The 70860-nt window shown below is 45.5% G+C and overlaps 6 protein-coding genes across 6 annotated transcripts in view; 4 read left to right on the forward strand and 2 right to left on the reverse strand.

Annotated features, from left to right (window-relative positions):
- Positions 1-3983: 3983 nt before the first annotated feature.
- On the forward strand, positions 3984-7092 carry LOC118784329. The gene is made up of 5 exons (XM_036538534.1): positions 3984-4203; positions 4670-4900; positions 5353-5491; positions 6365-6443; positions 6682-7092. Exons 1-5 carry the CDS (start codon positions 4161-4163, stop codon positions 7090-7092), a joined length of 903 nt encoding a protein of 300 aa, XP_036394427.1. The 5' UTR covers positions 3984-4160.
- Positions 7093-11982: 4890 nt separating this feature from the next.
- irgq2 (immunity-related GTPase family, q2) lies at positions 11983-13188 on the forward strand. The gene has a single exon (XM_036538007.1). It carries the CDS (start codon positions 11983-11985, stop codon positions 13117-13119), a length of 1137 nt encoding a protein of 378 aa, XP_036393900.1. The 3' UTR covers positions 13120-13188.
- Positions 13189-16884: 3696 nt separating this feature from the next.
- On the forward strand, positions 16885-33269 carry si:dkey-24p1.1 (uncharacterized protein LOC556718 homolog). The gene is made up of 16 exons (XM_036538535.1): positions 16885-16913; positions 17242-17351; positions 20117-20380; positions 21576-21830; positions 22575-22832; positions 23691-23975; positions 25820-26107; positions 26564-26830; positions 27213-27470; positions 28508-28583; positions 28955-29024; positions 29563-29696; positions 30417-30477; positions 31341-31429; positions 32117-32192; positions 33025-33269. The coding sequence occupies exons 1-16, from the start codon at positions 16885-16887 to the stop codon at positions 33256-33258; spliced, it is 2754 nt and encodes a 917-aa protein (XP_036394428.1). The 3' UTR covers positions 33259-33269.
- Positions 33270-34513: 1244 nt separating this feature from the next.
- Positions 34514-46876, reverse strand: LOC118784331 (myelin-associated glycoprotein-like). The gene is made up of 11 exons (XM_036538537.1): positions 46841-46876; positions 45017-45103; positions 44257-44613; positions 43593-43904; positions 42479-42718; positions 40197-40319; positions 39508-39732; positions 39123-39419; positions 38706-38793; positions 38336-38405; positions 34514-35195 (listed from the first exon to the last, which is right to left on the reverse strand). Exons 2-11 carry the CDS (start codon positions 45060-45062, stop codon positions 34524-34526), a joined length of 2430 nt encoding a protein of 809 aa, XP_036394430.1. The 5' UTR covers positions 45063-45103; positions 46841-46876; the 3' UTR covers positions 34514-34523.
- A 12661-nt stretch (positions 46877-59537) lies between these two features.
- On the reverse strand, positions 59538-65650 carry LOC118784332 (NLR family CARD domain-containing protein 3-like). The gene is made up of 6 exons (XM_036538538.1): positions 65323-65650; positions 63818-63874; positions 61783-63595; positions 61080-61166; positions 60668-60835; positions 59538-59859 (listed from the first exon to the last, which is right to left on the reverse strand). The coding sequence occupies exons 1-6, from the start codon at positions 65648-65650 to the stop codon at positions 59538-59540; spliced, it is 2775 nt and encodes a 924-aa protein (XP_036394431.1).
- A 3235-nt stretch (positions 65651-68885) lies between these two features.
- Positions 68886-70860, forward strand: part of LOC118784622 (Schwann cell myelin protein) — a 6549-nt gene continuing 4574 nt past the window's right edge. The window contains exons 1-2 of the mRNA XM_036538948.1: positions 68886-68982; positions 70498-70860. The exon at positions 70498-70860 is cut by the window's right edge and continues 21 nt beyond it. Of these exons, the coding sequence (XP_036394841.1) occupies positions 68943-68982; positions 70498-70860 (403 nt within the window). The 5' untranslated portion in view covers positions 68886-68942. The remainder of the gene's footprint in view (positions 68983-70497) is intronic.

Genomic DNA, 70860 nt, shown 5'->3' on the forward strand with positions numbered 1-70860 from the left:
TATTTACGCACTGAAATGAAAAATTATTTAAATTATTAAAAGCATCCATTTCCAGTACAAAAGGCACTGGGGAAAACTCTAAATATTTCTATTATTTTATTTAGTATCTGAATTTTGAAGCAATAGAGACCACCCCTGTCAATAAATGAACTCATTTGCTACAGAATCTCTGTTCAAACAAGGAGTCCACTACTGTACAATTTAGGCAGCATCGTTTTGCCTTTTGTGGAATATCTCATATGCAGCATATACGAAATAAGACAATTGCTGCTATACATTCTCATGATGCAGCAGGTGAGGGGGATTGTGGGAATGTTGTAGAGGAATTCCCTGATGACCACCAGGCTGTTCCCCCACCCAGCAGCTCCACACAACTCCTCACATCCGACCTGGAATCCTCCACACAAGGGGAGCCTTCGTCCCTACCTCCTCCTCCTCCTTATTATCATCATTGTCATAAATCATCACAACAATAAAATCTCATCCAGACTGCTGTGATTACGTCCATTATGTCCATATATGGTTTACCTTCAGATGTTATATACAATGTTAAATATAATTTACATTCAGAAACTATATTTAACTGTTCCCCTTTTACAAGCATTGCAAATTGACATGGTGCTACACATCACCTGATGGTGTAAATGAAAGAAAGTCAGTAGTGAGAAAAGCTCTGTAGATTAAAGTATGGGATATTTCTGAGTTTCTTTCTCACGAGGGAAACAGGAAGTGCACCCAGGCATGCAGTGTGGACTGAACCTTGTCAAAGCTACAGAGGAAACACATGGTCATCTCACACTTTTAAATGCATCATACTCCTATTGGTCATCTCACACTTTTAAATGCATCTCACTCCTATTGGTCATCTCACACTTTTAAATGCATCTCACTCCTATTGGTCATCTCACACTTTTAAATGCATCTCACTCCTATTGGTCATCTCACACTTTTAAATGCATCTCACTCCTATTGGTCATCTCACACTTTTAAATGCATCATACTCCTGTTGGTCATCTCACACTTTTAAATGTATCTCACACTTTTAAATGCATCATACTCCTATTGGTCATCTCACACTTTTAAATGCATCTCACACTTTTAAATGCATTTCACTCCTATTGGTAATCTCACACTTTTAAATGCATCTCACACTTTTAAATGCATCTCACTCCTATTGGTCATCTCACACTTTTAAATGCATCTCACACTTTTAAATGCATCTCACTCCTATTGGTCATCTCACACTTTTAAATGCATCTCACACTTTTAAATGCATCTCACTCCTATTGGTCATCTCACACTTTTAAATGCATCTCACACTTTTAAAACGCATCACACTCCTATTGGTCATCTCACACTTTTAAATGCATCTCACTCCTATTGGTAATCTCACACTTTTAAATGCATCACACTCCTATTGGTCATCTCACACTTTTAAATGCATCTCACACCTATTGGTCATCTCACACTTTTAAACGCATCTCACACTTTTAAATGCATCTCACACTTTTAAATGCATTGTACTCCTATGGGCCTGCAGTGTGCTGTAATGGTAAAGAGGCAAGCTTTTATGGCAAGTGTTGCAGGTTCAACGGTCTGCTAAGCAACCTCATGTAAATGTAATTCTCTTTGCAAAATATAAAAAACACCCCAAAATTAATGCATTTTTGTTAAAATCCAAAAAAAAAATTCCCACACATTGTCTCACACATGTACTAAATACACAGTCTGTTTAAGCATAAATACTGAATATAAAATTATAAGAACTGTAAGACGACTGTGGTAAAACCAGTAAAAACCAAACTCAACAAACAAATAAAAAATGATAAAAATGCAGTAAGATGAAGACTTTTTCGGGTTGCAAGCTGATTGACAGGCACACCCAGCAGACTCCGCGGCAGGAGGGATGACGCTGGTGAAAACTTTCATGGTATCGGGCAGGAAACAGAGACTAGGTGTTGCTTGCTGGTTCTGCTTTTTTATTAATTTGTTCATTTCTCACAGATTTCCAAACGTGATAGAAGCACAAATGTTCCTGACTCAGCATGGACCTGGAGGGACAGAGACACTGCCCTGCTGTTCAGAGAGGTAGGAAGGATGGAATAGAAAGCAAAGGCCGTCTCTGGCCATGCCTGTACGCAGCTCATCAGGGAGAACACACGGTGCTATACGGGGAGAAACCACTCGAGGTTTCACTTGCCTTTTCTGCAGTCTCTTTATTATTTTTATCTGTCTCCTCTCATGACACCTGCAAGAGCAACAGGCTATGGACCAGTGACTTAGACTGCCTTGTGAAAACACACCAGGAGGCAAGCAAGGTAATCTATATGTTTGTGTGCTGCAGGGTTATACCAAAACTATGGGACAGGCACACAATATTCCAAAAAATCAGACATTTTGCTACATTTTGAGAAGTTACAATGTGTTGACAATCCATTTACATTTATTCATTTTATCCAAAGTGAAAATATCTGGTGTGCATGTGCACATGCTGGTGTGAATCTGTGTATGGATGTGTGTGTGTATGAGTGTGTGCGCGTGTGTATGTGTGTGTATGGATGTGTGCATGTGTGTGCATGTGTGCATGTGCATGTGCGTGTGTGTGTGTGTGTGCATGTGGTGATGGGGTGATTTGTGCAGACTGTTTTCATGCTAATTGTTAAAGAGAGAAGTTAAATTGAGCTGCAGACAGAGCAGTGTGATCAGGGGGAAGTATCTCTCAAGTGTCAGTTCCTGCTTCTGTGAGTGACACGCAAGAACCAGAGACTGAAGACCTCAGAGCAGCACAGACTCCACAGCGAGGCACAGCAGGAACTCAGAGCAGCACAGACTCCACTGCGAGGCACAGCAGGACCTCGGAGCAGCACAGACTCCACAGCGAGGCACAGCAGGACCTCGGAGCAGCACAGACTCCACAGCGAGGCACAGCAGGACCTCGGAGCAGCACAGACTCCACAGCGAGGCACAGCAGGACCTCAGAGCAGCACAGACTCCACAGCGAGGCACGGTGAGCTCAGTTCTCTCTCTCTAAAGGGCTGAAATGCAGGGCCTTACACTCTGCTGGAAACGCAGCACTGGGTCGCCGAGTGACAGACGGTTCTCTCGCTAGAGCTGTGCTTTATTCCTGCAGCATTCCCACACAGACTCAGGAGACTTATGTGTCTGTAACGTGTCTCTGTTCACATGCCCGCTGGTCTCCATTTGACATCCTCCCTGGTTGCTGAGCTCAGTATGACACAGATAACAAACTACCAACACAAACGATTAAAAAGCTACTCCTTCAGCCATGGTCACTCACTGCGTGCCCCTCACAGCTTTTGGAAATCTGTCCAGAAAATCTCAGACTAAATGAGACGTTGTCTTGTTGTTGTCTTGTTCTGTGGATGTCTCCTCATGTCCCACGCTCTCTTATGTATCTGTCTGACTGCTCCCATCTGTCTGACTGCTCCCGTCTGTCTGACTGCGCCCGGCTGTCTGACTGCGCCCGGCTGTCTGACTGCTCCCGTCTGTCTGACTGCTCCTGTCTGTCTGACTGCTCCTGTCTGTCTGACTGCGCCCGGCTGTCTGACTGCGCTGGCTGTCTGACTGCTCCCGTCTGTCTGACTGTGCCTGTCTGTTTGAGTGTGATTCTGTCTGTCTCTTTGAGGAGCTGTAATGTGGCTGTGATGTGGTCATTAAGAGCAGAGTGGTAAGGAGGAGAAAACTACATCAGTTGTTGGAGTATTTTGTGAAAAACGCTTTGCAGGCATCTGAAATGTTCTTAACCACAACAAACAGTAACATAGGTCTAAGTGAGAAGGGGTTCAAATCTACTCATATTGAAACTTTCTCAAGATATTTCAAGAATAAGCCATAATTTGACTTGGACTGTAAATTATGGTGTTTTGCCTGTTCTCTTCACAGAATAACCTTTCTTAGACTATAAATGTTTTACTTGTCACTGTGTTTAACCTGTACTTCAGAGTTTTTTACCTGTTTGGAGACTGAAGAGACTGATTTCTCCACCTTCCCTCCTTTCCTGTGACATCATTGCCCTCTCTGTGACATCACCATCCTCCTCGGGATATCATTGCCCTCTCTGTGACATCACTGCTCTCCTCTGTGACATCACTGCTCTCCCCTGTACTGTGTGTTTGAGTCTGACTGCGCAGTGGGAAAGGATGTTGGCCATTATCTGCGCAGTGCTGATCTTCAGTGTGGCAGGTAAAGTGTCATAAACTCCACAAAGAGCTACAGGTTGCCTGGTAACACACCTGCCTGTGCATCGGGTAGATGAGAGGTTTTGGGCAGAGGTCAGAGGGTTTTTGTGTGTGTGTGTGTGTGTGTGTGTGTGTGTGTGTGTGTGTGTGTGTGTGTTGTAAACGTAAAGTTGCTGGTTTGATTCCCCGCTGGGGCACTGCTGCTGTACCCTTGGGCAAGGTACTTAACCTACAATTGTCTCAGTAAAGACCCAGCTGTATAAATGGCTAACATAAAAAAACTAACTGATGTCACTCTGGATAAGACTGTGTGCTAAATGCCAATAATGTAATGAAATGTAATGTAATGAAGTGTGTGAGTTTATGAGTATGTGTGTGTGTGTGCACCTGTACGTGTATCTGTTTGTGTGTGTGTGTACATTGACTCTCATTCTTGGCTGGATTCTCACACACATCTAAAAATCCCACAGGGGGAAACAAACAAAATGAGACAGATCCCCCAGCCAGCAGCACCTCTACTGCAACACAGTCTATGAATTCCAGTTCTACGAGCCTACCTAACACAACGACCATTGTGAAAACCCCCACAACGATCAATGAGAGCCTCACAGTGACCACTGGGAACACCAGTGTGACACCTACAGGCCCCACTGTGTCTCAGGGGGTGACACATACTTCAGCTGAAAAGTCCACTGTGACATGTACGTACACTGCATCCTCCTACTTACCTATGCATTTCATTTTTCGTTTCAGCGTACATGCTGTTGATTTACATCCATTGCTTGCAATGACAGCCAGTCTGCAGAGAGAGTGTAGTTTGCACTGAAGATGTAGCTTTTGTACTGTTTGTTTTTATTACAAGGTTGAAACACATCACCAGTAGCCAACAGTGATTGTGTGTTGATCCAGTAGTGGCTATGCTGTTGTTTTCTTTGTATAAATATTATTTGTTGATGGGCGTTTCTTTGGCTGCTGCACAGTCATGTGGCGCTGAGTGACAGGCTGTGGCAGCAGCTTCTGTGGCTGAATGAGTGTGAAGCTCTCTGAGGGTCTGAGCACTGTACAGAACAGAAGCCCCCAGATGGCCACCTGCGTCTGACTGCAGGAGAGAGGAACAGAAAGAAAAAAACGCACCTGTGCTTCCCTTTTCCAGGTGGGAAAACTGGAAATACTGTCGCAAACTCACTGGCGGATATCTTCAGTGAAGAAAGGATGGTTGCATTTGCTGCTGGAGGTGTCTTTGGTATCATCATCTGCAGCGTGTTCATCTGCATGGTCCGGTCATGTTGCAGGTGTGTGTGTGTTTCTGTGTGTGGTCCGGTCATGTTGCAGGTGTGTGTGTGTTTCTGTGTGTGGTCCGGTCATGTTGCAGGTGTGTGAGTTTCTGTGTGGTCTGGTCATGTTGCAGGTGTGTGTGTGTTTCTGTGTGTGGTCCGGTCATGTTGCAGGTGTGTGTGTGTTTCTGTGTGGTCTGGTCATGTTGCAGGTGTGTGTGTGTTTCTGTGTGGTCCGGTCATGTTGCAGGTGTGTGAGTTTCTGTGTGGTCTGGTCATGTTGCAGGTGTGTGTGTGTTTCTGTGTGGTCCGGTCATGTTGCAGATGTGTGTGTTTCTGTGTGTGGCCCGGGTTCGACAGCTCTGTGGTGCAGAGTGTGTGTGTGGCCCGGGTTCGACAGCGCTGTGGTGCAGGCTGTGTGTGTGGCCCGGGTTCGACAGCGCTGTGGTGCAGGGTGTGTGTGTGGCCCGGGTTCGACAGCTCTGTGGTGCAGGGTGTGTGTGTGGCCCGGGTTCGACAGCTCTGTGGTGCAGGGTGTGTGTGTGGCCCGGGTTCGACAGCTCTGTGGTGCAGGGTGTGTGTGTGGCCCGGGTTCGACAGCGCTGTGGTGCAGTGCAGTGCTGGGCCGCAGCAATTGCATCATCTTGCAATGATTGCTCCAGAGAAGCAGTGAAATGAGTCTGAAATTCAACCGTCGCTTCATTGCTTCAGCCAGACGAAATACTGGCTTTGTACTACTGATTCATCTGAAACCAGCATTTTAATGTGTACAGAGGTGAAATGATCCCAGCTGCTATTTCAGATGGGAAAGTAGGACTGGACTGAGAGAGCCTGTGAGCAGCGCACAGGAAGGCCATGCCTCTGTGGTGACAGGGTGTCTGTGTTCAGCAGGAAGGGCCAGAGACGCAGGGGTGGAGATGAGGAGAAGGGTGATGGCCAGACGGTGCCGCTGACCAGCATGGATCAACAGGTAAACGGCTGTTTTAAAAGCTTCAAACACGATGGACCCTCTGACAAACTGCGGACAGGATGCATCTACAGTCAACAGAGGGGAAATGAAATCGTTCACTTTCAAGCAGGACTGTGTGCTGTGGTGTCTGAATGCCCACAGTGGCGTGGAAAAAGGTGTGGATTTACAGGACACCGTGAGAGTGAATGGGGGGAGGGGTAGCTTACAGCCACTCCTCATCTGGCTGTCATTCTTCCAGGGCTCAGGCGTTGGGAACGTCACAGCGGACGAACGGACCCCACTGCAATTCGAACAACCCGGAGCTGAGAACGGGGCCGTGGCAGGGGCGGAGCTGACGAACAGCACAGAGACGGGTGTGGCTAAGGACGTGGACTACGCCACCATTGACTACTCTCAGCTGAAGAAGAGAGAGGAAGAGGAGGGGCAGGCGAAGAGCGGGGAGACGGACTACGCCGAAATCAGACGAGAGCAGAAGGTGGACAGTGATGGAGAGGAAGGCCCTGCGGGGGAAGGGGGTGCCGCAGGGGAGGGGGGTGCCGTGGGGGAGGGGGGCGGTGAAAACGTCTGTGTGCAGAGCAGTGAGGCTAAGATAGAGGAAGGTGACACACCGCCTGGTTCCGAGATTAAAGAAGTGCAGAGAGAGGCGTGAGAAAGTAGGAGGAAGTAAGGCAGAGAGTCACTGTTTCCACTCTTCTGAGCACAGTGCTTCTCTTTATATGGTGTAAAATGGCTTTGAGATGACAGAGCTCCCAGGCTTTCTGTCATGACCAGAACATGAGCTGCACTTTGTTATGCGTCTTTCGCGTTAGCAGAATCAACCGCAATAAAAACCCACGGTGTCAGACCCACAGTGTCAGCTACCTCACGGGAAAGAGTGAGGTGGGGTGCTTCATCGTGGGAATCAGCGCTTTAGTTTCATCAGATCGAGTTTTGCAGGAGTGATCAGGAGCTTTGCCATAGATGTGGTTTTATTCTGAAGGAAATGAAAAGGGAACCAAAACAAAAAGGCGGGCAGAAGATTTGCAGAAATTGCCTTTACAACAGAAAACTCTGCTCTCTTCAGTTTAATGCTAATTCACCTGGTCTCTGACTTAAGACATTTTAATGCCAATGCATGCTCTTCATGCCTTTGACTGATGTCATTAAGCAGGACTTGTGGAAATGCCTGTGCAAGCGCAGACTGAGACCTTTTTCCAAGCAAAGTGCCAGGCATTTCATCCATACCAGTGAGTCATGTGTCTTTATTCTGTTTCCCAGCTGGCTCTTTTTGCTCATTTCAGTGACTTGAATTCATACCGCTGTACGCTAAATGTAAAGAGAAAAGAAGAACCTGTGTGTATGTTTTAAAATAACTTAAAGACAAAGGGTGTTGCAGTCAGAATAAACAGAAGCACAGTCCTGCATACCCCCTGCTGCTGCTTCACTTCCCAGCCTTTTCACTGGACTCTGACACAGGAAACGCAGACATCAGTGAAACAGACAGACGGGATCATGGTTGCTGTGTGTGAAGACAGAGCCAGACTGGTCAGACAGCCTGTGTGTGTGTGCAGACAAAGAGGACACAGTTCACTCTTACGGACGCAATCCCAGACACCCCGCTGCAGAAAGAGCTACAGGTGCAGTGAAGAAATGTGCTTTTGCTAATGCCTCCTGCTGTACTACTATAAACAAATGAACATTAAAATCATCTCTGTGCCACTGTGCTTCCGATCATACAGTGCATACAGTAATATTCCGAATGCAATTGTAAGAAATTGCCATACGCTTAAGAAATATTCAGACTTCTAAGTTGTGGCTTCTTTACAGCAGTGTAAGCGTTTTTTTTGACTTGATGACTTTCTGTTTTACACATGTATTCAAATACATGGCAAAAATTACAGCACTAATTCACTGTTTCTTCCTGCTGACATAAAACATTACATCCACTAGAGGGCGACATGTATTCTGGATGAGCAAAGTGATTATGCTGGTCAGTATACTGTGAGACAACACTATAACAGAAGACACAAATGTATTCATATATTTATCTGTATATGTGCATGAAACATGAACCTTACAGAAATACATAGCTTGAATGTAAATTAGAGGTTGAAGCAAAACAATTTTAAGTGAAGAGCATGGAGGGTCTGTACCTCTGTGCTTGCATTTTGCATGCTTCCTACTGATTAGATACTTCTCATAAGTGAAGCATCCAGATTCAAGCAATGCACATAACTCCTCCTCTGAGAGGGCAGACTTTTATCTGAGAAAACGGTATTTCAATAAACAGTTAGATTTACAATAGACAGATGAATTTAAGAAAAAAATGAAAAAGAACACAGAGATATGTGATAGATGTTTGTTATGTGGTGTAAACTTTGAAAGAGAAGCTGACTGACTCGCATATTGATTGCAAAGCATTCAGAGCAGTTAAAGACTGTGTGGATAATCTATCACACGCCAATCTCCCCCACAGTCAGGCGATTTCAGTGGGAAAGGTCATAGGTCATTACCCCGCTGTGTCTGCAGCCCTGCATAAATATAGTATCGTAATACTAATACTAATATAACACTAATCATAACACTGATCATACTGAGAAACCTGCTGTGGGGTCATGATAAATTATGAGTGTCAATGAGGACAGGAGCAGAGAGTTAAAAATAACCCTGAAACTCACACAGCTTTTCACATGAACAACTCTGCAACCATTGAGCCTAAAATATAAGCCTGTGTGTGTGTGTGTGTGTGTGTGCGTGTGCGTGTGCGTGTGTGAGTGAGTATGTATGTGTGTGTGCGTGTGTGTGTGTGTGCGTGTGCATGTGCGTGTGTATGTGTGTATGTGTATGTGTGTGTGTGTGCGTGTGTGTGTCTGTGTGTCTGTGTGTGACAGAGAGAGAGAGAGAGACAAGGCGGATGACTCGACAGTGCTGTACACATTGTACACCATTTAAAGAATTCTGTTTAGCAAGCAGCACACTCTTGATTAACTACAAAAGGAAAGCACCAATCAAATGCATTGTATTACAATGCAGCTGCTTAGCAGACACTCTCATCCAGGGGGACTTACATAACTTCCAATTTATTTCCACGGGGCCCCTCCAGGGAATTAAACTGGCAACCCTTAGATTAGATTGCTACCAGTTGCAATCACCTACATAGGCAACAATGCCATCTTAGGGTAAAATATGTACTATAATTTAAGTTTGCATTAAAACTACAGTGATGGAGGATCATGGATCTAGAATCCAAATGATCCTGCCTATGAATATATTTTTGTTGATAAACCTAGATTAAATTCTTCAAACCGGTGAAGAAGTAGGAGAAACATCACCTGACAATGGGTAAACACTGCCGTCCTAGCTCAGGGTGGGGGTAACAGCTGGACGCGTTCAGCCACAGAGCTGAACGGTGTGATATGTTGCCATGCCAGAACAGGCCCTTACAGTGGAGTGCAGCTGTTCTCTGAGTGCTTTCTGAACAGCTCTCCTGAGCACCATATCCACCTTTCCTACAGGCTGCTGAGGAACTTTTCTCAAGACAGTTTATAACTGTCATCCCCATATGCAAGCTGCCCTCTTTCAGACCATGGAGGCAGCCTGTGATGATATCAGTACTGAGGCCTGCGATAATACCAGTACTGAGGCCTGCGATAATATCAGTACTGAGACCTGCGATAATATCAGTACTGAGGCCTGCGATAATATCAGTACTGAGGCCTGCGATAATATCAGTGCTGAGGCCTGCGATGATATCAGTACTGAGGCCTGTGATGATATCAGTACTGAGGCCTGTTATGGTATCAGTACTGAGGCCTGCGATGATATCAGTGCTGAGGCCTGTGATTATATCAGTGCTGAGGCCTGTGATGATATCAGTGCTGAGGCCTGTTATGGTATCAGTGCTGAGGCCTGTTATGGTATCAGTCTGCCAACTATCTGTCTGGCACAAAAGGCACTATCCTATATTCTGGCTGGACCGGGAAAAACTTTCGGAACATGGATTCAAAGTTTTGGCAATACAGAAGTAAGATATTTTCCAGTAGACCCTTTGTTAACTACAGTTTGAGTCTTCATCATCCTGACTGCAATGACTGCAAATGTAAGCTTTTGATTTGTTATGAGAATTTGAAAGACAGAATGTAATTTTTTGAAGGCACTTTTTTTGAAAGCTTTTTTTGGAATGCATTCACATTAGTATTCTTCCTGCAAAACACCACAACTGTCCTCAAAATGAACAACATTGTTTCAAAAATGGTTTCAAGCAATTCATTTAAACTGTAAATCAACTCAAATGTTTTTGTATCTTAATCTGTTGTTTATTAAATGTTGCTGGGAAAGGGTATCTAACATGAAACCACACCATTGTTTCTCTCCAGAGAGTGACAAAATACCCTTACAAAAAGATGATGAAACATTCTCACAGTTCTCTGAGAGCCTCTTGGCAAATGTTAACAGTGTATATACAACTGATAAACAGCAGATAACAACAGATAAAACAAACATGAAATATTATCTGTACGTTATCCCACACCGATGTTTCTGCATAAATCTAAATATTGTATGTACGTTATCCCACACCGATGTTTCTGCATAAATCTAAATATTATCTGTACGTTATCCCACACCGATGTTTCTGCATACATCTAGAAACTCCGTCCTGTGTGTGTGTGTGTGGGAGAGGGTTGGGATTAGGGATTACGGATGAGGTAATTGGATTAGCCTGCCCTGTTCTCGAGACACAGCAGATATATATATACATACACTGTCAGCACACCGCTGTGCTACAGGGAAAAGACTGCGTTTGGTCTCCTGATTTCTCCTGTTCCGCTGCTGGGACTGACTCCCCCCACACTGCACCCGGTGACCAGGACAAGGGGTAAGTAGTGGTGGAATGTGGAAAAAAACAAATCCAAACAGAGCAAACCAAAAACATAATTTACCTGCTGACATACAGGCTGTATTCCGTACTTTGTGTCAAATGGAGTCGTTTAGAATCTTTACCAGATATTCTGACAAACATCAGCAACCTGACAGTGTGCAGTGATGTCTCGGATGTTGAGAATGATGTAAAACGCATTGAGCGTGAGCAGTAGGTGCAGACTCGCAGGGCTATTTGGGGACATAATCAGCTGTGGTCATTTCTACAGCTCCTCTCCCACACGCCAGCCCACAGGTTTTGCATCAGAAGCAGAATATACTGCACATTTCAGAGTTACTCTGCCTGTCTGCCCGATACTGTCTCCAGGAAAGGGCAGCTCCTGTGTGAGTAACTGTCTGTTTCTGATAAGGAAAGAGCAACAGGACAATTTTAGCGATAAAGACTTTCTAAGATTCTAAGATTTAAGATTCTCAGACATGAATAATTTTTAACTGTATTTGTAAGTCTGTGATGCAAAATCTGAATAGAGATCTGATATGAGATGCTCTTACTTTCAATGTATTGATGCATTTAAACCATTACTAACCTTCTCCTGTGTACCTGCTGAGTAATCTGCTGAACTGGAGCGTGATTAGCTGCTGCATCAGGCTGCTTGTGGCCCCTCAGCTCTCTGACGCAGGCATGGCTGACGTGTTGAGGAGCTTGAAGCTGCTGGAGACTCTGAAGGAGCTGATGGAGAAGAACAGGCTGTCGGAGGTGAAGGATGCCGTGGAGGACCTGCTGATCAGCAGGGTCAACCTGGCCGTGGTGGGAGAGAGAGGGCCGGAGAAAGCCGCCTTCATCAACGCCCTGCGCGGGCTGGGGCCTGAGGATTCGGGCGCGGCTCAGTGCCCCTCCTCCACCCCCCCAGATGAGCCGGCAGTGTACCCCAACCCCAAGCACACAGATTTCCGCTTATGGGATCTGCCAGGGGTCCCCAGCGCATCGCCATTCAACCCTGAGGAGTACATGGAACGCTTTAAATTCCTGCGCTACAACGCCGTCATCATGACCTTCTCCCAGAGCCTGCACCCCAACAGTGTCACCGTGTGGAAGGAGGCCCGAGCGGCCCAGAGAGAGACGGTGTATTTTGCCCTGCTGGCGTCACAGGGGGACTCGGACAAGGCTCTTGAGGCCCGGAAGAAGTCCAGCTTGGAGGTGCTGAAGGCTGAGGGCGTGCCCATACCAAAAGTCTTCATGGTGCGGCCCTCTACCCTGGAGAAGCTGGACTTCCCAGCTCTCCTGGAGGAGATGGAGCGAGACCTCCCAGAGATCAAATCTAACGCCCTTCTCCTTGCGCTGCCCCCCCTCACCGTTGCCGTGGTGAACAGGAAGAAGGACACCTTCAAGGCGATGGTGTGGGCTGCGGCGTCCCTCTCTGGGGGGGTGTCTGCCATCCCTGTGCCCCTGGTATCCTCCATGGTGGACGCCAGCCTGGCCGTGCGGATCCTGTGCAAGGCCCGCGACTCGCTGAGTCTGGACGACGAGTCGGTGGAGAGGCTGGCGAGGCAGCGGGGGCGGGGGGCGGCCGAGCTAAAGGAGCTGCGCAGCTGCACCCTCTCGCTGGAGGTCACCAAGGGCGAGGTGAAGAAGCGGCTGGCCGAGGCCGACAAGGAGAAGCCCCGGGGCGCGCGCATAGTGGAGATGGCTCTGCCCATGAACGCCAAATCCGCCAGCCGCTCCTTCACCGCTATGCTGCAGGCGCTCAACGGCGCCATCGACGAGATGAGCGCAGACGCCGAGAAGGTGGTGACGGCAGCCATCGGCAAGTCAAAGTGAGAGAGTGTGGAGGATGGAGAATTCCACCAGCCCAGCGTTCCACCAGCGGAATCTTCCACCAGCCTACTGTTCCGCCACAGTCATTTTTAACATCACATATTACATTTTTGTCATTTAGCAGATGCTCTTATCCAGAGTGACTTATAGAATGTGAATACATTTATGTTTACGATTTCGACATCCAGGCTAGAGTTCCGCCAGTGTTTTTAACCAGTCCAATTATACAATGTCTCACAATAACACCGTTCTACTGACAGAATGTTCCACTAATATCTTTCAACCCTTTTACCTTAATGTGATACAGAGCAGACATATATCATGTATATCAGTATATCATTGCCAGTACACAATGTAGCACACCTGTAACGTGCAGAGTGACCGTGGCAATACTGTCGTGTTACTGTGACATTACTGTGATGTTACTGTGGCGTTACTGTGATGTTACTGTGGCGTTACTGTGATGTTACCCTGAAGTTACTGTGACATATGAAGCTCTGATCATGGTATACGTCACTGCCACTCAGATAGTTGGGTTTGGGAGAGAGATGGTCTGAATAGACTAGAACAAAAATTTTGGCATGCTGTATTTCTACATTTGCCTCATGTCAAATATTATAAAGTTTTTTTTAACCAGGCATCTCAAAATGCTCATTTTTGTAGTGTTTTTGCTGCCCTGCTAACTTGCTTTTATAAGAAAGCTAAAAGCACTTTCTGTTTTATTTAATGCCAAATGTTTAATAATAAATTATTAAAAGATAATATTGTAATTGCAATGCCTTTGGTTCCAAATGACTGGTAACACAATGCTTTGTCCAAAGAAAATAAATTTGTTCACACTGTCATGAGCGTTGCCACGTGTGTCTCATTCAGGATTTTTGGTCAAACCTTTGATCAAACCAACTTAATACACATACCAAAGGTGACATTTTCTTCAAAGCCCCCTTCCAGGAAGAGCTATATTTACTGTAACAGCAACAGATGGCTTTTTTCAAATGTATCCAATGGAGGAAGTGAGACTCTGTGTGCTCACACTGTATTGGCTGAAAAAGAGAGATAATGACACTTCCTGCTGTCATTTTCACCAAATTACCAGCATAAACACTCTTTTCTTCTCCTCTCCTGCATGGCTGCTCATGCAAAAGTAGCTTTGATCAGGAGACTTCTCCTTTTGTGTCTCCTGCTCCTCGGAGAGTCGTGAGATCGCTCTGCACCCGCTCCACTCCGCTGAGGGAGCAGCCGACGAAGGGGAGCAGAGACCGGGCAACTGTTCATCCATCCCGCTGACAGGTAGGACGGGGCGACGCAGTTTTTGGGGGTGCCATGGGGCCGCATCGTGCCTGACGTCACGCTGTGGACAGCCTCCCCTTGCCTTTCCCTTTCTCTGTCCCCTCTGCCTGTGGTTTAGCTCCCTCTCAGGCCTGCATCTCCACCGTATTGCGGTGGACTCCAAAAGCCCATCGTGGGGCGTTCTCTTGAAGAGGGCCTTCTGTATCCCTGGCTCTTTATGGTAACAATGCTACAGCTTTCACCTTTGGCATCACTGCATGCTTCCTACCACAATCTGCTTATTTGGCAGGAAATGTGCACTAATATGTTTGCATTAAAGATGGAAGATGGAAATTAGCTATTAGCTAAATCTGGTACAAAGCATCTTTCCTCTTTTTTGAGATTAATGTATTTTGTACATGGTCCCTGATATAAATAAAGTTAATAAATAAATAAATATATTAGATAACATGCCTGAAGAGAAAATTGCCTGTAAATATGTCTATAAACCAAAGACTCACCTATTTCCATTTACATGTTTAAATGACTTTCAGTGAGAATTGGCATTTATGTTAAATATATTGAGACCAAGAGTGTATTAAGATGAAGGATGCTTCTTTTCTTTTTTTCTTTTCCATATATCAGCATGGTATGATATATAACAGGAGGTGTGAAAATGACAGCAGCTCAATAATGTCACCAAAAAGCTGAAAAACTAAAGTAACTGCTAAAAGAAGCAGCCTGACAGAACATTATTCAACAAGGTCAGCTTAAAATAGCATACTTCAAAAGGAACACCGTAAAAGATCATTGCTCCACTGGCTCTCAGAGTTTGGCCTGATCACCACAGCCTGTCTGAGCTTGCAGTCTCTGCTCTCCCCAGGAGTGGACTTTTCAGAGAGTGTCCCTGTTAGCGCGGGTACACTCAGGATGAACGGATTCAGTTTTCAGAGAGTGTCTCTGTTAGCGCGTGTACACTCGTGATGAACGGATTCAGTTTTCAGAGAGTGTCTCTGTTAGCGCGGGTACACTCGTGATGAACGGATTCAGTTTTCAGAGAGTGTCCCTGTTAGCGCGGGTACACTCAGGATGAACGGATTCAGTTTTCAGAGAGTGTCCCTGTTAGCGCGGGTACACTCATGATGAACGGATTCAGTTTTCAGAGAGTCTCCCTGTTAGCGCGGGTACACTCATGATGAACGGATTCAGTTTTCAGAGAGTGTCCCTGTTAGCGTGGGTACACTCAGGATGAACGGATTCATGAGCGGCCTTCATCTGGCAAAGGCTTCTCTGTTTTACACTGGCATCAGAGTGGCTCTGTTTTACACTGGCATCAGAGTGGCTCTGTTTTACACTGGCATCAGTGTGGCTCTGTTTTACACTGGCCTCAGAGTGGCTCTGTTTTACACTGGCATCAGTGTGGATGATGCTATGGGGAGTATGGGAGGTGTAACAATAAATAAAACCACAGAGCTGAGAATGACTCACTCACAGCTGTGCTACACCTACGCTCCTACACTCATACACACACATGCACACACACACATACACACGCATGCACACACACACTCATACACACACATGCACGCACACACACTCATACACACACACATACACACACATGCACACACACACTCATACATACACATGCACACACACACGCTCATACACACACATACACACACATGCACACACACACAGACACTTCTACACACACGTACACACACACACACAGCACATACACTTTCATACACAGAGTTGCAATAAATCTGTGCTTTTTCAGATATCCTTCAGAAGACTGAATCATGCTTGTCCTCCTGCTGATGGTTCTGGCTCTGCTTGGTGGTATGTATGTGAACGATCACGGTCTTTGGTCCTTTTGTGGCTGTTCTTGTCTGTGTCATGCTGTGACAGACAGAGGCCCAGCTGACACAGAAGAGCTGCTGTAGTTTCTGTGGTTCTCAGTTTGACGGACAGCACACTGTGGAGCGTGCATCAGCTTCCCTTCAAAAAGAACCTGTGCGTTCCTGCAGCACACAGCGTGTGTATAGACACACACAGCCGATTCCACAGCCATTCACACACTTCATACATCAACATAAATGATGGTTTACTGAAAAAATACAGTTTTGCTCAAATAAGTGAAAACAGGCAGTTTTTATTACCCATCTGCATGAAAAATTGGAGAGGAAGACATACATGAATCAGACTTTCTAATGACTGAAATGAACAAAACCTGGGGATTCAAGGCAGTGTCAGGTTACCTTACAGATGCTTCAGAGGTATTGAATATCAAAGGTAGCTACCGAGAAGAATGAGCCATCAACACATTGTGTTTATTGCCATGGTTACATTCGAAAAGCCAGTGAAAACAGAGAGAAGTGCAAACTCTGAAGGACACAGTGCATTTTATTTGTCTTTTGTAACTGAGAGCACGCATGGTGAGGCTGTGTATCTATAATGTATTTATTTATGTAATATCAAGCAGAATGTTGTCAAATGTCCAGCACTGTGTTTACTGCTGATAGGTAGGTTTAAGTGACAATATTATATTTGACTGTTTTGAGGTTTGACTTCTCTAATGCATTGTCTTGTCTTTGACTGCTACCCTGTGTCTCTGCTGCAAGACTCCATTTCAAACTTTAAGATTGATTTGGTGAAGACAAGCCTGACTGCTAAAGAAGGATCCTGTGTGACAATCACCTGCAGTTATGAGTCTACACCCTATGGAGATGACAAAAGATCCCTGATCTGGTATAAAAACCCCTTTTGGAATGAGACTGCTGGGGATTACCAGGGGATAGTCGTGTACCAACATAACTCTGGGAGATCTGTGGCCAGTGAATTTGTCGACAGAGTGGACTACTTTGGCCCCTTTGGTCAAAAAAAGCAGGGTACGCGCTGTGAACTGACCATCCGTAATGTGACCAAGGAGGACAGTGGGAACTACTCTGTAAGATATTCTGGTACTAGGAAGTGGTTTAGCAAACAACAACTCACACTTCAGGTTGATGGTAAGTGATTTGTAAGCATTACATTTACATTGACATTTATTCATTTGGCAGACACCTTTATCCAAAGTCAGGCAGGTGAATACAACACAAGCAAAAGCCATTATAAGGAGTCACAGTATTATATTTGCTGAATGACCAAGTTTCAGTAGTTGCCCATGTAGAAATAAAATGGTTGTGGTACTTTCCGAGTATGAAAATGAATGCAGGCTTTAGAATTCGTTTCGCTGTCTCACAAATAGGTTCTTTAATACAGTAAAGGAACTAGTGGATCTTCTCCCCAAGTACAGAGATGAGAGAACCCTGATCACATGGTAACACCGATTTTTAAAGGCATTCTTTCCCACCCCCTCCAATATTCTGGGTACCCATCCTGGCTGGTGACCTGTGGGGGCTGGACGTTCCCGCAGTTCTCCCCAGCTGAAGCTGAAGGTGGGCTGAAGCAACACCTACCCTTGACTTCCTAGGTTTAGACTGGCCAGGCAAATGGTCAAGCAAAAGATTGTCCCCACAGGGTTAGCATTCGATTGGTATTGATGTTAACCACCATTCTGAGTACCCATCCGAGCTATTGTCCTGTGGAGAACAGACAGTCCCGCTGTCATCTCAGGAAGGAGTTGTTTGCATATGAAACGGTGGGCTCAAGCAACACCTTTCCTCAACTTCCTGGGATGAAGATGATCTGTCAAATGCTCAACCACAACATGTTACATATACTAACAGGCCAGACAAGGTACAAGCTAGCTGGTAGAAATATGAGTGCATGAAACCATAGATCTGAATTTTTTAAAGGAAAACAAAGTTTAAGACATAAGAAATTGCTCTAGGTAATAGTGTTTCAAGTGTTCAGGTGAGTGTGGAAGAGCTGTGTCTTTAGATGTTTCTTAAAGGTAGTGAGGGACTCAGCAGAATGGATGAAGTGTGGAAGTGATTTTGTGCTGCATTGTGACAGAAGCACCAGAGTAACAGAGTGTAGTGGTCGGGAGGGAACATAGGCTTGTAGTAGTGAGTCCAGGTAGGTAGGTGCAGTTTTGTTGGTTGTTCTGAATGCAAGAATCAAAGGCCTTGAACTTGATGCTGACAGCTACAGGGAGCCAGACAAGGAGAGGTGTTTCCTGAAGTTGATGTTATACAGCGCAAATCTGCATGATCTGGTAGTCACTAAAGTTTAGCTGGTCGTCAATCACTACCCCCAGGTTCCTTGCAGACCTGGACAGAGTTAGTGTCATTGAGCCAAGCTGTATGGTGATGTCACACTGACGTGACGGGCTGGCCGGGGTGATGAGGAGCTCCGTCTTAGATAGGTTCAGCTGAAGGTGGCGTTCCTCCATCCAGGCTGAGATGTCTGAGAGACAGGCAGAGATCCGTGCTGAGACCATGGGGTTAGACTGGAATGAGAGGTAGAGCTGGGTATCCTTGGTATGGCAATAGTAGGAGAAGCCCTGCGCCTGAATGATTGGGCCCAGTGAGGTTATGTATAGTGGGGGGGGGGGGCGATCCCTGAAGTACCCCAGTGGTAAGCCGCTGTGACTTAGACACACCGCCCCTTCACGATTCCTTGAAGGTTCTACTTGTAAAGTAGGACTCAAACCAGCAAAGTGCGGTACCAGTGATGTCCAGATTAGAGAAAGTGGACAGGAGTATCTGTTGATTCACTGTCGAAGGCAGCAGACAGGTCTAGAAGAATGAGGATTGAAGCCATTGGTTGGCATCCAACAGGTCATTCTGGGAGAGGAAAGCAGAAACCTGGGCGAAAACAACTCGTTTTCAGATAGAGCTTAGAGTTTTAGATAGGAAAGGGAGGAGAGAAACCAGTCTGAAGTTTTCTACTTGTGAAGTGTAAGCTTTTTGAGCAGTGGGGTTACCTGAGCCTGCGGTGGGGAAGGTGACAGTAGGAAGTGATGTTGTGATGCTTTGCATGAGTGCAGGTGAGAGTGTGGGAGAGATGGCTTGTAGGAGATGGGAGGGGTGGGGTTCAGGGGGCAGGTGGTGGGTCGGTTGGAGAGGAGAATCTTGGAGACATCAGCCTCAGAGATAGGGGAGAATGTGGACAGTAATGTGCATGGGTGGAGCCTGGCTGTGAATTTGTGGAGTGGAGAACCGACTGCTTATTACTTCCACCTTTTCAGTGAAAAAAGTGGCAAAGCGGTCAGAGAGGTGGTGGGTGGAGGCAGTGGAGGGCAGAGCAGAGAGGTGAATGTCATGAACAGTTTGCGGGTGTCTGAAGCTCTGTTGATTTTGTCCTGGTATTAGAGGCAGTGTAGCACAGTGGTTAAGGAGCAGGACTCATAACTGAAAGGTTGCCCGGGGACACCGCTGCTGTACTCGTGGGCAAGGTGCTTAACCCACAGTTGCCTCAGTAAATATCCAGCTGTATAAATGGATAACATTGTAAAGAACTGTATCCTATGCAAGTCGCTCTGGGTAAGAGCATCTGCTAAATAATGTAATGAAAATAGAGGACATTCCAGTGTCACATGGGGATTTGTTCTGTACAGTGAAATGACACTGAGGACCCTGAAAAAATGCACTACTGGACACCCTACTTGGAGAGCTTTTAGCCTGTAAAACCTACTTTCATGAAAGTATTCATGAATGTAAGGGGGCAGTAAGCTGTTTGCCTGTAACACACAGCTCCAGATGCCAGTTTTTATTTCCCTCCTGGCTTTGTAGCTGAATCATCATCATCTTCCTTACCCTCCGTTTCTCTTCACCTGCAGAAAACCCATGCCATGTAAGCATTGAACAACCACCAACCTTCCAGGAGGGGGCGACGGTGACCCTGCAGTGCTCTACACGGAGCTACTGTGAGCATCGCCCTGAATGGTCTCGCTCTAACGGGAGGTACACACAAACCTCACAGGGCAACAGCACCCTGCTGACCTTCAGCGCCTCCTGGATGGACGATGGCCAGACTCTGTCCTGCAGACCCCCAGGGGTCGACTACCCGTGTGCAGTCCAGAGCATCACATTGGCTGTGGAATGTAAGCTCTCTGCCCACCTGCATGTTAATGAGGCCAGGGTCAGAAAGCTCCTCCCCTGTATGCTGCATGTTAATGAGGCCAGGGTCAGAAAGCTCCTCCCCTGTATGCTGCATGTTAATGAGGCCAGGGTCAGAAAGCTCCTCCCCTGTTCGCTGCATGTTAATGAGGCCAGGGTCAGAAAGCTCCTCCCCTGTACGCTGCATGTTAATGAGGCCAGGGTCAGAAAGCTCCTCCCCTCTAGCTACATGTTAATGAGGCCAGGGTCAGAAAGCTCCTCCCCTCTGGCTGCATATTAATGAGGCCATGGTCCTAGGTGTGGCCAGGGTGGGATTTTAAGTGTTCCTCAGAGCCAGGCTCAGTGAAGCATGTCTTCAGAGTGGGTGCATTGGCACTGTGACGAGGGGGATTAGAACGCTCTCTGCAGTTTTCAAAGCCTGGAGCATCAGCGCTCCAGCCTGAGCGGCTGGTTTCTCCCTGTCTGTCAGTGTGGCAACTGTCAGCACTCCAGCCTGAGCGGCTGGTTTCCCCCTGCCTGTCAGTGTGGGTGTGTCTTTTGTTTGTTTTTCCTGTGTATGTGCTTTTGTTTTGTTTTCAGCCATCGCCCCACCTCCTGTCCCGCCTATCTGCCCTGCTGCCACACCCACCACCTGAAGCCCATCCTGCACACCTGTTCCCTGTTCTCTCATCACCAGCCCGTGTATATATACCCTGCTGTTTCCTTTGTTCTTTGCCCGATCGTCTCAGTTTTGTCCATGTGTCCTTCTCGCCTTTGGATAAGTACGTGTTCTGATCTGTTTGGTTTTCAACTCTGCCTGTCCCTGATTTACTCTTTCGCCTGCCGTTTTTGATGCTGTTTGTTCCTGTGAATTCTTTGGTTACTGTTCTTTTCACTACGATTTTTGCCTGTACGTTTGGACCCGTAATGAAAAGATCTCCTTGAACTGCTGGTTTTGTCTATGCCTGTGTCCTTTCCCTGCACGCCCTGACACTGGAGTCTGATGTACCATCCTACTTTGGGTCTCACTTCTGCAGACTTTCCTCTCCATGTACATTAAGAGATGTGAATTTAACAATCTCACTGCTGACTAGCTCTACATTTTATTTAGTCATAAGTAGAATTATTCCTTACCAAATACTATGAATCATCTTTTATCATCAAATTTCATCTCCTGTCTTTTTTATGTATGTTTGGCAGATTCCCCCAAAGATACACAGGTTACCGTCAGTTCTAAGGACATAAGAGAAGGAAACCCCATCTTCCTCACCTGCGTCAGCAAAGGGAACCCAGAGCCCTCCTACACCTGGTTTAAAAACGGGCAAGATGCATTTACGAATACAGCAAACCTGAACTTTCCAGATGTCAGATCTAAAGACAACGGGACATACGTCTGTCAGGCACAGAACCTGAGAGGGATAGAAAATTCCTCTGCTGTTACCATTGATGTCACATGTGAGTCTCAGGCTTCTGCACTTCACTGACACGTCAAAGGTACCCTGCAGTTCAGAGGGGAGCAAGAGTCTGATGTTTGCTGCATCACTGTCTAACGGCCATTATAACACACATTAAGCAGGTGGTACAAGATTCTTCATAAACCCCATTGGCGTCTGAAAATATGATTGGGCAGAGTGATTGGAGGAGAGCTTTGAGGATGTGTATGAGACACTGTCCTCCTCTATCACTGAAAAACACACTGCCAGTGTCTGTGAATCCCTGCTAAATGCTGCGAGGAGACTGTCACCCTCACTGGTAGAGAAGTGTTTCCATCAAAAGGCTTTTTCATGAGATCTGCATTTATCTATTGATTGTACAGTAATGTAGGCCATACTGCCATGCGTGACCATACTGCACACGTGACCATACCGCACACGTGAGCATACTGCACACACATGACCATACCGCACACGTGACCATACCGCACATACGTGACCATACTGCACACACGTGACCATACCGCACACGTGACCATACTGCACACACGTGACCATACCGCACACACGTGACCATACCACACATGCACGACCATACTGCACATGCACGACCATACTGCACATGCACGACCATACTGCACACACGTGACCATACTGCACACACGTGACCATACCGCACACACGTGACCATACCGCACACACGTGACCATACCGCACACATGTAATCTCTCAGTGACAGCTGCCGACTCCTCATTTTCTCTGTCAGACGCCCCCCGTACGGTCACTGCCACCCCCAGTCTGCGCTGGATCAAGGAGGGAGATGAAGTCACTCTGTCCTGCAGTGCTGAGGACAGCAACCCTGCGCCGACCCAGTACCTCTGGTTCAGAAACCACGCCCCCTACAGCGAAGGCTCTGAGCACCGCTTCCTCTCCATAACCACACAGGACAGCAATGTGTACCACTGCCAGGCCTCCAACGCTGCAGGCAGCACGGTGTCGCCTTCCATTGCAGTGACCGTTCACTGTGAGTACTCTGAGTTTCTGCAGACACAGCTCTGCGTGGTGTTCTTCATCCCGATGGCCGCACACACTGCACCTCACGATTTTTTAAACTTTAAAAGGGATTAATAAAGTGAATTATTGCCATTTCCATCAAGACTAGTTCTGCTAAGAGGACAGGAGAAAATAGGTGGAAAGGGATTAGAGTCCTTTTCACACTGATGTATTTGTGTGATTTTTTTTCTCTCAGAGTGGTAGATACATGGCACAGCCTGCCAGGACTCAAACAGGCAGCGTGAGGTCCTCTCCAGCCATATTTACAAGCCTAGCTGGGCTACATAGCCTGTTGCTGCCTTCTTATGTTCTGTGTTCAGAATAATACTCTGTAATACTGTAATACAAGCACTGTGGCTCAGTGGTTAGCACTGTTGCCTCACAGCAAGAAGGTCCTGGGTTTGAATCCCAGCTGTCCCAGGTCCTTTCTGTGTGGAGTTTGCATGTTCTCCCCGTGTTAGCGTGGGTTTCCCCCGGGCGCTCTGGTTTCCTCCCACCATCAAAAAAAAGACATGCATGTTTAACGTTAATACTCCTGTTAGCGCCCTTGACCAAGGCACTGACAAAAGAACTGGAGTTGGTCCCTGGGCGCTGCACTGCGGCTGCCCACCGCTTTGGATAGGTCAAATGCAGAAGACGAATTTTCCCACGGGGATCAATAAGAAACTGAAACTGTCCATGAAACTGTCCTGATAATCTTACTGCCCTCTGTCCCATGAAGGCGGTAACAGGCAGGTGCAGGGAGTTAACTCACATGCTTAGGCAGCAGCAGTTAAACACAGCGACACCATTCCCAGGCTGCTCTAAAGGGCTCATTTACCTCTGTCAGATGGGCCAAGAAACACCCGTGTGGAGTCCAGCACTGGTGACAGCAGGGTGAAGGTGGGCCACGATCTCACCCTCACCTGTGCCACCGACGCCCTTCCTCAACCCAGCTACACCTGGTACCACGCAGGCAGGAGGATGGACAGACAGGTGTCTCCGCAGCTCCAGGAGGCTGGCAGAGCCCTGACATGGCAGCAGATCAATGTCAGTGACGCTGGGGAGTACATGTGCCAGGCCCTGAACAACATCACAGGGCAAAACTCCAGCAGCATCCACATAGATGTGCTCTGTGAGTGCTGTCCCTGTCTGTACTCTGCTATTACTGTCTGCACTCTGCTATTACTGTCTGCGCTCTGTTATTACTGTCTGCACTCTGTTATTACTGTCTGCTATTACTGTCTGCACTCTGCTATTACTGTCTGCTATTACTGTCTGCACTCTGCTATTACTGTCTGCTATTACTGTCTGTACTCTACTATTACTGTCTGCACTCTGCTATTACTGTCTGTACTCTACTATTACTGTCTGCGCTCTGCTATTACTGTCTGCACTCTGCTATTACTGTCTGTACTCTACTATTACTGTCTGCGCTCTGCTATTACTGTCTGTACTCTACTATTACTGTCTGCTATTACTGTCTGCACTCTGCTATTACTGTCTGCTATTACTGTCTGCACTCTGCTATTACTGTCTGCTATTACTGTCTGCACTCTGCTATTACTGTCTGATATTACTGTCTGCACTCTGCTATTACTGTCTGCGCTCTGTTATTACTGTCTGCTATTACTGTCTGCACTCTGTTATTACTGTCTGCACTCTGTTATTACTGTCTGCGCTCTGTTATTACGGTCTGCACTCTGCTATTACTGTGTGGACTCTGTTATTACTGTCTGCTATTACTGTCTGCACTCTGCTATTACTGTCTGCGCTCTGTTATTACTGTCTGCACTCTGTTATTACTGTCTGCTATTACTGTCTGCACTCTGCTATTACTGTCTGCGCTCTGTTATTACTGTCTGCACTCTGTCATTACTGTCTGCTATTACTGTCTGCACTCTGCTATTACTGTCTGCGCTCTGTTATTACTGTCTGCACTCTGTTATTACTGTCTGCTATTACTGTCTGCACTCTGCTATTACTGTCTGCACTCTGTTATTACTGTCTGCACTCTGCTATTACTGTCTGCGCTCTGTTATTACTGTCTGCTATTACTGTCTGCACTCTGTTATTACTGTCTGCACTCTGCTATTACTGTCTGCTATTACTGTCTGCACTCTGCTATTACTGTCTGGTATTACTGTCTGCACTCTGCTATTACTGTCTGCACTCTGTTATTACTGTCTGCACTCTGTTATTACTGTCTGCTATTACTGTCTGCACTCTGCTATTACTGTCTGCTATTACTGTCTGCGCTCTGTTATTACTGTCTGCACTCTGCTATTACTGTCTGCACTCTGTTATTACTGTCTGCACTCTGTTATTACTGTCTGCTATTACTGTCTGCACTCTGCTATTACTGTCTGCTATTACTGTCTGCGCTCTGTTATTACTGTCTGCACTCTGCTATTACTGTCTGCACTCTGTTATTACTGTCTGCACTCTGTTATTACTGTCTGCTATTACTGTCTGCACTCTGCTATTACTGTCTGCTATTACTGTCTGCGCTCTGTTATTACTGTCTGCACTCTGTTATTACTGTCTGTACTCTGCTATTACTGTCTGTACTCTGCTATTACTGTCTGCTATTACTGTCTGCACTCTGCTATTACTGTCTGCACTCTGCTATTACTGTCTGCACTCTGTTATTACTGTCTGCACTCTGTTATTACTGTCTGCTATTACTGTCTGTACTCTGCTATTACTGTCTGCTATTACTGTCTGCACTCTGCTATTACTGTCTGCACTCTGCTATTACTGTCTGCACTCTGTTATTACTGTCTGCACTCTGTTATTACTGTCTGCTATTACTGTCTGCACTCTGCTATTACTGTCTGCGCTCTGTTATTACAGTGTCTGTTATTACTGTCTGCTATGCTATTGTGTTCTTGTTTTCTTCTCTTTTTAGTGAAATGGAAATGGTTTGTGTGACACAGCGTTTTTAATGGAATTTTCCCCCTCCTCCCCGCTCCTCAGACCCCCCCAATAAGCTGGTCCTGACCATGGATTCTGTGGTGAACGAGTCTTCACTCCTAACCATCCTCTGTCGGGTGCAGAGCAACCCCAACTCCAGCCTCAGCTTGACCTGGAAACCTGACCTCAAGTCCGACGCCAGCTCTCCACTGGCCCATCTTCCGGTCCATAATTCCCTCAACTCCCTCAGCTTCTCCTTCCAGGTGTCATTCGTTAATGCAGGTGTGTACACCTGCAGGGCCCAGAACTCAGAGGGAGATGCCTTCACTGAACAGACGCTCGTGGTTCAGTGTGAGTATGGAAGCCCTGCCGTTCCACACAGTGCAGAGTATCACAGTACTGCACAGAGTACTATAGTACTGTACAGAGTATCACAGTACGACACATGGCACAGCACACTGAAGACTGAAGCAGTGATGTACAGTCCTGCAGTCCTGTGAAATGCAATGCAGTGCCACTCATCCTACGGCACAAACTGCAGTCCAGGTCCAACGTTTAATCTGAAGGTGTATGAAGAGCTGTGTCATTTTTTAGCTAATTTGATCATCTTCATCTCACTGATCGAGCACTAATTCCAGCTGGGACTATATGTGCTGATGATATGTGTGGATGACTGCTGTGTTTGAGGGGTTCTCCTGAGAGGTGCCCCATTCCTTAGCCCTGCTGAACTCCCTGTGTAAGCATGTAGGTGTGTAAATGTGTAGGTGTGTAATCTCTGTTCAACTGTGTTGGGCTGGCCTGTGACAGATCCCCCCCAGAACATCACAGTTACACCCAGTCCCGGCAGCAAGGTGGAGGAGGGCAGGAGGCTGGAGCTCACCTGCAGGGCACAGTCCGTCCCTGTGAGCCAGTACACCTGGTTTAAGAGCAGGGGCGGGAGGACCGAGCGGGCAGGAGAGGGCGCGACACTGGCGTGGCAACCCGCAGCTGTGAGTGACGCAGGACAGTACCACTGCAGAGCCACGAACAGGATGGGAGAGGCCAACTCCTCTGCCGTGGACGTCAGCATCCTGTGTGAGTGTCCCCCACGCTTCCTTCCACAGTCGGCTCAGCCCTGCTCCCATTGGTCCATGCTCTTATGATGTAATCAGTATGACAGCACCCACAGAGACAGAGACGCACAGAGCCTGGCCTACAGATAAAATGCTGGCATTGTAATGCTTTGCTGACATTGGCTAGGCTAATGATAACTGGGGAAACTAGGACAGCTCCACATGGTGCCTGCACACAGACCTTAAGCTGAGAGCACTAACCAACAACCACTCAGCTTTTCTTTCCCTCTCTAATTTTATCTGATTCTGTTCAGGAAATGCATGCAAATTAAAATGAAAGTAAAAAAGAAAATGAAAAAAGGAAAGTTTTTTTTTTTTAATTCTCATATCTCAACCCCATGCAGATGGTCCAAAATATGTGGAGATTATTCGCATGACCACAAGGGGGCAGCAGCATGGCGCAGTGGTGATGACCTGCCACAGTCTCAGTGTTCCCCCGATCCACAGCTACACATGGTTCAGACAGACGAGCGAGAAGGACAAGATGGTGTCAATGAAGCAGAACTACACCGTATTCCCCAATCAGGAAGGGACCTATTACTGCATCGCAAAAAACAGCATCAGCAGTTCCAAGTCCAAAACGATTGACGTGTATTTTGGCTGTGAGTATATGTACAGATCTGTTAAATCAAACCAGCACCACTGTGACCTGTAGTCCTTCTATCATGGAGTATAAAAGTACAGTTCAGTTAAACACTGTCCTGTTCTCCTCCCCGTCTACCACCAAGATATTGATCAAATGTCACTCATCCCTCCAGGTGATTGCCACATGTCTGATTAAAGTCAATCAAGAGATCAGATTTATCAAAAGTCACTTTATTAAAACTGAAATTGCATATTACTATTGCTGCTGTATACAAAAAACTGTGTTAGTAGTTTTAGATTTTTTTTCCATTACATCACATCAGTGTGACTCACATAGCTCACGTTTTTGCATGTTACTGTCAGGCTGCAGACTCAGGCGCGGACCATGGGAGCTTCGGGTTCCAAGCGGGTTTATTAGAGAATGTAAGACAAAAGCGAAATTCAAAACGGGCAGGGACGAGACCAGGAAGGCAGTCGTGGGCAGAACCAGGGTCAGAAACAGGAACAGGCAGGGTCAGGAACCAGGTAGGAAGGTGATCAGGCAAACAGGGCAAAGCGACAGGCAAAAACGAAGTCGAGGCGCAGGCAGGGTCAAAAACGGGAATTAGCAGACATAGAAAACAGCGGGGACGAAACAGGCAAGAAAAAACACTGCTACGAACTAGCAATAGGACAGAGACACGCAGGGAAGATATAGGGCAGGGCAGACGAGGGGATGGGAAGCAGGTGTGCAGGCAGGCAGGTGGGCGGAGACAAGGCAGGGAGCAGGACAGGGCTAGAAACACAAGGAAAAAGAAAAGCACATGGACCGGGGAAAACAAAAACACCACAGCTAGGGGGCAGGAGCACTGACAGTTATACATTCATACAGTTTGGATTAAATTCCTTGGTCAGGTGCACAACAGCAGTGGCCCACTGGGAAGTCAGTGGAAAACCGTGGCCAACAATAAATATTTGAATAATACTAACAATAACAATAATAAACCAGCAATGTGCAGTCATAAACCCAGTGTGTAAAAGCAGACTGTCTCTGTGTTGTATGTCTGGCCCTCAGGGAGCTACACCCTTGTGGTGCTGTGTGTTTCGGTAGCAGCTCTGATCTTCACGATCATCTTTGTCCTGGTGTACAGGTGAGGGCGTCGTCCGACACACCACACTCCATCCACTCCCAGTCAGGTGCTTCTGCACTGAAGCAGTGTTTAATGTGCTGCCAAACCACAGTCATTTGTAAAGCCCAGTTTATAACAGTTGTGCAGTGCTGCAAGAGCAGGTCTCCTCTGATTGGCTGGGTAACATGGTGAGGCAGTCCTGGAAGAGGCAGGACTCCTCTGATTGGCTGGGTAACAGGGTGGGGCAGTGCTGGAAGAGGCAGGTCTCCTCTGATTGGCTGGGTAACATGGCGGGGCAGTGCTGGAAAAGGCAGGTCTCCTCTGATTGGCTGGGTAACATGGTGAGGCAGTTTGCCAGACATCTGCTCTCCTTTCCTTTCCCTGTTTTTCAGATTGAAGAGAAAACCTGGCCAGCAGAGCTCTGCAGCAGAGTGGTCCTGCTGCCGTCACTTCAGTTTTCTGGTACAGTGGAGGTTTAAGGTTTGGGGTCATTTAGGGTTAAGATCAGGGTTAGGGTTAGGGTCAGTGTTAGGGTTTGGGGTCATTTAGGGTTAAGGTTAGGGTTAGGGTTAGGGTCAGTGTTAGGGTCACATATCATACCCGTTCTCTCTCTCTCCCTTCCATCACACAGCTTTCTTGTCAGAGATGGAATCTATCATCGCAGGTGTACTGTTCAGTCAGGTGTACCTGTGGGTCCTACATGCGACTCATTATCGAGAGTCAGGATATATCGAGTCACCAGGCTTCCTCTGTTTCCTGTGAGAGACACTCCATATTCACTGCTGCTGAAACATCAATGGCTAACATGTTGTATCTTTGTGTGTGTGTGTATGTGTTTGTATGCATATGTGTGTCTGTATGTGCATGTGTGTGTGCGTGTGTGTGTGCGTGTGTGTGTGTGTGTGTGTGTGTGTGTGTGTGTGTATATGTGTGTGTGTGTGTGTGTGTATGTGTGTGCATGCATGTGTGTCTGTGCGTGTGTGCCTGTATGTGTGTTCAGGATTCTCGGAATGGCACGAGGGAGACTCTGGTGATGGAGGGGGTGGGGGACTCTGGGAGGAGCAGAGAGAACCTATCAGCAGGGATGACCCAGCATTCGGCCCCGCCCCTCGAACCTCCAGCCAGCCAGCCCATGTAAGACCCCCTTTTTTATCATATATGAGAGGATTGTTATCCAGTATCACTGAAAGTGAATTAGTAAGTAAGTAAGGTAAAGCACCAACAAACATCAGTTAAACCAAAGATACCAAATGCCTTAAGGCAGCCACTGCTTAAAGAGAACTTCCACTAATCTTTCTATCTATCCAGTAGATAAAACGTCAACTTTTCATTGATATCTGCACCAATTAACAAATGTAGTCAGTTTGATGAGCAAAATGTTTTTTAAGAAGCAGGACAGCAGGTCTGCCCTCATGATCTTCATGCCCTCCCTTCTTTGCCCCAGAGAAGCACAATAAATTTACACACACACACACACACACACACACACACACACACACACACACACACACACACACACACACACACGTGCACACACGCACACACACACAGGCACACATATATATATATATGTATATATATATATATATATACAAGTCGAGATATACAAGTTTTTTTTTTATCTCATAACAGTTGAATGTTATTATACATATTATTCCATATTCAAATGTCAAATGTCTTCAGGATTTGATATTGCCGTGTTTTACAAAATGAAAACATTGTGCCCTATCTTTCCCACTGATTCTGCCTCACCTATTCTTTATTTACTTGTGCAAAGTTTATAATTGTTTCAGCCATGCAAACTACTTTAAATCATTTGAAATGTTGTGTTTCTCTTCCATGCTCTGTCCCCAGCCCCCTCTCGGGTATTCACACGGTGTACAGTGCAGTGAAGACCTCTGGGATACCACAGCAGGTGGGCCGTGAGTGCAAGCAAACACTATTCTGCTAAGAGTGACTGTTGTAAAGGAATTCAGGTACACAGGGAGCAGCTGTGCTTTAAAGGGCCTGTGTGGTGAGATATGATTAACGGTGTTTCCCTTGAGAAAGGTACATGGCAGCGTGGTCCTGGGCACTCTGTGTGTAGCCTGGCTTGAGCTCCAGCTTAGCTCTCCCTTATTTAGGTCTGATGGAACCGTTAGCTGCACTTACACTTAAATAAATTCTTTGTGAATAAAATATTATATTGCAGATGCGTTCGAAATAATATAGTTGTGCAACACATTTTGCCTTTTTCTGCCTATTGAACACATTTGTGTTGGTCCCAATTAAGCATAATTAGCGGTTTCATTTGTCATCCCCATTAAACAGGTAATGACTTGTTTGTATTACTAATGCGCTTAAAGGACTTGAATATCAATCAGTGACAGAAATATGTGACATCCGGCAGGCCATATCTCTAGCAGAGAACTGACAGCGGATATTTAAGGGAAGTCAAACAGAGATCAGTACTCATTTAACAGCTCGTTATGGAAGTAGGAGGTCAGCTGGACTGAAAACCATCATAAACAGTGAGTCCGCAGGACCAGTATTGAGAAGCACTGGGTTAAATCATTTACCTTTTATGGTAATATTGATATTTGTTGACTAACTGATTTAGGATCAGAATCTAGTAGCATAGCAGTGTGTCTCCAGTCATCTGTGTGTGTGTGTATTTGTGCACGTATTTGTGTGTGTGTTCATTTTTGTGTGAGTGTGCGTGAGTCTGTGTGCTAATGTATCAGTTAGGGAAATGATGACACATAGGTGTGTAATGGTTGCCATTATCTCCCTTTGCAGGGACCACAAGCAGACAGAGCTGGACAGAAGGAAGACTCAATAACCTATGCCTCTCTGCACTTCCCTGGAGAGGACAACACACACAAAACGTGAGGCCGAGTACTGAGCACAGACATGAGCACACAGCCAGCCGATACAGCCCCACACATACTGCCCCACACATACAGCCCCACACATACAGCCCCAAACATACTGCCTCACACATACTGCCCATAAACATACAGCCGCACACATACTGCCCCACACATACAGCCCCACACATACAGCCCCAAACATACTGCCCCACACGTACTGCCCATAAACATACAGCCGCACACATACTGCCCCACACATACAGCCCCACACATACTGCCCATAAACATACAGCCCCACACATACTGCCCCACACATACAGCCCCACACATACAGCCCCAAACATACTGCCCCACACATACTGCCCATAAACATACAGCCCCACACATACTGCCCCACACATACAGCCCCACACATACTGCCCCACACATACTGCCCATAAACATACAGCCCCACACATACTGCCCCACACATACTGCCCATAAACATACAGCCCCACACATACTGCCCATAAACATACTGTCCACATCTGTAACATAAACATCACTTTGTGGGTATGTGGTTATATATGTTCATAATGTGTTTAAATTTCAACACCCTGAACATATTGAGGATGGAGATGTCTTCCATCCATCATTACTGCAAACAGCAGCAACCTCCACAAACTGTCTGAAGGGTAATTACCCATATTCCCCTCATTTCAGGAGCAGGGACACTAACACCAAGGGCTCCACCGAGTGCATCTACAGCAAAGTTTGCAAGCCGGGACTGAAGGAAAAGGTTCCTCTCCACCTACAAACATGATGTGTTGCGCATAACACACTGTGTGCTGTGGTTGTAGACGTGACAGAGTCGTTGCTTTGACACAATGGTTTCACACCATTGTGAATGGCCACACGTCCCAGATGCTGAGTGACTTCACATTGGGACTGCAGGGGAAATGATAGCCCATTGCAGCCCTTATTGGCAGTGTGTTAATATGTGTAATGTGTGTAAATCCCAGCACTGAGCAAATCAACGTGACTTCAGAAGCTGATTCCTGTCAGCAGAGGAAATTTGTTCACTTTTGCACGGGTTTGCATTTTTTTCTTCTCAAAAGGGAACTTTCCAGCCTCTCACGTATTCTCCCCTCACAGTGTTGTGTAATATTTTTGACTCCAAGTTTGAAAAAGAGGGTTCTTTTTCCTGGAACTGTTATAAAATTGACCACTTGCAAAACATTGGTGAGAGGAAGGAAATTGTGCAGTTTTTTGGTTTCTCCACAGATTTCTGAACAGCATTTAGTGTTTACTAGCAGCGCTGGTAGTAAGAGGCTAGAGGCTGTGTGTTATTTACAGGGCTGTAAGTGTGATCTGTGTGTTATTTACAGGGCCGTAAGTGTGATCTGTGTGTTATTTACAGGGCTGTAAGTGTGATCTGTGTGTTATTCACAGGGCCGTAAGTGTGATCTGTGTGTTATTTACAGGGCCGTAAGTGTGGAGAGATGGAGAAGATGTGATTTCAGTGCAGACTGCAACCATCCTGTTTCACACAGAAACGGTGTGACAGAGATGCTGTCAGCGGAAGCAGTGATGTGGAAAGCATGTACTGAGTGTGTGCTTAATGTCCCCAGGAGGAGAAGGACTACGAGAACGTGACACAGGTGGGCATGCACTGGCAGCAGCCTGAGACAGACACAGAGACCAGCACCTCTGACGAGGAGGACGTCAGCTACAGCGTGGTCTCCTTCCCAGCTCAAACCGCTCCCCAGAGACGCCAGCTCCACCAGCAGCACCATTACCCAGACAGCAGCTCCAGCTCAGATGAGGAAGACTACGAAACACAGTACTCTGACATCAAGATCTGACTGGCTGGGCACGCCCCATTGTCTTTCAGGGTTTGGTGGTGTGAGCTTATGTTACTGTGAGAGCCTGTTCTCTCCCACTGCATTGCTGGCCTGTGCTATAGCCTCAGACAGAAAGCTTCTTTAAAGAGTTTAAAACAGGAGGTTACTCTTTCTCAGTGTTCCAAACCATGCATATATTACAAACCTGTCTTTAACACCCTGTCGCAGAATACAGCTCCTCTAATCACTGATGGATTTTCTCCCATGATGCAATGTGCTGCACCCAGCATTGTGGTCATTTCTGTTTCTCCCACAAGACATTAATAATCACAGAAGGAATGAGTGTTACTTTATGTGTCCAAATCAACCTGACAGGCAGAACTGATGCATTGTCTCTTTAGCTATATGTCTATTTCTCTCTCTGAGAGTGCATTCAGCTACAAAGAAATATACCTTTGAGTCGAACTTTTTTCTGCTGCAGAGACATACTTTTATTTTATGTGTGACTGTTGTCTGTATGATTGGTGTTCTAACAGAACATTACATTAAATGCCTTTATTTGACCAATTGTGACAGTTAAAATTATCTTTACTCAAATTAGCATAAATATACACATTCATTAATATACTAGTAAAACTGAACATTTAGGAAATGGTGAATTCCTCTGAGAAACAGCCATTACATGGCAATATATTAACCCTTTCAGTACACTACAAATCTTCTGAAATTGCACAAGTGTTTTATGATGATCATAATTACTGTAACAATATCTGCATTTATCTTAGAATTCCCTAACACACAGCACAGTTAGTGGAGTTCCCTAACACACAGCACAGTTACTGGAGTTCCCTAACACACAGCACAGTTACTGGAGTTCCCTAACACACAGCGCAGTTAGTGGAGTTGCCTAACACACAGCACAGTTTCTGGAGTTGCCTAACACACAGCACAGTTACTGGAATTCCCTAACACACAGCACAGTTTCTGGAGTTCCCTAACATACAGCACAGTTTCTGGAGTTCCCTAACACACAGCACAGTTACTGGAGTTCCCTAACATACAGCACAGTTTCTGGAGTTGCCTAACACACAGCACAGTTTCTGGAGTTGCCTAACACACAGCACAGTTTCTGGAGTTGCCTAACACACAGCACAGTTTCTGGATTTGCCTAACACACAGCACAGTTTCTGGAGTTGCCTAACACACAGCACAGTTTCTGGATTTGCCTAACACACAGCACAGTTTCTGGATTTGCCTAACACACATTGGTCCTGGAGTTGCCCGCTCTACGTTGCCACAGCTTTTGCTGTGAGTGGGCTCATGACATCCACATACAAGTCCTCCTGCTCCCTCCCTGAATCCCCCTCCCTGCGGCTCTCCTTCCCTCCAGGGCTCTGGCACGGCTCTGTTTGTTCCCGTTCTGTTGCCATAGCGGACTGGGAGCGGCAGATGTTCCCATAGGCTACCTCCTGCTCAATTTCATCTGATGCAGGTGGACTGGCTGGTTGGGACGCCCCTCTCTCGTTGGCTGTCTCCCACTCTGCATCCGCCTCAGTTTGGCTGCTCTGGGCCTCCACTGAAGCCTGGAGGCTGAGGTCGCACCCCGCCGCCTGGCTGGGCTCCTCCTTCGCCTCCGGCCTCTCCCTCTCCCGCTTGGACTTGGCTGTGATGCTCCCCCCAGGCTTGGCCCTCCTGACCACAGCGTACTCCCCCTCCTCCTCTCCTGTGCCCCCTTCAGCCCCACCGTTACTCGTGGATCTGTGGTTGATCACGGCGTACTCTGTCGTTCTTTCCAAACTGCCTCGGATGAGCCCTGGCTCTGCTGTAGCTCCTTGGCTGCAGAGTTTGGAGAAATCTATAGTGGTGTAGTGAAGGGTCGTCTGGTCCCCCTCTGTCTCCGGGAGCTCTGACAGCATAGTCTTATTGGCATACAGAGATTCCTCCTCTTGAGGGAGACCCTGACACACATAGGTTAAGAGAGACGTGGGAACCAAAGGTCAGATCTTTGTCCCACTTATAAACATCACAAATAAAAACTAACATAAACTTTTGCTATTTTCTGCCAACAGATCTCCCACAATGCTGTCACTAGGTAGGCTACTGCAATTACCACTATTGTTTCAGTCATTTATTTAAACTATTTTTAAATTAATTTTAACATTAATTTACATTAACAATATGTCATACAATTTATTTTTATTATTTATTTATTTCAATACAGACCTTTACTGGCTGAGTGCTTCTGTATTGCTATACATACATTTCATTTCAGTATCTGTACTTATTCTTATTTGTCACTTAGATTCATCAACAGTTGATATTGTTTATCCAAACAGCGATAATTCTGTAGTAATCACTGAAAATTTTTTTATATACAGAAAAGGTCTAACATATCAGTTATGGTGAGTCACAATTGTGATTATATTAGTGAGAGCCCGAGGAATCGGAGGGGCACATTGAGGCAAAGTCAAACATGAGGAAACAGGCTGCAGCACTGTGAGGTTAAAGTGAGAGTAATGTGAGGCTTAGGTGAGGCCAGGTGAGACTAATGTGAGGTGAACGTGAGGTCCAGAGAGTAAACTGAGGGTAAGGTGATGTCCAGGTGAGCATAAAATGAGGTTAATATGAGATTAATGCAGAGTTATTGTGGAGTTAAGGTGACATTATTATGGCGTTACGGTGAGTTTCTGTAAGTAAGTCACAGGTGGGAAGAATGAAAATGAGACAAAGGTTCTGCAGTGAGATGAATGAGGGCTGAAGAGAGTGGCCTGGCCCTGACTGTGACCCTGCAAGCCCTGCAGGGGAGAGCCTGCAGCTACAGGGAGGAGCTGTGACCCTGCAAGCCCTGCAGCTACAGGGAGGAGCTGTGACCCTGCAAGCCCTGCAGCTACAGGGAGGAGCTGTGACCCTGAGAGCCCTGCAGGGAGGAGCCTGCAGCTACAGGGAGGAGCTGTGACCCTGAGAGCCCTGCAGGGGAGAGCCTGCAGCTACAGGGAGGAGCTGTGACCCTGCAAGCCCTGCAGCTACAGGGAGGAGCTGTGACCCTGCGAGCCCTGCAGGGGAGAGCCTGCAGCTACAGGGAGGAGCTGTGACCCTGCAAGCCCTACAGCTACAGGGAGGAGCTGTGACCCTGCGAGCCCTGCAGGGAGGAGCCTGCAGCTACAGGGAGGAGCTGTGACCCTGAGAGCCCTGCAGGGGAGAGCCTGCAGCTACAGGGAGGAGCTGTGACCCTGCAAGCCCTACAGCTACAGGGAGGAGCTGTGACCCTGCGAGCCCTGCAGGGAGGAGCCTGCAGCTACAGGGAGGAGCTGTGACCCTGAGAGCCCTGCAGGGGAGAGCCTGCAGCTACAGGGAGGAGCTGTGACCCTGAGAGCCCTGCAGGGGAGAGCCTGCAGCTACAGGGAGGAGCTGTGACCCTGCGAGCCCTGCAGGGGAGAGCCTGCAGCTACAGGGAGGAGCTGTGACCCTGAGAGCCCTGCAGGGGAGAGCCTGCAGCTACAGGGAGGAGCTGTGACCCTGCGAGCCCTGCAGGGAGGAGCCTGCAGCTACAGGGAGGAGCTGTGACCCTGAGAGCCCTGCAGGGGAGAGCCTGCAGCTACAGGGAGGAGCTGTGACCCTGAGAGCCCTGCAGGGGAGAGCCTGCAGCTACAGGGAGGAGCTGTGACCCTGCGAGCCCTGCAGGGGAGAGCCTGCAGCTACAGGGAGGAGCTGTGACCCTGCGAGCCCTGCAGGGAGGAGCCTGCAGCTACAGGGAGGAGCTGTGACCCTGAGAGCCCTGCAGGGGAGAGCCTGCAGCTACAGGGAGGAGCTGTGACCCTGAGAGCCCTGCAGGGGAGAGCCTGCAGCTACAGGGAGGAGCTGTGACCCTGCGAGCCCTGCAGGGGAGAGCCTGCAGCTACAGGGAGGAGCTGTGACCCTGCGAGCCCTGCAGGGGAGAGCCTGCAGCTACAGGGAGGAGCTGTGACCCTGCGAGCCCTGCAGGGAGGAAGCACGTATTGTGCACCACTCTGAGGTGCAGTAAAAATGATCACTCATTAATTCCGTGGTGCAAAACCAGCAGTCCTGTCTGCTCTGAAGCTTTCGCCCAATTTAAGACAGAAAATACAAATATAATTAGTGTAGGAAAGGACAAGCAGGTAACACCCAAATGCATTGGATGATGAGACTCATTGTTTTTTCATAATGATGTATCAGAGGTCAAATGTGCGTACAGTTACCCGCGTCAGAAGTGGTTACACAACTTAACAGAACTGCTCTGTTGCAACACCCAGGTGGTCTTGCTTCAGCACGGGGGAGAGGAACAGGCTGCAATGCTGGAGTCCTGCAGCTGAGAGGCCTGTTCCGGCAACATGCCGTGAGTCACCTCAGCGGCTGCTTCCCAAACTCAAGGAGGTCAGTACCACACACACGCTTTTGCTTCTCACAACCTTTAATGCTCCTTTACTGAGCCGGCCTGCAGCCAGGGCAGCTTTCCGATCTGCTGTGTCATGGAGACAACAGTGAAATGCTTGGCCACAAGAAAAGGACACAAAGAGATGCAAAGGCAGCGGTGAAGGCTTTAGAGAGAAGAAGAACCAGCGACAGACCTCACGCGACAGACCTCACGTGACAGACCTCACGCGACAGACCTCACGTGACAGACCTCACTCATGACTTATCTTTTGAGGCTTATTACTCAGTCACTACGCTTTCCATGCAGACATATTGCCATATTCATCATAAATATATAATAAACGAAGCCTGCAGCATAAGAGCGTGTCACTGTGCTCCTTCCTCTTTCCTGTGAGTGAGGCAGCTGATCTGCTCCTCGTTAATGTCACCTCCTCCTGTCCCACTGCTATTTCTCTGAGACAGGGTTGGCTTCAGGTGTTTCTCTGTACCTGTGCTCTGCGCTTCTGTATTCTACCTTACCTGCCGCTCTCTTTAAATGTCTCGCCCATTCATTGGGCTCAGAATGACAGAGAACATTCCACCAACATTTTCACACCACAGTATTTACCAGAGTGCCCCACTGAGCCCCAGCTTACTCTCTCTCTCATGTGTGAGGGTGCGTGTCTGCGTGTGTGCGTGTGTGTGTGTGTGTGTGACTGGAACTCACCCCAGCAGGCTGTATGAGCTCCACAGTGTCCATCATACCCCCACTGGATGACTGCCTGCCTTTCTTCTTCCTGTAAATACATCAGTGAATCAAACACTGTAAAGAAGGACAGGCTAGCGGAACCTTCCCTATGTTAACCAATCACCTAGCAAAGCCTTCATTACATTAACCAATCACCTAGCAAAGCCTTCATTACATTAACCAATCACCTAGCAAAGCCTTCATTACATTAACCAATCACCTAGCAGAGCCTTCGTTACGCTAATCAATCACGTAGCGGGGCCTTCTTTACGTTACACAATCACACCTGAGTCAGCTACAGAGGAGAGCGGCTCTGCGGATGGTGCCTCAGGTTCCTAGAGCTCCTCACCTGAAAACCAACTGCAAACAGAGACAGAGGAGCGTCACAGCAGCAGCGCCGGCCGCCGCCCCAGTCAGCAGGGTGGGAATGTGGACACCTGCAGTTAGATTCATAAAAACGCGGAAAAACATTTAACCATGTCCACTCTGTTAAAGGAAGAAGTACTCATAAAAGCTGTAATTTCTGAATCAATCAACTCATTCCTAGTTCATTAATTTATCTGTTTATGTATTCATTTATTTAATGTCTTCAGACCCTTGACCAATTCTCACATTTTACTGAATTTCAAATGATACATTTCAATTTTGTTCTATTTGATATTTTGTTTTAAAAGACTGAAACTCAAAATTCATTATTTTAAGGTGACATTGGTTTATGTAAGAAAATATCTGGAAAATAGGTGACATCCAATGTGCCACAGCTCACCTGAGTGAGTCTCTGGACACGGGAGGTGGAGCTGGAGGCTGGAGGAGCCGAGAGTGTTGGTGCTGAGGCAGAGAAGAGAGGGCGTGTCTCCCTGTGAGTGGCGCATGGTGAGGGAGCTCCTCAGGCCAGCGCTCCCCAGCTGCTCCTCCCTGATGACTCTGTCAGTAGAGTTAGTGACCCGCACTCCAGACACACGCCACTCCATGCTGGGAGAGGGATTCCCACGGCTCTCACAGGAGCAGCTGATCCCTGCTGCACTTATGATGCAGCTCTGGGAGGTAGAGATCTGAGGCAGGTCTGAACAGGAGAGGCCATATTCATATATATTACACATATGAATGACATTCATAATATTGCATCCAATTAATGCAAGCATTGCACTTACACTTAACATCCAGACTGACTGTTGTTGAGTTCTCCATGCCATGGTCATTCTGTGCTACACAGTAGTACTGTCCACTGTCACTGGGCTCAGTCTCATTGAAGGTGAGATTCTGTCCAGACCCTACAGTCTGCATCTCTGTCCCATTCACTTTATACCAGGTGTAGCTCTGCACTGGTGGGTTGGCATTACTGCTGCAGGTCAGAGTCACAGAGCTGCCCAGCATCACTGACCCAGAGGGACTCACTGAGGCAGAGGTATCTCTAGGAGGATCTGGAAGAAAAACAAATTGACTTTCAAAACTGTCACAAGCATTTTAAAATGAGGCTGGCAATTGCTTTTAGGAACAGACACATTGGCATAGTCATATGCATAAAACCACACACAGCCAGAAGTCAGACATTAAAGGCAATTCTGTGGCATGAGTAGACCACATCACCGCATGGGAAAAGTATTCATCAACGTCAGTGTTTGCACATGCAGACTAGACTGAGGGACAAAAGGCAGAGGTGGAAGGTGAGAGGTGAGAAGCTGAGGGACACACTGATACTCACACTGCACACGCAGAACCAACGGCACAGAGGTGTCAGAGCTGTGAGTGTTGGTCACGTTGCAGAAGATCTCCTCACTGTCATTGGCCTCAACACTGCAGATTGTAAGGACCTGTTCTGACCCCAGGACCGAACCGTTACCTGTGAACCAGGTGTAACTGGTCACAGGCGGGTTTGCGTCACTGCTGCAGTTCAGGGTCACATTGTGTCCCTCCAGAATGGCACCTGAGTGGGTCACTGTGATGCTGGTGTTCCGTGGGCCATCTGCAATCACAGAGCGGGAGTGTGAATCTCACACCCGAACCACAATCACAGAAAACCATCGAACAATCAGTCAGGAGCTTCCACGCTTTCTCTGTACTCCAGAACCACTGCCGGACACTTCAGGCGTACTTTCTTAGAAGGAGAACAGACATTTAAATATTCACTTTTAAATATAACTGTCAGTCCTTCCGCGTGATGTCCGGCTTGTGTTGTTTTTGTCTTCCTGTCTGTCAGTGTGGGCGTGTCATTTGTTTGTTTTTTTTTTCCGTGCATGCGCTTTTGTTTTTGTTTTCAGCCATCGCCCCACCTCCTGTCCCGCCCATCTGCCCTGCTGCCACACCCACCACCTGAGGCCCATCCTGCACACCTGATCCCTGTTCTCTCATCACCAGCCTGTGTGTTTATACCCCTCTATCTGCTCTGTTTCTCTGCCAGTTCGTCACAGTCTTTCAGTCTGTTTTCTTCCTGCCTGTTTTGTTGGATTTTGAACTTGCCTTGGGTTTTGGATTTTCTACCCATGGATTTTCTGGCTTTGACTTGGACTGTTGGTTACTTCTGATTTTTGGATTTTCCTCAAATAAACGCCTGGTTTGTCATCCCGGTCTGCACCTGGGTCCTACTAACCTGAAAGCCTGACAATAACAGCTCCTCCATGATCAACACTGATCTCAGTTCATTAGGGTATGATTTAAAATGTCTACAATCTTAAATTTTATTCCAAAAATGTAATCCATATTTTGCAATTGTAACGCCTAATTTTTGCTTTCTTCAGCTTTTATTGCCCAAAGCAGCTTGATCTTGTGTCCATGATGTGGACTTTCTGAACACTGAAATCTACGACCGCTAAAGGTAAATAGCTATATTCCTGTAATGAACTCTGTGGGCCTGTTACTCTACTAATGACAATAGGCATCAGTAATATAGATCAAGTGGTAAATTTACTGATTGACTGTGTAAATATTATATGAAATCGCCAAAGTAGTTTAAAAATTTATAGCATGTAACATTTGACATCTACATTTAGTCATTTCGCTGACAGACACTCATCCAGAGAGACTTACAAAAATGCATACAACCAGGTTAGACTAGAAGGATAGACGATATCAAATCATCAGTTAGATAACTGATAGGAGTCACGGCATAACGTACAGCATTCTGCTACATAACTCTTTTACTGAGCATTCATGCCATTTCCTCAATTACACTGAATTCTTAGCAAATATAAGGTGAACCGAGACGCAGTGTGAACAGATGCATTTTCAGCCTGCAGTAGAGGGAGGCAGTGAGCTGTGCTGAGTGTTATGGGGAGCTCACTCTGGGGGGTGAACAGCGAACAGACATGACCGAGAAGAGACCCTTTCAGAAAGGGATGACAAGGCAACCCGGGGCTGTGGAGCGGAGGGGTCTGGCAGGAGTGAATGGTGTGATAATGGATCGAAGGTCAGAGGGTGCATTTCCTCTCACTGTCCTGTGGGCTGGGACCAGAGATCTGTGTTTTATTCTGCCCACAGCTGTTAGCCAGTGGAGGGAGATGAGGAGAGGTGTGACATGTGAGTGTTTTGGCCGGTTATAGACGAGCATTCTGTATGAGCTGGAGGAAACCTGTGTTCCTGTGTAGAGTGCAGACCGAATATCTATGTGTGGTCTCTGATTCAACTTCAGCAAATTTAAAGTCCTCTGCTGTGGACTGTATCGTAATTTCCTGAACGTCTGAATACTCATGTAGCTACATATTATTGAATGTTATCTGGTATACATGATATTGTTACTCCAAAGGTTATTAGAATGAAAAATAAAGGTATAACACATAGCCATTTCCACATGCAGTCAGTTAAATAGCATTATTTTTGAACAGTTTAAACCAATTAGCATTTGTGATTTAATTCATATTTTTGTTTAAATGGAAGCTAGACCCCCTGCTCTGCTGAGTTGAAAATAACATGCTAACATAACTGGCTTGTCAACAATTGAGGTGAATCGGTGAAAAACAATCAAAACTACATGTACTTCACTCAAAGAGGTATCTTATCATAATTATATATATATATATAATATATAAACATAATTATATATATATATTTTCTCATAATAGTTAATTAATATCCACAACACCACAAAACAGTGATATAAGGGCATTATTGACTTCTTGGTGAACTTACATTCAATGTCCAGACTGACTGTTGAGTTCTCCATGCCATGGTCATTCTGTGCTTCACAGTAGTACTGTCCACTGTCACTGGGCTCAGTCTCATTGAAGGTGAGATTCTGTCCAGACCCTACAGTCTGCATCTCTGTCCCATCCACTTTATACCAGGTGTAATTCTGCACTGGTGGGTTGGCATTACTGCTGCAGGTCAGAGTCACAGAGCTGCCCAGCATCACTGACCCAGAGGGACTCGCTGAGGCAGAAGTATTCTTAGGAGAATCTAGAAGATATCAGAACAATTTGCTTGTAAGAATTGTCATGGATTAGTATTGAACTGAATATTCTTATACACTTTTTCAGACAGGTCTTAATTTGTGTTAGAATAGAGAACCATTTTACCAATCTAATGTTAAATATGGTATTCCACAAAGATCAGTTTTAGGACCTCTACTCCTTTCTTTATGTATGCAACCTTTTAATGAAAATATTTGTAATAATGAGATGAACTTTCATTATTCTTGATGGATTATCACCAAAATTAGACTATCACTAGAATTACGCATTATCACCAAAATTCGCTTTCTGTCAGGGAACGATGCAGAAAGGTTTTTGATTCATTGAGGCTGGCTCTCCACAGTACCCTGTTTCTGACCAACAGGCTTTGAAAATGTTTACAGGCACTAAGGAAAAAACTGAGCAACTCTCTCTTGTGTTAGACTGTCTTCAGTGGCTTCCTGTTGAGTACCAGAAGGTACTTCTCTTCTCTTAAGCTTTACACAGTATTGCCCCTTCCTGTCTCACTTGCCATCTTCCTATTGCTCCCTCCTCACCACAATGTTCACAACACGCTGGCTACCTGGTAGTTCCCAGCAGGTAATGGAGCCTTCTCTGCCAGAGCCCCACTCCAGTGGAATAATCTACCCCAGCACTGCCCTGAGGCCTGGGCCTGCTAGAGTGCTGAGATGCTGTAAGATGCTAGTTTAGCTGTCAGCATGCTATTAGCCCAGTACAGCGCTGAGATGCTGTAAGATGCTAGTTTAGCTGTCAGCATGCTATTAGCCCACCGCAGTGCTAGGATGAAAAACCCTCAGTTTTAATCATGGTATTCACAAAAAAATCAGTCTTACACAGAATATCAAGAATCTGAGCCCTTTTAGAGCGCTTCTCTCCGTCTCCTTGCTGCAGTTTGTAAAGTGCAGTGCAGCTGATCTTCTGCCCATGGAGGAGGTGTGAAGCAGTGAAGGTCAGAACAGAAGACACAGATTTGGTTTGATCCTCATTCTCCTGCAGTTGATCCACACTGTCATTCAGTCTGGGGGTCCATGTCAGAGTTGGGGGGAGTTTGGGACAGGGGGCTGCAGCAGAGCAGGTCAAACTCACAGAGGTCCCTTCTGTCACCTCCACCTTCACTGGGGTTAACTTGGGTTTAGATGGAGAGTCTAGGAGAGATGGATGCATGAAGATGGATTACCGTGTGTCTCAGGATTGGAGACTCACACAGCACTGACACAGCATCATCTAATGACCACAGCAACAGATACAGAGCGATCTCTACTGAATGAGAGAATTAAAGAATAAGATATTCATTTTTGAAATACAGAATTTATACAATATATTCACATTAACATTTCCCGCTGAGAAATTAATATTAAACAGCACAAACATAAACTGTCACACATATAACCTACACTGATCTCCTTGGCTACAGCTAATTCCTTTAATTTATGATTACAGTAATAGCACAAAACCATATGAAGTTTAAAAGCAATTTAACATCAATAGTAAGGGTACCTCTGACATTAATCTGGACAGATGGTTGAAAAGTCCATTTGAGAGCAGTGGGGCACTCCAGTCTGAAGAAGTATTCATCACTGTAATCTGCTGGGATGTTGTCCAGAACTGTGGTGCAGTTCTTCTGTAGCAAGTCTCCAGTTATCTCTCCTTTAACACGATTCCAAGTCCGGCTGGAATCGAACACTGTGTCCCCATTCCTATTCTTCCCGCCTTTCATCCATACTCCAGCAGGACGGTGTAAGTCTCTGTCCCACCCAGACAGAAGCTGAAATCTGCAAGGAATCAGCACACAGGATCCACTCAGAGCTTCTATACTCTGAGGCATCCAGACTGCCCACTCACTGCTCAGGACCCCTACAGCACAGAAAACACAACACTGTCACAATACACAAAATAACACTACACTGTAACAAGACATATACAAGACAGCATAAAAAAAACACCAAAATTGAAATATACAAATCCGTTAAGTACACCACTAAACTGACTCCATGTACCATAATTTACTCAAATGACTAAACACTCCCTAAAAATATATGATAAACACTGAATAAATGGATCACCCTAAAAGGCAGTACCGTACTGCCCACATTTGATGTGTGGCAGGTTTTTGATCAACAGCAAGAGCATTTCTTGCTACCCAGTGTTTGTACATCAAGCCTGTATTTATGTTTAAGGAATTCATTTTTAATTAAGTGGAGTCAAAGCAACATGGTCACTGTGATGTAAAGATGTACATTCTATTATCCCGCCCCACCTTGCAGCAGACAGCCAATCAGGATGAACCTCTGAGCTGCAGGCATGTCTGTCTCAGAGAGGCACAGGGGCACTGGATGGAGCTGATCTGGAGACAGAGGGTTTGCACACAAACATCATTCACTTTGTACTGCAGCTGCATCAGTGTGACTGAACACTTACAGAACTGGATACGAAAGGAGAAAGGACTGCGAGTTTAAATCCTAGGTGAACACAGCACAGTATAGCAGCTGTACCCCTGAGAAAAGTTCTAAACCTTCATGGCAAAACTGCAGTGTAAATAAACGAGGCTGCTCTCGAATTTGGATGTTTTCTTAGATAAAAAAACTGAAGAGCGCTGTCAACAAAGACACGGTGTATCTGCCAAGCGCTGCTAATTCGAGTTTAAAGAATTTTGATTAGCTGTAATTCAATTTTGACTTGCAGAAATATTTAATTTAATATTACATATTCTTTTGCCACTAGTGATAATAAAATTACAGACATAATTAAATTGTAGATATCTATAATCAATATTTGGACTGAAACAGAGGTTACATATAAGTCAATGATAAAAGTTCTTCCAATGTGACTAGTTAGAGCAGAATTAGAGATATCGTAACCCTACGTCATACGTGAATTAGATATATTTATATTATAATTTCCTGATAGGTATTTTGAATTGATCTAAATAACATTATGGATATGTTGACTTGAAATTATGACTATTTATAAATTTATAAATGAAATATAGGTATCTATCATTTGTATTAGCTCGAGTGACTAAATGCAAAAGCGACTTACCATACGTTTAAGCCATCTACTGTTGCTTCGCTCACTGACTTCATCTCAGCACGTCATAGCGTATTACATTTGCAAATTGAGTTTTTGGTACCTGTTTTTTTTAATATCGGTCTTGTACACTCTAACACATGAATTAAATAATAATATCCTCTCTTGACACGCAGATATCCCCGGATCCTTGTGTAATAAAAGCTGGTTTGTGTGCAGCCGAAAAGGTTTTACTCAATGAACACAATGCCCTCCCTTTTCAAGCGGACAGAAAGTTAACGGCGACAAAATGGAGAAAATAGTTCAGTTTCAGTGACTTTTCATTTTAAAGGATTTTATTTTCTGTAAACAGTATACTTGAGTGAAATTTACATCCCTGGTAGCACATTCCGTCAATGAGCTTTTTCATGAACGTAGACGCTGTATATAGATGTTTTGAGCAATATTAAGGTGCTGTTTAAATGTACAGTAACTTGCCTCGCATAAAATTTAAGCAATGTATACTATACTTTACGTTGTTTGCATACTTTTAGCACCTACATAATATCGCATCGGGGCCAATGCTACGCAAATATAATTAGGGGTTTTACTATACAACGTGTTGTGATTTTAATATGTGAGTTTTCCTGTTAATGCTACCTTAGTGGTTGATACTTTTCTATTTTAATTGATATTGCTGTTTCATTTATAAACACCAGTTCGTTCTCTATGGAAAGAAAGTTATATACTTTGAACGCGGTCACCAATGAGCAGGAGTAATCCTTTACAAACAAGAACTCAGTTGTACGTTCACCATTAACATTTGTGTGATGAAAGTCATGGCAGCTCATTAACGTAAAGACATGCATCGTGCGAAAAGAAACGATAAATTATCGTTTTATAATACATTTTTAGCCTTCAGCTTTTGTATTATTTATGTTGGAGAATCCAACGCTGATTAAAAACATGATTTAAGTGCTATAACTAAAACGATGTCAATCAAATACATGACAATATATTTTCTAATTAAAAGTTAATGCGTAACTAATAAAACATTATCTTCATGGGCACTTACTGTGTGTGTCAGTGAAAAGCCGAGTAATCCACGCACTTTGCGAGACGGGACGCAAATAGACGCGATATGTGCTGTTCCCGCAGAAAAGAGAAAGCACCATCATTTCCGTTTTCCGCTGTGGACTTTACAGTTTTTTACAACCATTTTCACACTTAGGTCAATACCATGGCCACTTTTTCAAAACTCTTAACACAGTGTGCTTAACAACCATGCATATGAGCACATCAGTTAATCTTTCGTGCAAAATGCACTACAACCACCAAAATACTTCATAATTCACCCAAAAGTGACTCGTGCTGCCATAACTATAGCAAATGCGCTCTCCCAGCAAGACTACTTTGTCACTCAAAATACAATGGACTAAAAAACAGAAACAACTTGAAGCATTGCAAAATGCATATATTATATGTTGCCGTATCCTGTTTTTGCATAGATTAGTGCTGCGTTGCAAAAAAAGTAAAGTAAAGTTTACAGTACATATTGTAATACCAAACAAATTTGAAATGCTGCAATATGCCTCACGGCAGCTCTATGCTACAATTTCTGAGGTATACTGTAGTACAACAAAAAGTCTGCAGATGCTTTTCATTTCTAGTACAGTAAGTGAAACAACAACACATGATACTACTACTAGAAGTCTGCTGTAGCCCCAATGCCAATCCATGGTGTCCTCTGTATTTTGGGTCAAATTTTTATGAATTTCACATTTACTGCAACATTCTCCCTTGCCTTGAACCTGAAATTTACTGTAGTTGCATTCTTGGGTCACTTTTTCTCACTGATAGCCCATAACTTACATATACAGCAGTAACAAGTAACAAGGCTGCAAACAAAAAAAGTGAATAAACTTTCTGCTAAAATCAGAATAATCTGTCTTATTTCAAGCATATAGTTTCATTTGTCTGTCAAAATGCAGCATATTTCCATCTACAGTGATCTAAATTTCGTTTTGAACTGAAAGTTAACTGTTTTGAACAGAGTATCTAAATGTCTGCAAAATTTGCTGTAGTTGTACAGAATTTTGCTGGTGGTGAACATTGACTGAAAGAGGTATTCATGAATTTCGGAAGAAGTGGTGATTGAATGCATTTTGTATCAAAGCAATGCAAAAGTATACACAGTTTAGTTCACATAGTCGACTGATATGGTGTATGTGTTAAGTGTTTTGAAAAAGTGGACATAGTATTGAGAAAATGTTGTGAAAATGATTGTAAAAAACTGTAAGTGACAACTTTTATCTGTTTTTGAGGATGTTACCGCAGATGATACATTAACACCCATCAAAAGAAAATATTACAGAGTTGAACTGATTTTGGCCTTCCTTGGTCACGTATCAATGTAAGGTACTTAACAATATTGTATTATCGAAATCCATTCCGATCTGTTGTCACCTCTAAAATGTAAGTATATATGTGTGTGCTTGTGTGAGTGCGTGTCCGTGTGTGCGAGTGTGTGTGTGTGAGATGGTGTGTGTGTGTGTGTGTGAGATAGTATGATGTGCGAGTGTGTGTGTGTGAGATGGTATGTGTGTGTGAGTGTGTGCGAGAGATGGTATGTGTGTGCGAGTGTGTGTGTGTGTGAGATGGTGTGTGTGTGCGAGTGTGTGTGTGTGAGATGGTGTGTGTGTGCTAGTGTGTCTGTGAGATGATGTGTGTGTGTGAGATGGTATGTGTGTGCGAGTGTATGTGTGTGAGATGGTGTGTGTGTGCGAGTGTGTGTGTGAGATGTTGTGCGAGTGTGTGTGAGATGGTGTGTGTGTGAGATGGTGTGTGTGTGTGCGAATGTGTGTGAGATGGTGTGTGTGTGTGCGAGTGTGTGTGTGTGCGTGTGAGATGGTGTGTGTGTGAGATGGTGTGTGTGTGTGAGAGATGGTGTGTGTGTGTGAGAGTGTGTGTGTGTGTGTGTGTGCGTGTGTGTGTGAAATGGTGTGTGTGTGTGTGGTGAAGACAAGATACTCCAGTAGGTGGAGCAACAGCCTCCTGAGTCCTTCTAACCTGAACCCCTCAGGCACCCTGTAACAATAATAATAATAATAATAATAATAATAATAATAATAATAATAACTTCATTCATTCATAGCACCTTTCATGCAATAATTGCAGCTCAAAGTACTGCGAATAAAAATAAATAAATAGGCAACTATAAAATGTAGACAGCAGAAAATGCATCAATGGGAAAATATATGTATATAAAATAAAGACGATTAATGCAACGTTTAAAGCTTTAGAGCAAAAGATATTTTAATGCAATAATGATAAAAAGATTATGCATGAAATGAAGATAATATGAAGAAAGAATAGGAGTAAGTGTGCATAAAGTAACTAAAAGTAACAATTACATGAAAAAAATTGAAAAAGGCATCTTTTGCTGCTTTTTAGAGCTATTCAGAGATACTCTGTCTGATTTCTTGCGGCAATGTGTTGCATACATTGGATGCATAAAACAGCTGCCTCCCCACTTTTTAACCTTTGGGAAATTAATTAGGGCAGCATTTGAAGATATATATATATATATATATATATATACACACACACACAGAGTGAGCTCAGTGACTTTAAACGTGGCACTATCATAGGATGCCATCTTTGCCGCAAGTAAGTTTGCAAAATTTCTGCCCTGCTAGATCTGCCCCGGTCAACTCAAGTGGAAGTGTCTAGGAGCAACAACAGCTCAGCCATGAGGCGGTAGACCACGCAAACTTACAGAGCCGGGCCGCCGAGTGCTGAAGTGCGTAGCATGTCAAAACCGCCTATCCTTTGTTGAATCACTCACTACAGAGTCCAAACTGTCTCTGGCTGCAACATCAGCACAGGAACTGTACATCAGGAGCTTCATGAAATGGGTTTCCATGGCCGAGCAGCTGCACACAAGCCCAACATCACTATGTGCAATGCCAAGCGACAGCTGGAGTGATGCAAAGCACACCACCACCGGACTCTGGAGCAGTGGAAATGCGTTCTCTGGAGTATCCCTCTGGAGGCGGGATAATGGTCTGGGGCTGTTTTTCAGGGTTTGGGCTAGGCCCCTTAGTTCCAGTGAACTACCATTACCCCATTACTGCTACAACATACAAAGACATTTTAGACAATTGTATGCTTTCAACTTTGTGGCAACAGTTTGGGGAAGGCCCTTTCCTGTTCCAGCATGACTGTGCCCCTGTGCACAAAGCAATGTGCAAAACATGACATGGTTTGATGAGTTTGGTGTGGAGGAACTCCAGTGGCCCGCACAGAGCCCTGACCTCAACCCCACTGACCACCTTTGGGATGAATTAGAATGCCGATTGCGAGCCAGGCCTTCTTATCATCATAACATCAGTGCCTGACCTCACAAATGCTCTTTTGGCTGAATGAGCACAAATTCCCACAGACACACTCCAAAATCTGGTGGAAAGCCTTCCTAGGAGAGTGGAGGCTGTTATAGCTGCAAAGGGGGGACGACTCCGTATCAATGCCCGTGGTTTTGGAATGGGATGTCCAATAAGCTCATACAGGTGTGATGGTCAGGCGTCCACATACTTTTGGCCATATAGTGTGTGTGTGTGTGTATATATCATATGGAAATTGTTCCTGCACCATATTTGGCATGGCTGGGCATGGACCAAAAGTTATGATGAGCTCATCAACAGTGCTTCAAATTCTCTGGTCTAAAGCCTGAAAACAGGTACAGTCTGTATAAGTAAATAAGCATGAACTCTGAGGTTCAAATATGCAGCTTAAGGGAAGACATCATTAATATGCATATGCCTCTGTATCAAAATCAGGAAACTATAAGAAAATAGAAAGAAGGAAGTGTACAGACACATTTAGCTACTCTGACATGCTGAGGTCACTGAAAGCACAGAAGTGGAGTCATGGTCATGTGACAGAGTGCTGTCAGTGGCCCCACAGACTGAGTACCTTAAAGGCCTCAGCTGTAGATGTGCAGTATCATGTACTATGATCTGCTCTTATTAACAGCCTCCAGTGTTTTCATATTCACCATCCTCTTCCTCTGCAGCCATGGTACCGTCCGTCTTCTGCTCCTTTGACATGCCGTTCACCTGTAATATGCAAACACACACACACACACACACACACACAATGCAGTTTTTATTTGTATTATGACTGAGTGTATAATTTCATAGCATTTGGTTCATCAGAAGACTAAGTTCCTTGTAAGAATACGCTTTACTGAATACCGAGGGGTTTTCACAGGTGATACATGCTGACTGTGACCTGCAGTGACCCCATCCTCACCCACTGGGTCAGGGCAGCAGAGCACTCCCCACACTAAGAAACTCCTCAGACCTCCTCAGCCCCTCCTCTGCTCTGTGTGAAAGGCAGGAAATGAAGGCAAATCCTGCTCTGTTGTGTCCTGTTTTTACTCTACACGTCCCTCACACTGAGGGTTGCTGACCCACTGAACTGCCCCGCCCACTCACCTGTAGCACGTCATATTCACAGGTGACGCTGGCGAGCTGCAGAGTGGCGTACGTGTCTCCGTCCCTCCCTCCCTTTGAAGGTAAAGTGATGCAGGTGTGAAGCACAGATGAAGTCATGCTGCAGTCACTGTGTTTCAGAAGAGGAGGAAGAGGAGCAGCCTGAGAGACTTACCTTCAGCCTTCTGGACAACCTGCCAACACAAAGAACAGAGAGAGAGAACATGTTTCTGCCCCTTCTGTGCCAGTAGATCTCAGTAAGTACTTACTGTACACTACAGTACATACTGTCCTCAAACACACTTTTAAACACATCAATGCCTAGATTCTCCCAGTGCTTTCAGTCACATGATCATGTAAACTGCACTCTATGAACATGTTCTACATTTACTTTTCACTGGAAATATATAAATATATAAATACTTTCCTTGAAAATGTGATCTGAATATCTGGCAGCTTTGGTAGCCAGTGGGCACATAGCTTGAAAGTACAAAGCCCAATGTTAAACTGTTCTGTCCTAAGTGCAGATTTGACATTTTGAGGGTAGTATCATGAAGTAATTTGAAGTTAGAATGTGAGAAAGATTTCTGCTGGATCATCTGTTATGTGAATGGGATTGTTTGTCTTAGGTATATGGTGAATTGACTTTTAGCCAGTATTGATGATTTGGTCTCCTTCATTTTCTACATTTTTTCTCATTTTTGGTTGGTCTGCATGCATACAGTATAGTATGTAGTATAGTATGCACAGTATAGTATGTAGTATAGTATAGTATGCACAGTATAATATGTAGTATAGTATAGTATGCACAGTATAGTATGTAGTATAGTATAGTATGCACAGTATAGTATGTAGTATAGTATGCAGTATAGTATAGTATGCACAGTATAGTATGTAGTATAGTATAGTATGCACAGTATAGTATGTAGTATAGTATGCAGTATAGTATAGTATGCACAGTATAGTATGCAGTATAGTATAGTATGCACAGTATATTATGTAGTATGGTATAGTATGCACAGTATAGTATATAGTATAGTATGCACAGTATAGTATGTAGTATAGTATGTATGCACAGTATAGTATGCAGTATAGCATAGTAGGCACAGTATAGTATGTAGTATAGTATAGTATGCACAGTATAGTATAGTATGCACAATATAGTATGTAGTATAGTATAGTATGCACAGTATAGTATGTAGTATAGTATAGTATGCACAGTATAGTATGTAGCATAGTATAGTATGCATAGTATAGTATGTAGTATAGTATAGTATGCACAGTATAGTATGTAGTATAGTATAGTATGCACAGTATAGTATGTAGTGTAATTGCATTATCTTGGGTCATTAATAGAAATGCAGTAACAGACTGTACAGCAACATTAACATAATTCATTTTGTGTAAATCCATTGCTACTTAACCATTTAGCATCACATGTATCACTGAGCTGTACTTACTTTTTATATTTGTAGATACCAAACGCCAGGGTGAGCCCATAGAGAGAAGTGAGAGCTGATATGATCACATACAAGACTGAGGAGGCTGGACAGTCTGCAGAACAGGAATCATTCATTTAGCTTTAAAACATGATTTTGTGTAAATCTGCTAAAAGGGGCTCATTTATCTACAGAAAACCATCTCTGAAAATATAATTTAAAGACATATAGAAGATTACATGCTTTGTCAATGTGTTTGTAAATCGATGCTATCTAAGATATTACTTGATGTTAATTTGTGTACCATTACTGTAGCATTACCATCAAGCCCAAAACAAATTAAATTTGTTCCAAGAGATCACAACAGAATAGCCAGTAATGGATAAACACACAATCAGTGTAGCATAGTGGTTAAGGAGCAGGACTTGTAACCGAAATGTTGCCGGTTTGATTCCCTGCTGGGGCACTGCTGCTCTACCCTTGGGCAAGGTACTTAACCCACAGTTACCTCAGTAAAGACCCAGCTGTATAAATGTATAAAATTGTAAAAGTTGCTCTGGGTAAGAGTGTCTGCTAAAAAATGTAGCAGTACAAAAGCTGTGTTACATCTTCAGTGCAAACTACACTCTCTCTGCAGACTGGCTGTCATTGCAAGCAATGGATATAAATCAACAGCATGTACGCTGAAATTAAAAATGAAAAACAAAGGTAAGTAGGAGGATGCAGTGTACGTACATGTCACAGTGGACTTTTCAGCTGAAGTATGTGTCACCCCCTGAGACACAGTGGGGCCTGTAGGTGTCACACTGGTGTTCCCAGTGGTTACTGTGAGGCTCTCATTGATCGTTGTGGCGGTTTTCACAGTGGTCGTTGTGTTAGGCAGGCTCGTAGAACTGGAATTCATAGACTGTGTTGCAGTAGAGGTGCTGCTGGCTGGGGGATCTGTCTCATTTTGTTTGTTTCCCCCTGTGGGATTTTTAGATGTGTGTGAGAATCCAGCCAAGAATGAGAGTCAATGTACACACACACACACACAAACAGATACACGTACAGGTGCACACACACACATACTCATAAACGCACACACTTCATTACATTACATTTCATTACATTATTGGCATTTAGCACACAGTCTTATCCAGAGTGACTTACATCAGTTAGTTTTTTTTATGTTTTCCATTTATACAGCTGGGTCTTTACTGAGACAATTGTAGGTTAAGTACCTTGCCCAAGGGTACAGCAGCAGTGCCCCAGCGGGGAATCAAACGTTTACAACACACACACACACACATACACACACACACACACACAAAAACCCTCTGACCTCTGCCCAAAACCTCTCATCTACCCGATGCACAGGCAGGTGTGTTACCAGGCAACCTGTAGCTCTCTGTGGAGTTTATGACACTTTACCTGCCACACTGAAGATCAGCACTGCGCAGATAATGGCCAACATCCTTTCCCACTGCGCAGTCAGACTCAAACACACAGTACAGGGGAGAGCAGTGATGTCACAGAGGAGAGCAGTGATGTCACAGAGAGGGCAATGATGTCACAGGAAAGGAGGGAAGGTGGAGAAATCAGTCTCTTCAGTCTCCACTCTCTGAGGCTCTCCCAGTGGCAGGTAAAACATGACACAACACAGGGGACAGGTAAACAGGTAAAAAACTCTGAAGTACAGGTTAAACACAGTGACAAGTAAAACATTTATAGTCTAAGAAAGGTTATTCTGTAAAGAGAACAGGCAAAACACCATAATTTACAGTCCAAGTCAAATGATGGCTTATTCTTGAAATATCTTGAGAAAGTTTCAATATGAGTAGATTTGAACCCCTTCTCACTTAGACCTATGTTACTGTTTGTTGTGGTTAAGAACATTTCAGATGCCTGCAAAGCGTTTTTCACAAAATACTCCAACAACTGGAGCAGTCAGACAGCCAGGCACAGTCAGACAGACAGGCGCAGTCAGACAGGAGCAGTCAGACAGATGCATATCAGAGTGTAATGCCCTGCACTTCAGCCCTTTAGAGGGGAGAAAACTGAACTCACCGTGCCGTGCTGCTCCGAGGTCCTGCTGTGCCTCGCTGTGGAGTCTGTGCTGCTCCGAGGTCCTGCTGTGCCTCGCTGTGGAGTCTGTGCTGCTCCGAGGTCCTGCTGTGCCTCGCTGTGGAGTCTGTGCTGCTCCGAGGTCCTGCTGTGCCTCGCAGTGGAGTCTGTGCTGCTCCGAGGTCCTGCTGTGCCTCGCAGTGGAGTCTGTGCTGCTCCGAGGTCCTGCTGTGCCTCGCTGTGGAGTCTGTGCTGCTCCGAGGTCCTGCTGTGCCTCGCTGTGGAGTCTGTGCTGCTCCGAGGTCCTGCTGTGCCTCGCAGTGGAGTCTGTGCTGCTCCGAGGTCCTGCTGTGCCTCGCTGTGGAGTCTGTGCTGCTCCGAGGTCCTGCTGTGCCTCGCTGTGGAGTCTGTGCTGCTCTGAGGTTTTCAGTCTTTGGTTCTTGCGTGTCACCCAGAGAAGCAGAAATTGACAAGAGGTACCTCCTCCTGATGTGTCTGCAGCTCAGCTCAGCCTCTCTAATAATTAGCATGCAAAAAGCCTGCACAAAAATGAAGTAAAACATCTGATATTTTTCACACTGTGTGTCTGTGTATCTGTGTTCCATAATTTTGTTATCATCCTGGGATGCACAAACATATCCAGGTGTCCAGGTGTCATTTGTGGTGCATATTCTGCCTACATTAACAAAAAGCTGCATAAACAATTAGAAGCAAAAAGTTTGGTCCATGAATGACCATCTTCAGATTTTAGTGGATTTCATTTTAGACAATACAATTTTAGACAAATGAATAAGACCAGTTCTACCCAATGAATTCAAACACCCTTTACAATGAAATTCATACTGATTAACAAGCTGATTTCTTCTATCCAGATACAGTACAGATATGATATGCAATGTTTTTAATTGTCAGCTCCACCTGACACTGCAATACATTAATAGGCATGTAGCTGCGTCTTTGTTTTAATATTGCCTGGTCATTAACCAGTGCACATTATTTAATTAAATCACAGAATTTGACTAAAATATATATTTTATAATATGTATTTATTATATGTAATTATTTACTTGCTTTAATTACTTAACCTTACCAGCATTTATTGGAGACTCGGCCATAATAAGTGACCTACGTTTATTTCAAAGCCCTTAGGCTTCTGAATCTGCAAGTTATTAGTAGCTGAAATGACCAGGAAAATTCACCATGTTTTATTTTTCCCAAATAGCCTACTTAATAAACATTCACAGGAAACACTCAAACAGGAATCACTAATAAAGTAAGTTAAACATTGTCATTGCAACCTATGATGGGAGAGCACAGTCTGTAAAAGTAGCAGTATCACTGTGAGTTTAGGCTACCATGATCCGAAAGACAGCTTGTTTTTTTTATGTTTAATCTAATTTGTGCACAGGTGAACACACATAAGGCAATTTGAATTCACTAAAACAACCTCACTTAGCTTAATGTAAAAAATTATATGTTTCTGTTATTTTGTTTTTTTATACTAATACTAAATCATAAGTGTCACAATCAGACAGTTATTTCATAACATACTCTGTTCCATAGCAGAGGGAAGGGCAAGTTTGAGGATGTAAATGTTTGGACTTCAGGGTTGTTTGGTGCAGTTTGAGCAGATGAGTTCTCAGGCTACAGTGGTTGGTGATTCGGTAGTTCTGGCTGGCTCCATTACAGGGGAATCAGAAAAGACAGGAGATGTGACAGAGAAAACAAACCCTTTCTGAGAGGGTGGTCTGGCAGGAGTGAATGGTGTGATAATGGATCGAAGGTCAGAGGGTCCTGTTCCTCTCACTGTCCTGCGGGCTGGGACCAGAGATCTGTGTTTTATTCTGCCCACAGCTGTTAGCCAGTGGAGGGAGATGAGGAGAGGTGTGACATGTGAGTGTTTTCAGCAGTATGAGCTGGAGAGGCCTGACGGTGCAGTTAGGGAGACCTGTAATGAGAGAGCAGCGGCAGTCCAGCCAGGAGAAGCACAAGTGCCAACAACTTTGCAGCATATGGCGTGAGAAACAAACAGATTTTGCAGATATTGCAGAGAAAGAATCCATTGCTCCGTATAACTAATCAACTGTATCAAGCCTCCCAGAACAGGAAATAGGTCTTAAGTGACAGAAAATTCTGAGAGCGGCTTCAGTTTGGTCTCATCGCATTTGTAAGTTGAATGTTTTGTGCGGGTCTGTGAAATCTTTTAGATATATTTCAGATGTTTCTCTGCAGCTATTTTAAAAGCTGTTCTCATTTCCTCTTTACTACGTGGCCATTTTCACCACATGTACTGTGAGACTTCCTTTAACTGCACATATCACTAAATATAAAAATACACCAGTGTCACACATATCTAGTGTACCCAAGAAATGTGTGATATTGACATTTAAGACGTATTTTAAAAATTACTCATTTTTACACCTCATCAGCAAACATTTCATTGTTTAACAGGACATTTTAACACATTTATTTTTGGTTAAATCATGATGTAAAAACTTAAGTTCATTATTGTATTATTGGATTATAATGAATATGTATTATATAAATGCAGTGTAGTTTATTACTCTAATACAACAAAAGTACTATGCATTGCAAAAGACAGGTTCTTTACCTATTTTTTCATTCAGTATTATTAAAGTCTATTCTAAGTTAGGTTACTGTAGGCCTGTATTGTAAGTTATATGTATATTAAGTTGTACGTGTATATCTCCGTCTTAGAGAGTGATGATCACGGATTGGCCGTTCTGAGTGTTCTCTGTTTAATGTGTGACTAGATGCTCCTTCCTGTCTGTTTCTTCCTGATCTGCACTGCCTTCCTCTGGACCTTTTCAGCTGCACTCCATTATCACTATTGCAATGTTTTCTCTTACCTTCAAACCTGCAAAGCAATATTGTTAACAGCAATGACATTTTAAAACAAAATTTAGAGAAATTGCACCTTTTCTCATGGGAGCAAAGTGGTGGTGTGCAGTGTGAATGTTCCAGGACAGAGCCGTGCAGACACTGAGCATGATGAGGCACTAGTGGTCAGACCTGACCTCCTCTCTTCTGCCCGATGCTTTGACTCTGTGATTTACTGTGACGCAGAATATGTGCCTGGATGGCACGCACTGTACCATTAGACTTTGAGTCAAAGAGACAGATTGTCAATGAGAGACAAGCTTGGCTAATTGCCAATTCCAATACAGGGCTGCACAAAGAAAAAAAACTGTCAAAATACCCTTTGCCATAAAGCAAGGGATATGTAAGTATCAAGATCAGTACGTCCCTGGTCTTGCTGGTCTATCTATCTAAATCACTATCTAAAAACTTTTGGTATATCATGAATTGTGTTAATCAGAGCAGTTTTAATTCCAGATAGCAAAAACAGAGGAAAAATGGCTTGACCAACCACCTCTTCACTCACAATGCAAAGCCCTACAAATTCCACTGTACCTGCACTACCAGACAGCCAACAACACGTCACTCAGACTGCATTTAGCACTACAGAGTCCATTCCCATCCCTCACCTTCTTTCCTATCCATCACATTTACCTGCATTCCCATCCCTCACCTTTACCTGCATTCCCCTCCCTCACCTGTAACTCTAACAGTCCACCTGAAGCACATTCTGACTGCAGACAGGGAGATGTTGATGAGGATGTTTTACACCATCTCTACTGAGGAGGAATACTCTACCGTGCTGCAAGAAAGCAAAATTCTAACTCTTGCAGTTCTAATTCTCTAATTCTGTGAATCTTGTCTTTTAATTTATATAGTCTGTCAGGGTCAGAGTAGATTAAGTTTTAGTAATGTTCAACTTGTTTTTACATATCTACTGACTGATATCTACTGACATTATGTAAGCCTGAACAACGTGCTGTTACGGAAAGCTACATTGTTTATATTTTATATTTATTTTTTTGAATGTTAAAATTTTAGGAATTAGGACTTAGAAATTAAATTTACATAAAAGTGATGTTGTCTTACATGTAAATGAGAATTCAAGCATTGACTACTAGAAAGCCACAAGTGTGCAAGTTTAGATTCAGGAACTTAATTTATATCTGTAATGCACTATGGCCATGCACAGGAGCCAGCTGAGTCCGACTCCATAAATAACCATGTCTTGTGTTTGCTGTTTTCCTGCCAGCCAGCATAACCATGCTGCATCAAAACTAAATCAGATACGATCTGTTTTATCACAGCTAAATGCCTGCAGTTAATTACACTGTTGCTAATTTATTGACAGCATGTTGTGAAAACTTTATTAGCCTGTGCAATTTTTATGATTCTGTGAATAATTGCTTTATGATACAGTAAGATGTGCTTATCACACATATTCAGCATGACAAGTAAACCAGAGATAAATGCCACATTCCCTGGGCTAAAACAAAAAAATATTATCATATTCTTGTCCAGCCATTGATAATCATATTTGAGATGAAAATCTCAGAATTCTTACCTTTGGCATAAATCATCACAAGCAGTAAAGTAAGTTACCTCATGTCATAAAGTGTCATTTTAGAGAAAATCATAGTGGTAGGATACTTCCTTTAGTGAAGTGAAGGAATACAAACTGCATGATGTGTTTAAACCTGCAGCTGGATTGTAAAAGTTGAGTATAATTCTGACTCTGAGTGCTGAAGTATCACTTAGTTCATAGAAAAATATTACAATGATGGCAAATTTTACAATAACCATGATGCGTATGTGTGATGAAGTTAGTCCACGGGTTCGAGGCCATGTGGGGTGACTGCTCTCGCCCTTCACTACAGTATGATAGTAAGATTTCCCAGCTGATACGCTTCTGTCAGCCCTCCGCTGTCGCTACGGTGTGGGATTGCAGCAGCCGGAGGATCTTTGTTTCGAGTTCTCTCGCCTTGTCTGCGTTGCGGCCTCCTTTGTGCGTCTCAGCCACCCTCAGGCCCTTCAGCACAGACTGCAGGGCATCCACGTTCTGCACAGAGTCGAGCTGGTCCCGGTCGGTGCGGATCTCCTCCACCCAGTCCAGGTAGGCCTGGAGCAGGCCCTCGTCATCCACAAAGTTCCCAATGATCTGGAGCCCCGGCCTGCATCGGCTCAGTGCCTGCAGCCTCTCTTTCCCGGCCTCTCCGATGTCATTCCCCACGATGCTGAGAAAGAAACACGCATTGCACCCTTGAGCCAATCTCCCTAATAAAGGAACGGTCACAATGAATCTCTGACACACGGGAGCGGGAGTGAGGGAGCTCTACCCCCTCTGCACACGTGATACAGTCCCTGCACGTCACACACTGCCTTGCATTTGCAGACAGGACAGCATTTTTACAAAAGAAAGCATTGTTATTTATTAAATTTGTCCCATTGCTAAAGCATGTGCTTTTTAATGCCTGGTCATGCACATAATTTCCTTCTCCTGCACACAAAGGTGGAAGTGTAGCACAGGGGTAAGGAGCAGGGCTCACAACCACTGTGTTTCTGGGTCATTCTCTGCTGGGGCACTGGGCACTGCTGCTGTACCCTTGGGCAAGGTGCTTAACCCACAATTGTAAATATCCCACTGTCTAAATGGATAATATGAAAAAAACTGTAACCTATCTAAGTTGATCTAGGTTACAGCGTCTGCTAAAGAACAATAATGTAATGTCATTTCCACTTGATGGCAGTAGAGAGCTCTGCAACACTCTGTCAGAGCACGCCTGTCATGAAAAACAGAAAACAGAAGGCAGCAGAGGGCAGTGTGTTAGCATCAGCGAACCCAAAACAAGAGCATGTGTAGATAAGACAGGAGTGTAGCTTCAGCTATTTCTGAAAGCACCTTTGCCTGCCCTCTGGTTCCCCTCGCTCTTCTAATGTGAGTGTCATTAATTCATTAGCTAATCATTTAAAAGGGACATCTACTGATCCCTTCTATCTTCCCTGTTTCTGTCTCCCTCTGCCTCTCTGACCCCCGCGCCTTACGTCAGAGTTTTGAGGGTGGAGTTTTTGCTGAGGCAGGTAACGATGTTGTCGGTGCCTCTCTCTGTGATGCCGGTGATGTCCAGGTACAGCTCCTCCACAGTGCAGTTCTGCTCCAGTGCTGCCCAGAGCTCCAGGGCCCCCTCAGGGCCCAGGTTATTGCCGCACATGCTGATGGGGGAAAGAGCAGGCCATGACTCGCTCTGTCCTTTACTTACGCAGCGTTGAAGTGCATTGTGGGAATACAGAACACATCATTCAATGCAGGCCTCTCAGTATGAAAGCCAGATAAATTATGTGTTATGAATGAATAGGAGAAACAGATGGGGAGAGTGAGGCAGGAGAGAGAGGACTGAGTGACAGGTGCAGGATGCAGTGTGCTGTGACGGAGACAGAGCCTCACGGTACGACTTACAACAGCTTCTTCACCTGACAGTCTTCTGATTTCAGAACTGCAGATTCCAAAATGGCAGCTTCCGTGTCCAGACAGTTGTAGCGCAAACTTGTCGAGACGGAAACAGTGGCAGATTAATGAGCAGTGAGCTGAAGTCAATTTGCTGTACTTCCGACATTACCTTTAGTATTACTGTAGCACTGCTTGCTATGAAGACCTGACAGCACTCTTACAACCTGATGGATCTGACAGAGGCTCACAGAACACACAGGTATGTTTACTAAAGTGCAGGACAGCAGTTTGACGCACTGCTGCTGACAAAGGTGGGCTCTGAGACGGTTCCCTGGCTCTCAGTGAAACCATGCTAACAAGGGAGGCATGGGATTTCAATGCTAAAACAGTATTAAATGATCATATGGCTTTGCCCTCAGCCTCACATTTTCATTGAGTTTTCCGTTGGATGTAAGTGGCAGTGTAGCATAGCAGTTAAGGAGCAGGACTTGTAAGAGAAAGGTTGCCGGTGCAATTCCCTATGGGGGCACTGCTGCTGTACCCTTGGGCAAGGTACTTAACCCAAAATTGCCTCAGTAAATATCCAGCTGTGTAAATGGATGACATTATAAAAACCTGTAATTGATGTAAGTTGCTCTGGATAAGAGCGTCTGCTAAATGCCAATAATGCAATGTAATGTAATGTAAGTGTGGCAGGACCGGGATTACTCACAACAGGCTCTCGCATCTGTGCAGGATGGGTCTCAGCCGAAGCAGGCCGCGGTTCCCGATGTTGGAGTAGCCCAGGTTGAGCTCTTCCAGACGGTGTGGGGAGAACTGCAGCACGTAGAACAGGGCAGCACAGTCCACCACACTCAGCTTCATCTTGAACAGGTTCAGCCTCTTGATCTCTGGTGACACCCTCCTGGTCACATCCTCCACATGCAGCTCCATCAGACAGTGAAGCAGGTTCATGGCTGTCTGATTGGGCAGCTCCCTGCTCTTGAACTGGGCCTGGAACCAGACACCCAGCCGAGAGAGGAGATGTTCCTTATCCAGGTGGCCCACCACCAATCCAGTTAACTGGCCCCCCATCCGAGTCCTCACCAGACCCATAAAGAACCTCGAAAACATCTGCAGGTTCTCCACCCTGGTTTGGTCCCATTGAAAATCCGGGACCAGAAGGGGAGGGGAGGTGGTTTGGGGAACCAGCTTACCAAAGCACCAGAAGTCCAGCCCCCTCACAATGTCCTCTGGACTGGAGAGGTTGACCACACAGTACAAAGCGGCAAGATGTTCCTGAACTGTCAGATGGAAGAATGTAAACATCTCCACCTTCTCCTCCTTGACAGGGACCAGGATCTGACTGAGAAAGGTGCTGTTCACATCTTTGGGCTCCAGCTCAAATCTCTCCAGGTCTTGTCTGTCAAACATTATTTTACTTTTCACAAGATTTTCATACGCCAGTTTTCCCAGGTTAGTCAGCTGAGCTCTGACCAGGGAGAACACCTCAGACGTGGAGGTGCAACGGTCTGCTTTGCCCCTCAGTGCATGGTGTTTGATGGCTGTGTACAGGTAGCAGTAGTAGACTTCACTGACCGTCCTGGGAGGGTTGAGCTCCAGCGACTGCAGGCTGCCCTCTTGCTCTTTTCCAGCAGAGAAGAACTCAGCCAAGGCTGTGCAGATGATATAACAGTAGAGAGGGATGAAGGAAAGCACGAAGAGGCTGTCGTTTCCCACGATGTAGCTGTAGACTTTGCCCGCCACCTGCACGTTGCTGTAGAACTTGGAGGTGTACTCGTTCACCTGATCCTCCTCGAATCCCAGGACCACACAGCACCTCTGGAAGAACCTCTTTGGTGCATCGGTGGTGGGTCTGGAGGTCAGAATGACAGAAGACTCAGGCAGGAGACTGCCTTTTATCAGAGCCACTACCAGCTCCTGCACAGGTACCTTGGAGTCTACACCAATGTGCTTGTCTTGGACGCTCCAGTTCAGCCGATCTTTAAACTCATCCAGCCCGTCCAGGATGAAGAGCAGGGAGCCCGGTGAGCCCAGCAGGTCGGGCAGAACCGCCGCGAGGTAGCGGAACTTGGAGCCCAGCAGGTCCAGCAGGCTGACGGGCCCTGTGACGAGATTGAGCTCGCGGAAGCGGAGGTTGAACAGACAGGCCACGTCCCGCATAGTTTTGCCCAGCGCCCACTCATGGATGATCCTCTGCATGGCCACGCTCTTCCCGATGCCCGCGATGCCCTGCACCTTCACCCGCTTCGGGGGGCGGCCCGTGGCCCTGTCGGGGCTCAGCAGGTGGCACGGCCGGATGCGCTGGTACGACTGGTGGGCGTAGATTCTCGAGCGTCGGCTGGCCAGGTTGAAATACTCGTGCTGGCTGCTCTGGATCTCCTCGCTGTCCTCGGTCACAAACAGGTCGGTGTAGCGGATCTCGATGTGGGAGAGCGAGCTGCAGGCCTCCCCAGCCCCCTCTGCGTGGGAGAGGAGGCGCTCTGTCTCCCGCAGCAGTGTGGTTTTGTGGGCGGCCAGAGGAACTGTGGGTTACAGGAGGAAATGACATCACAAAGAGAGGCAGATGGGCTTCCTGCACAAAGGAAAAGGGGGGGGGTGTGGTAGCACGTCAGAGAGGAGCATCAACAGCCTCCTGCTTTTGCTTTTGTTTCGAAAGGAACTCAAATTAAAAAAGAACACTTTGTCATCATTTAGAATCCCCACACCACCAGTCAGAACGAATAAACCTCATCCTCGTGTCCTACCTCTCAGTTTGGTCTGCCTGACGCTCCGTCCCGGTCTCAGCATGCCTTCCTCAACACCTGGGAAAGTCAGACACCATGAGGTTCATGCAAAACAGCACAGGTATTATACAACTCCATACCACAGTCGTGATCATGAGGATGAATGAACTAGATTTCAGTTCTGTCAATGTGCTTTCAATGCTTTTTCACCCTTCATGCCACTCTGTTACAGAATTGCTAATTGCTAATTTCTAATAATACACAAGGCTCTTCTCAGCACAACACGCTCTGCACCAGAGTGCTGGGGAAAAGCAGATGCAGAGTGGGGGCCCATTGGACGATAGGCGCTATTTCACTGCTATTCACTCCTGTGCCGGCAGAATGAGCCAGAGCCAATACGTACAATGTTGCTGCCGGTTATGATCGGCTGAAGACGTGGCTGGGATGGAACCTGGGCCACAGAGCTCAGCCTGAACTCAAGGTGAGCGCCGTCACCACTGAGTCGCTCCGTAGCCTGAGCTGTGTCACAGTCGATGCTACGAGTTTTTCTCCCACTGCAGTCATTGATATTGACTCTATCACGTTATGCAGGTAATCACCAATAGTCTGCTCCCTGGCTGTGAAGTAATCAATATAAGCAAGTAACTGTATCTCAGATACTGAAGTACTCAAGCGAGGAAATCAATGAGGCAATGATCTGAACATCTGTGCAAGCGCAGAACCAAAAGACTAATCAATTTATTGAAATTAAGTGCTTACCTTTTGTGTCCTGGGGCACTGTGAATGCTTTGCATTTGGATTTGAAAATTTTTGCAAATGAGCTTTTTTCTCTTCTTTCTCTCTTCTTTTCTTCTGGAAGTGAAAGAAAAAATATTACCTCTAACATTTATTATCATAATCAGCATGCAGGAAAGTGCTACTCAGAGCAAACATCAGCATAATAAAAAAGCCATGTGCTTTCAGAGTTCTTTCAGACAGACTTGATTGTGCACCAGATCAGTGTTCCAGAGCCACTGCAGTGCAGGGCCAGGTGGCTGCAGAGAGACTCTGGCACCATATAAAAGGCAGTATTGTCCTATCCAGGACAGACAGTGTGGGGTGAATTTCATTATCAATGCTGCTGGTACAGCAGGGAACGATGGATCCGGTCCAGTGTTCATAAATCCTCTCAAACCAGCAAATGCCAACAAGGTGTGAGATAAAGAAATATGCAGCCTGAAAGTTTCTGTCCTTGGCCTGACTAGCGTCCGAGCGCGCCCGAGCGGCGCGCGAGTGCAGAGGAAGCCAGGAAGCGGTGCGTGGTCTGTGTGAGAAATTTTAGTGATCTGAAGAAACTTGTCAGTGCCAGGCCTTTGCTTTTCTGTGACAGGGTGTGCAGAGCCATGCCCATGCTCAAGCAGAGGAAGTCAGGTGATCTGCTGAGATGGGTGTGGTTATGGATGCAGCCACCCCCCCACCCCGCCCCCAATCCTCCAGGAACAGGTAAATCCCCGCTCCCCCCACCCCCTGGTGGAGGCCTGCCTCACCCTGCACTCTGATGGGTGTTGGTGGCTCGGGCTTCTTCAGGGTGCCTGCGCAGTTCAGCTGAGCCCAGGCCTGCAGCTCTGCACAGTAGTAATCCTGCACATCGTGCAGTACCTGCAGGAACCTGCGGCTGGCGTCCTCGCTCGAGCACACCGTCTCCAGCACCGCCGCCACGCTGTTGCTGGGCGACCGCTCCAGCAGGGAGATGTACTGGCAGTGGGAGATGACCTCAGCATCACGCAGCCATCGCAGCAGCGGGGCGGGGTTTGGCCTGGTCCACCTCAACAAGCTGTCCCCATTGGCTCTGAGGATCTGACTGGCAGAGCTCATGGCTAATAGCTTGGCCTGTTTCAGAGACAGTTAAAGTGATGTGAGGATCATGCATAAGAATCAGAGAGCAGTGGTGGTGATGATGCAGTGGAGTCTGATGGACAGTCTGGGCTCTTTCTCCTGAACAGACCAAGCCTCACACACTGTCTCCAGCCTTTACAGAGGAGCTGTGTCTACAGTACAGCTACACAGTTATCTTCACAAAGGCAGGATGAGGCCAAACCTTTGGAGCTCCCTTTAAACAAAAGCACCAAATCTGAACAGAACTAAAGCCATGTCTGTTTTTTACAATGCTGTGTGGTCTGCAGTGTGGAAAACAGCAGTTGTCATCATGGTTGAGTGGATGGAGAGGCCTGCTTTTTGATTGGCTGAAAAATGGAGGGAGAAGGCTGTGCGCCATGTTTTCCTCTCCCAGGGAAACTCCACCTGGAACCAAAATCACCAATGGCACAGAGCCTACGATCAGCCAGGCTCTGAGCTTCACTGGCCCTGAATGATTAACAATATGATTAATAATGTGGCTAAAACAGACAGCAGTGTAGCATAGTGGTTAAGGAGCAGGACTCGTAATGGAAAGGTTCGTGTGCCTGTTCGATTCCCTGTTGAGACACTGCTGCTGTACCCTTGGGCAAGGTACTTAACCCACAATTACCTTGGTATATATCCAGCTGTATGAATGGAAAATATTGTAAAAAAAAACAAACTGTAAGCCTCTCTGGATTAGTAAAATCTCTCTGTAAGACTCCCTCTGTCTGCTAAATGCCAATATAATGTATGATGTTATGTAAACCACATGCCTGATGCAGTGGAGGAAAATCGCATTCACTTCTTGTGCTGGTGTCTGTGCCAGTCTGACAATGTGAGCTCCTTTAAATGCAGTTCAAAAGACGGAAGCACCAAACCAGGCAGCTGGTCCATAAGCAGTCCCCCAATGATATCCTTTAGCAGCACTGTGCGCGTAGGAGACCTGCATTATAAGGAGCATTAATAATCAGTACGTTTCCATCACAGACTCCAGCATTGCACTTACACTTCACATGAGCATCGGAAAACACGCTACAGAGAATATGAAAGTGCAACTCACACTGGAACCCAGGAACAGGAAACCTAGGTATCACAAACGCCACAAGGCTCAGAGACCCCTTACCTCAAATAAACATCAGCACGTTGGAGAGACAGCTCTGGCAGCTTGCAGACAGTCAGATTCACTCCCTCTCAGCAATATGCCGTGGTTCTGTTCGCTGTGAAAATGCGGGGGTGGGAGTGGCCAACAGACACAGGACCAGGGCTTAATAACAGGTCCATAGTTCACATAAGTCACATGAGTTCACACCTGCATTCTGACCCAGGGCTTTGCTTCGGCATATCAAATGGGCCGCGGAGGCAGGTTTCGGTAAACTGTTTTTCAAGTAGGTGTGGTTTATGTATTGTTGGTTTGTGTGCGGTTTTCTTGAAAAGAGCATGGGCAATAAAAAAGCTGATGGTGGAAGGAGGGATTACGCTGAGAAGGGCAGCCAAACTGCTGAATGTGAAGTGCAGCGGATATAGAACTACAGCTAAACTACAGGTTAAAAAGAACGATCAAATACAGTCAGCTCCAGCTAGCCGGTATGCTGTGGCAGATGTAACGGAAGAAGTAAGAAACACCAGAACAACCTCTCACTGTGCTGCTGTCTGTTCTGTTCAGAGTGGCATGCTGCTTTTATGGGTGTTCTTTAATGATACTCATTTATGTCCATGGCTCCAGTTCAAGACACAGAGCACTTTGACTCCTGAGACAGACTGCTTATCAGCAAACTGTCTGTATTTGTGTACAATACTAGTTTCTTTATAGATCCACAACTACCATTACAAAAAAGTAGTAAGTTTGTCATTTATATTAACTGGAAATATTTAAAATAAACTGATCATGTTTTTAGCTGATTTTGTTATTTTGATAATAATTAGTGTTGCAATGCTACATTACTGGCTAATCCTAACCTGCAGAGATTTTATCCCAAATAAAGAGAGAGAAAAGGACGTAAGAACAGAGTGAATGAGACAAGCCAGTGAGAGAGAGAGCGAGAGAAAGAGAGGGAGAGCGCGGGGGGGGGGGGGGGGGGGGGGAGCGCGGGGGGGGGGGGGGGGGGGGGAGAGCGCGCGGGGGGGGGAAGTAGCATGAGAGTGACTCACTCTGATCCACATGCATCTCTTCAGTTTGATTCCTGCTGAATCAAGCACTTCAACCTATCCCACAATTCCACACCCATTATTTAATCATGACTCTTGTATTTACAGACTAACAACATCCACAAAACTAACAAGACAAATATTAGAATAACATTATCTGATCTAATTCAGATTAGAATTAGCAGTATTCTTATGCTCCTCAGCAGGCACTCCAGAGGGAAGAACAATGCAAGAGTAATGAGCCAAATCCCGGGTCACACTTACTGCCAGACGAATTAAGATCTTCACACACATTCTAATGGAAACATGAGCAACATTCAAAGACTTCCATTACCATCAGGTGAACAACAATGTTTTCAGGGGAAAATGTCAGTTAGAGTCTTTGAAAGCTATGCTCAATGAGTTTGGGGTGAGAAAGCCTAGACGGCCACTGTGTCCTGGGTACTCTGAAGTTGTTCACATTGTCTGTATGGGGCTTGGCTGCTGCTTGCTAACTTGCTGCTTTCCACATTTCATCCATTCTGAGAAACATCTGAAGACACAGCGCTTCCACACTCACCTGTTCACCTCAGACACTACCACCTATACTGTAAATGTAACTGTACCTGCGGGAGGAGAGTTCAGCTGTTAAAGATGAGTCTTTTTAAGTGATTTTACTGTTTTATTTGATAAGCACATGTTTGATACCATAATAAATGTTGCATTATGTTAATAATTATGACTTGTTTTTGTTTCATATATGTTGCTGGTTTGGATAATTGTTTCTGAAGAATAATTGAGTTATTCACAATTATTTCATAAAAATCATATATTAATTTACATTAACATATGGATATAGATTAATATGGATGTATATTTTTTGTAAATTGAATAAATACTAATGCTGATAGTCCAGCATGAGAGCAGTTGTTGAATGGAAAGAACTGAAATTACTGTAAAAAAAAAAACAATGGAAAGAAAAAAGAAAAAAAGAATCTCGTCTCCATGGCACAGAAAGCTTGTGAAACCAGCCAGTGTTTAAATCCAACTTCCCTAAAAAAGCGCTAAAAAAGCTGTTTGTGCGGCTGTTTGTGCGGCTGCATGCGCTCCTCTCCAACTGGGCTCTCTTCCTGCCGTCTCTCCCATGGCTGCCGAGGGCTGGCTGTTCGGTGCCCTCCTCCTGGGTGAGTCTGCATCCTCCGCCTTCCACCTGCTGCTGGAACGCTTAAATAATATTCACTTTAAATAATGTTCCGATTAAATTCAGAATAAATAATATAATGTTAAATAATATTCAGATTTGCTCTGATGTCTCATGTAAGATCCACATTGATACTTTAAAAATTCCCTTTTTATTACATTCATTCGTTTCATTACATTTTTGTGCTGTTTAAACAAGGTGTGTTGTGTAAGATTAGTGTTAATGGTAATTTACACTGCTGTGTTTTAGCAGAGTAACATCTGAAATGCACAGTAACAGGGTCTCCATACGCTCCTGTAATGCAAACTGCTCTCCATTGTACACTTAAAGTGGGGTTATTAAACACACAGCCAATGCACAGTACATTAGAAATACAACACATAAACTCCATTTAATGTGTCTCAGATATAAAACAGAGAGAGAGTGTGAAATGGATGAGATCAGATCGCGAGAATCAGAAAGAATTTGATACACAGCATGGTTCTCCTGCAGTTCCTCTTTTCCTAAATTAACCATCTTGTGAAACATCACCAGAAAAGTCACATTGTCACAGACGGACAGAGGGGGAGAGAGGGTGAAGCTTTTACATGAGTTCTGCTCATTCTGAGTGCTTTATTTGAACTGTGAAGCCTGAAAAAGCAAATTCAATTTATACCCAGTCAGGATGTAACACCCGTAACGCAATTTTATTTTTAACATGGTGAATATCTGTACAGATATCTTCTCTGAAGCAATTCAGGATGCGAACCTTGTTCAGAGGCATAGCCAGTGTCTCGCCTGAGGTCTGAACCTGCAACCATCTGCTTTCCAGACGCTACATTGTATCAATCTCCATTATATGCCACAATTCATAGTAACTGTCACTCCATCCACATGTGGTATTAAAATCCGCCTTGGGATCGGACTGTGGCCAGATCCAATGAGACTGGACATTTCCGGCCAGGTGAAAATGGAATACAATGCTTTATGATTAGAATGTGATTGGTTCTCGCTGAGCACCTCTGAAGATGGACATTCGGTCCGTGCTGCAGCTCGGTAGAGCCACGGGAAGCACAGAGCTGAACAGTGTCAGCTCCTCACCCTGCTGGATACTGCAGTGCTCACATGTGTGTGTGTGTGTACGATGCAGGGTTGCAGTTGCTAACAGCAGGCTCCAGCGTGTCCCTCCTCATGTGAAAATTGTGGAATAGGACAGAACCCCAGGCCCACAGCCCAGTTGCAGCTGCCAAGGCCTCTGCTGCCGTGCACTGCCATGCAGGTCTGAGCGGCCATTATAATGAGACCAATTAAGTGCTGCTGGTCAGCATGTTACAGGACCGCTACCTCATCTGCACAGAGTGAGGGAAAGAGAGATCCGATCACGACGTTAGCACCAGGTGTAGGATTTTAATAGCGGGCGCAGATGTGGGCTGTGTGGCTGCTCTATCCCACACTGCATTGCACTGGTCTTCCTCCCACCCCAGGCTCCATGGTAACGGGCTGCTCTCCACCCGCACAGGGCTGTGGAGAGAGGCGACGTCTCTCTCCTCCCACATATCCGTCCCGGACAGGGTGCCTGCACTGCTGGGATCCTGTGTGGTCATCCCCTGTTCCTTCCGGCCGGGCCCGCGGGGGGGCGGCCCCGCCCTGTACCAGGTCAGGCTGCACTCCCTGTCCTCCTACCTCCCGCTGAGGCGCACCGTGTTCAGCAGCGAGGCGGGCGGCCAGGTGAGCCGCCAGTTCAGGGGGCGCGCAGCTCTGGCGGGGGACCCCCGGCAGGGGGACTGCTCGGTCAGGATTGAGGGGGTGACGGAGGACGACAGGAGTTACTACGAGGTGGGAGTGAAGGAGCCAGGTGTCTCGGAGTGGAGGAAGTCAAAGA

Source organism: Megalops cyprinoides, chromosome 10 (assembly GCF_013368585.1).
Source record: "Megalops cyprinoides isolate fMegCyp1 chromosome 10, fMegCyp1.pri, whole genome shotgun sequence".
In the NCBI taxonomy this organism is placed as follows: domain Eukaryota; kingdom Metazoa; phylum Chordata; class Actinopteri; order Elopiformes; family Megalopidae; genus Megalops; species Megalops cyprinoides.

Coding starts and splice junctions, on each gene's coding strand:
- LOC118784329 (XM_036538534.1), top strand. CDS start 4,161: ATGTTGGCCATTATCTGCGCAGTGCTGATCTTCAGTGTGGCAG. Junction 4,901..5,352: donor TGAAAAGTCCACTGTGACAT/GTACGTACACTG, acceptor TCCCTTTTCCAG/GTGGGAAAACTGGAAATACT. Junction 5,492..6,364: donor ATGGTCCGGTCATGTTGCAG/GTGTGTGTGTGT, acceptor TGTGTTCAGCAG/GAAGGGCCAGAGACGCAGGG.
- irgq2 (XM_036538007.1), top strand. CDS start 11,983: ATGGCTGACGTGTTGAGGAGCTTGAAGCTGCTGGAGACTCTGAAGGAG.
- si:dkey-24p1.1 (XM_036538535.1), top strand. CDS start 16,885: ATGTCCAGCACTGTGTTTACTGCTGATAG. Junction 22,833..23,690: donor CATTGCAGTGACCGTTCACT/GTGAGTACTCTG, acceptor TACCTCTGTCAG/ATGGGCCAAGAAACACCCGT. Junction 27,471..28,507: donor GATTGACGTGTATTTTGGCT/GTGAGTATATGT, acceptor TCTGGCCCTCAG/GGAGCTACACCCTTGTGGTG.
- LOC118784331 (XM_036538537.1), bottom strand. CDS start 45,062: ATGCCTGCAGCTCAGAGGTTCATCCTGATTGGCTGTCTGCTGCAAG. Junction 40,320..42,478: donor AGTCAGTCTGGACATTGAAT/GTAAGTTCACCA, acceptor CTGTGATTGCAG/ATGGCCCACGGAACACCAGC. Junction 38,406..38,705: donor TGTTTGCAGTTGGTTTTCAG/GTGAGGAGCTCT, acceptor ATGTATTTACAG/GAAGAAGAAAGGCAGGCAGT.
- LOC118784332 (XM_036538538.1), bottom strand. CDS start 65,650: ATGAGCTCTGCCAGTCAGATCCTCAGAGCCAATGGGGACAGCTTGTTG. Junction 63,596..63,817: donor CAGGCAGACCAAACTGAGAG/GTAGGACACGAG, acceptor TGTAACCCACAG/TTCCTCTGGCCGCCCACAAA. Junction 61,167..61,782: donor CACAGATGCGAGAGCCTGTT/GTGAGTAATCCC, acceptor CGTCTCGACAAG/TTTGCGCTACAACTGTCTGG.